The 72,089-nt window shown below is 44.2% G+C and overlaps 1 pseudogene; it reads left to right on the forward strand.

Annotated features, from left to right (window-relative positions):
* Positions 1-6,703: 6,703 nt before the first annotated feature.
* Positions 6,704-55,226, forward strand: LOC123153520 (uncharacterized; annotated as a pseudogene).
* Positions 55,227-72,089: the final 16,863 nt, after the last annotated feature.

The raw sequence follows: 72,089 nt of genomic DNA on the forward strand, positions 1-72,089 counted from the left end.
GTTTGTCTAAAATGGTGTGAGGACGAGAATGCAATATGGAAAGTACGTCGGACGAGCTACGTTTTGGGCAAAGAATTATGGAAGATCCACATGCAGCGACGTGGGAAAATGGGCAGTGGAGCAAGGCCGGAGGGGATACCTGGAGGTCGTCGGGATGTAACTAGGTGAGTGGCGGTGGGCGGAATCTGCAAGCAGGTGGCGTAGGCCCTGCCGCGCCGGAGCTTGGTCAAAGAGAACGGTGTGTACCGCAGATCGGGACGTGCTGCCTCGGCACCGTCGAACGGAGAAACGATGCACTTCCTCCCTTTCCCCCGGCGGACGGGATGCGGCCGGATTAGTGACCAACGGTGAGAGAGAGAGAGGCCACCACACTCCCTTTCCCCCGGCAAACGGGATGCGACCGGATCAGTGACCAATGGTGAGAGAGAGAGAGGCCACCGCACTCCCTTTCCCCCAGCGGACGGGATGCGGCCGGATCAGTGACCAACGGTGAGAGAGAGAGGCCACCGGAGCCTTGTGTGAGATACTCTAAAGAGCGGACTACCTTTTCCTCCATCAAAATCGTTTTATATTCTGTGTACGCGCCATTGAGCGCTATAACTTTATTTAAAAATAACGCGGCAACGTGTCAAGTCGAACTTTGTTTTGTGCACGCGTGGTACACGACCTCCCTAGGTAAACAACCGCTATAGGCATTCAAATTAGCATGTGGGCTGCCATTTCGTAAAGAAATGAGCTCCACCGTGTACCCGCGCGGGTGTGGCTGGGCACGAAGCGTGAGTACGTGCACGGTGCACCTATTATCTTCTTGTATACGTACACCACCTACGTGGGATTGTGTGAGAGAGATACAAACCTAGAGAGATATAGTGTGTGGGTTCTTGAGAGTTTTTTTTGTTGGGGGGGGGGTCAATCAAAATATTTAACGGATGCAATGTGTGTGAAATAGAGTCCTGGATATAACATATATATAGAGGGGGCGATCCACGAGAAGAGAGTGGAGGTATCATCGGCTTGAGGTGTCCATAGAATCGAAGAGAGGGATGATGTGTGTGTGTGTGTGTGCACGCGCGATCAATAAAGAGTGCCATCGAATTTGTGTGTGCCCACGTCAAAGATATAGAGTGGCTGGCCTACTGGAACGTGAGATGGGACATGTGTAGTTTGTCTCTGTGGCATGGATACCTACCTGTAGCGCTCGACTATCGGTGTGTGGTGGGGGAAGAGGGAGGCCCAATTAACTATAGAGGTACAATGGCTGGTATATGGGTGGAGGAGGAGAGAGGCCTACTCATGTGTTAAGGAGATCGATCTGCCTCATGTATTAAGGGAGATCGATCGGCATCCATGCATATGTGCAGGAGATGAATAAGGTTGGGAGAGAGACAGAGCTAGAGTGTTGGAGGGGGTGGTAGTGGAGTTGCTTCTAACAAATGGTGGGATAGGCTTGCTAGACAAACAGAGGGCACGCCCGCAATATCAATAAGAGAGGAGATGGCTGCTTGTTGTCTGTGCACGTGCGTGTGAGAGACGGGTCAGGAGGCATGCACGAATGATGAGGGGGACGATGTGGCTGTGGTAAGCAGACGTAACTACATAGGAAGATCAATCGCCCTTTGTAAGAGAAAGGAGAGACATAACTTGTGAGGTACGTCGATCGATGGGGGGGGGTAGTTAAAGTCGATCTAGGTATATGTTGGGAGATCGATCGGTATACATGCATGTGTGTGTTAGAAGCAAATGAGGCACGAGGAGAAGGATAGAGAGAGAGGGATGCATGTAGGATGTGGTACAAGAGGCATACTATATCGAGGGGGAGGAGTGTGCGAGTACGATAATGATGAAAAGAGTGGTGGGAGTGAGGCATGAACGGTGACAAGAGAAGAGGGGAAGCTTGTGTTTGTGCTAGGCACACCTGGCTAGAGAGGCATATCGATCGATGTGTGCCGTAAAGAAGGAGCTGGGGGGCCTACACACACCGTGGGTGAATGACCTAAAGTGAAAAGACGAATTTGCGCGATGGAGCTAGAGAATGCTGAGGGAGGGTGAGAGGGATGCGGGCGTGTGCATGCACAAGAGAAAGTTAGCGCTAGCTACAAAGATAAGAGGGTTGCGTGGGTGTAAAAGACGAATAGAGATCATATATACTTCATTATAAAAAGTGAATTCGGACATTTGAAGAATTTATCATAGTGTTTCAAACCGACGGATGTGTGAATATATATAACGGTGATACACATGGTGTGGTTATGAACATGGTATACTACATTTAATATATTTTATCTCTACTCTTATAAAAATCGGAGTTGTTGATGATGGTGTGCCTGCCATCCTGCATTATAGTCCGTCTGATTTATATCTGGCGGATAGCAAGGAAACTATGATGGTTGAAGTTGGCAACAATCATGATTGTAGATTCTTATTGAAATAGAGAAACGAATTCAAATTTAGTTCGAATTGCAGCGGTAGTATAAACATTTGGAATGCACCAAAATGTTGGTATGAGTAGGTTACATGCATTATACAGCAAGCGAAAAAATTTAATCGGACATAACATGGATTCATACTCCCTCCTTTCATCTATATACGGCGTAATGAGATTTTTAAGACCGCTTTTGACTATTGACAAGATTAATAGTACATGACATGCACAATGTGAAAATTATATCATTGAAAGAACCTTTCACAGACGAATTTAATGGTGTGCTTTGTGTAAGTTGCTTGTCATATATCATTGCTCTAATATTTGGTCAAAGTTAGCATCAAAAAACGCATTAGGCCCTATATAGATGGAAGGAGGGAGTATGAATCCTCCCATTATAGGCTTGTCCCTAAAATTCAACCCGCGTCTTGTTATATCCCGAAAATTCAGATATCGTGCTCCCAAAACTGGCACCTTCACAACCCGCACCTTGCTATCCTGAAATTACAACGCGCGCGAAAACTCCCTCCAGCTGCCAAATCCCGACACATGAAATCCCCCTTCTAACCCTGAGCCGAAAGGGCCGCTAGTTCAAATCGGTGGGGGGGGGGGTACTTTTGTAACACACCCTACATTTTGGACAAGCGCGTTCCTAAGTCATGCTTCACCCCTCCCATCACCCCCTTTTCGCCATTTGAAATCCCAAGCCGCCATAACCTCTCCGCTCCAGCCGCGAAACCCCACCCTCCTTCGTTCGCCACGTCACCGCTGCCCAGCCAGAGCCTCTTCCCCGACGATGTCGTCCACCGCAACAGCTCGACGTCCCTCATCCACCTCCCAGGATGAGGATCCGTCGTCCATCTCGCCGTCCCGCTGGTTCAGCCGCCCCGTCGTCCACCTCCAAGGAGATGCTCCGACGATCGCCTCATCTATCGCGGCTGCTCCATCCCCACAGCGGCGCCCTAACCTGCTCCACCGGAACCGCAGCATCCTCACCGACTCCTCGGACGAAGCCGAGGCCTACTCGGCGCCACCAAAGAGGTTGTACACTCATCGCATCGCACCTTCTCCTTAACTCGACCTCCCAGCGCCGACGGTGCTCCATCCCGCACCCCCATGGAGCGGCTACTTGAAGCCGGCGCCACGGGCGACATCTCCATGGCGGCTCTCCCCCAGTGCGAGGCCCCTTCGGTGGCGGCGGCCATACCAGCCGGATATGCTGCTGCTGCTCTGGCTCTCGCTCGATCGCTCGCTCACCCAGCTGCTGCTGCTCTCCCCCTCGCTCGTGCTGCTGCTCTGCTCCGATTAAGCCACACTTCAGTCGACTGAATCATCTTTTGGGTCAGTCGATTTTCAGGGGTTGGGGGGCTCGCCGGAGTTAAGGAAGAACCACCCGCACCGGGGACGGGGGCTCGCCGGAGAGGTACCTCACTATCTATCTTAGGGTTCAGGGTGGGGGCGGGGGCCTAGAGGGCTGGCTGGGGCGGCAGTGGCGAGTTGTTTCGGGGCAGTGAGGCGGCGCTGGGGCCGGCGGTTCGGCCAGTGGTGGCTGGCGGCTCAGGGGGGTGCAGGTTGAAGATGAACTGCAGGCCCTCCCTAAACTACATGTCAAGTTCCTCTCTGCTACCATTGCGTTCAGTTTCGACAGTAGCATTCAGATTCCACAGTAAATTTCAGTTTCGACATTTAAGTTCAGAGTCAATAGTTTTTACCTCATCTGCTATAGTTAGGTGGTTTTTGGTGATGTTAATTTTACATCCATTTTACATCATCTATTGGAGATGCTATTAGAATCCCACTTGAGATTGATGATGTCTGTCTTGTGTTGCTTCAGCCTCGACATCTTACGGCTCACCGGAGCTGCTCCAATGACAGAACGATCCATCACAATACAGCAGTGCCCTGGACGCCGTCTACAGATTCCTTAGATCTTCCTCCACACCTCTGACAGCCACCTCTGCCTCAACTGCTTCAGCGACCAACCCAATGATGCTGAGGTCGACACGGCTACGGCAAAGAGGTTATACACTTGTTGAATCATTTATTACTATACCTTCACGTCGATCCATTAGGGCTATTTTGGTTCAATGGAAAAACATCGATCCACTGGTTGTTACCATCACTCTAAATTTTTGCATGCTCAGATATTGTACACAGTCATGCGGAACATGTAGAGAAAAAGAGAAGAGTTTTGCGCGGTAATACAATGTCATGCAGACATTGCTCCATGGTGGGTTCAATGGCAAACCCTCCCCACCCCTATCCAGATTGTAATCCAGAGGAAGATATCTGTTCTGAGGTGGATTCAGACGCCGCTGACCACTCCTATTTACCCCCCAAGGTGTTTGCTCTACCTTGGCATGATGATGTTAGTCATATCATGCATATGTTGCCTTGCAGTGCCTACTTTTGACATCATATATGTCATCTGCTTAGTTTAGACATGTTCTGTAATGCCACCTATTTAGTTTCTATATCATATATGGGAATTATGCAGTCTCATGTCTTTTAGCTAGCCATAATATATGTGAAATGTGCAATGCCATCCTGTTTAACTAGGCATCATATATTTGAATGATATCTTGCCCATCCTTTTCTTCATTAAATTTCCATTTGTCGACAATGTTTGTACATTAAACTACTCTTCCTGTGAATCAGCCATTTGGGCGGGAGATGGAAAAATCTGGAGTGAAAACAAGGCCTTCAGAGCAGACAGTGCTACCTGTCGAAGCAGATCTCTTGTTGGGTCCCGATAGCTCCTCAAAGATGGATTCAGAGACAGATGACCAGTCCTATTCCCCCACTGAGGTGTATGCTCTAACTTGGCACGGTTATACTACTGATATCATGCATACGGTGTCTTGCATTGCATAGTTTAGACATCATATACACAATATTCAACACCATGTTCTTAGTTCAGACATCATATCGAATGCCCTCTGTTTAGAATATAAATCACATATGTGAATTAAATGATGCGATCCTGATTACTTAGATAACATGTAGGTGAATTATGTCATGCGATCCTGTTTAGTTATTCATCATATCTTTGAATTATGTTATGCTATGCTATCCAGTTTAGATAGACATCATATATGTGAAATTATGCCATGCTATCCTGTAACGCCCCGAGACCGATGTGCCAGGTGTCCTCCAGTTATTCGCTGTTGTTGCCTTGTCTGTTGCTTGCGTGTTGCATCTTGCCATGTCATCATATGCATTGCATCATCATGTTTTAAAAACTTGCATCCGTCAGGGTTCTCCGAGTTCTCTCCATTGTCCGTTCTAAGCCCAACCTCACTTGCACGTGCCCGCGGCACGACTGAAATATTATTTTATAAGTGGACAGAAAATGCTCTCGGAATGGTATGAAAGTTGGCGTGTGGTCTTGTTATAGTGTAGATAGACCGCCTGTCAAGTTTCATCGCATTCGGAGTTCGTTTGATAGCCCAACCGTTAAACTATAGCGGTAGTATAGCCGGTCTTTTCGTCGGACGTTTTCGGTCTCCGGAAACAGTTGCCGGGCTGCACTCCTCTCCTCTCATCTCAGCCCAACCTCTCTTCACAGCCCACTAGCCCACCTATCTAACCCCCTCCGCTCCGGGTCATCCGATCGCGATCGTACGGCTCGAAAACCCCCCCTAACCCCCAAACCCTAGCATTTTCTATATAAGGACACCCCTAGTCCATTTTGGGCAGCTACCTACTCCTCCTCCTAAATTTCTGTGCCCCAATCATCTTCCAGCCGCCTCCCACCTCCTCTCCTCGAATTACGGCGTTGGCCAACCCCTCAAGCGCCACTTGGCGCCGCTCAACTGGCCAGCCGCCGCGGTTCAGGCGCTCTCCACCTCTCCCGTGGTGCCACGTCGCCCCTGGCCTCCTTCCACCTCCCGCGGCCCTGTCAGACCCATGCGGGGCCCACCGAGCCCATCGAAGCCCGGATCCCGCTGCCGCTTCCGAGAGCCCCGCGCCCTGGTTCCCAAGTCTCGCGCAGGAGATCCTCTCCCCGTCCAGCCCCGCCACTGGTCGGCGAGACGCCGGAGTTACCGCCGGCGACCACCTTCAACCAGGTCGCGATGCCGCATGGCCCTCTCTCTCCCTTCCCTTTCCCTCTCCTTCTCATCTCTCTCCTAGACCTCACATCTCTCTCCCTCGCCCTGCAGGATCCGCCATGGCCGCCCGACCCCGAAGCCCATACGTCGACGCCAGTCACCTCTTGGGCGCGCCTCCACCGGATCCGGGACCCCCTCGCCTGGATCTGCCCATTCCCGTCGTCTTCCCATGTCGCTGGAGTCCCAGGTCTCGCCGGAGTTCACCCATCCACCGCCGCCCTCTTCTTCACAAAGCCAGGGACGAGCTCGCCCGCTCGCAGCGCCTCCCCATGTGGGCCCCATCTTCAGCTCCGCGGCCCAGCTCCGCCCGAGCGAGCCGGCCTGCCTCCGCTCGCTAGCGGGCCACGTTCCCCGATCGGCCTGTGAAGGCCCGAGGTGAGGACGCCCAGTCCAGTTCCCCTCGGTGTTGTGGGCTAGACCCAGTAGTTTCGGTCCGTTCATTGTTTTTTTCCTGCCTGCGAATTTAGCTATTTATCCAGAGTGTGCTGTTTTACAGAAAAGACCCTCATGACCATTCATTTAATATCTCACAAACTAAGCATCACTTGTAAAAAGTTTATATATGAAAAATGCTTAAAATTGTGTCTAGTTTCATAATATGTCACTTTCATCCATGTTCAAAATGTTTAAAATGATGTTTGTTTAAATTTGCCCCTACGCCATGCTAAAATGATTTATTTCATAACTAAATAACCGTAACTCCGAATTTAATAAACTTTATATGTAAATGGGGTAGAATTTTGCCTAGTTTATCTTGGTGACATTGCTTTGCATGTTAAACAACTCTAAAATTATGTTTAGGGCAGAACAGGACCGAACCTAATATATGCCCATGAGGAGTTTCCGAAATTGTTGTTCGTTGCTTCCGGCCTCATTTAACCTTGACTAGATAGGTAGTTTTCATTTGCTTCCCCTCTTGCCATGCTAACAACATTTAATCTTGTTGGGTACATAAACGAGAGAGAACTAAATAAGTCATGTGGTGTTTTCTTCAATATGCAACTCCATTGCATATTGAGCTCCACTTAATTTGTAGGATTGTTTGTGCATCTTGCCATGCCATGCATATTTAACCCGGACATGCATCATACTTGGTTGTGCATCATGCCATGTTTATGTGATGGTTGTTTACTATGTTGTTTTCTTCTTTCCGGTGTTTGCTTCTTCGGGTTGGTTCCGGTAACGTCGCGTTTGTGAGGATCCGTTCGTCTACGTCCGCTTGTCTTCTTCATGGACTCGTTCTTCTTCCTTGCGGGATTTCAGGCAAGATGATCATACCCTAGAAATCACTACTATCTTTGCTTGCTAGATGCTTGCTCTTTTGCTATGCCTATGCTGCGATACCTACCACTTGATTATCATGCCTCCTATATTGTTGAACCAAGCCTCTAACCCACCTTGTCCTAGCAAACCGTTGTTTGGCTATGTTACCGCTTTGCTCAGCCCCTCTTATAGCATTGTTAGTTGCAGGTAAAGATTGAAGTTTGTTCCTTGTTGGAACATGGAGATGTTGTTCCTTGTTGGAACATGTTTACTTGTTGGGATATCACTATATATCTTATTTAACTAATGCATCTATATACTTGGTAAAGGGTGGAAGGCTCGGCCTTATGCCTGGTGTTTTGTTCCACTCTTGCCGCCCTAGTTTCCGTCATATCGGTGTTATGTTCCCGGATTTTGCATTCCTTACGCGGTTGGGTTATAATGGGAACCCCTTGACAGTTCGCTTTGAATAAAACTCCTCCAGCAAGGCCCAGCCTTGGTTTTACCATTCGCCACCTAGCCTTTTTCCCTTGGGAGTCGTGCATCCCAAGGGTGGTCTTATTTTAAACCCCCCCGGACCAGTGCTTGTCTAAGTATTGGTCCAAACTAGAGCCCCTTGCAGCGCCACCTCGGGGAAACTCGAGGGATGGTTTTAGTTGTACGGATTGCTTATCCGATGTTGCCCTGAGAACGAGATATGTGCAGCTCCTATCGGGATGTCGGCGCATCGGGTGGTCTTGCTGGACTTGTTTTACCATTGTCGAGGATGTCTTGTTGTACCGAGATACCGAGTCTGATCGGAATGTCTCGGGAGGAGGTCTATTCCTTCGTTGACCGTGAGAGCTTGTGATGGGCTAAGTTGGGACACCCCTGCAGGGATTGGAACTTTCGAAAGCCGTGCCCGCGGTTAGGGGCAGATGGGAATTTGTTAACATCCGGTTGTAGAAAACCTAAAGTCGACCTTAATTAAAATGAATCAACCGTGTGTGTAACCGTGATGGTCTCTTTCCGGTGGGGGCCGGGAAGTGAACACGGTTGTTGGAGTTATGCTTGACGTAGGTTGTTCTAGGATCACTTCTTGATCATAGATTCTCGACCGTGCTTTGCTTTCTCTTCTTGCTCTCTTTTGCGTATGTTAGCCACCATATATGCTAGTTGCTTGCTGTAGCTCCACCTCATACTTTACCTTACCCATAAGCTTAAATAGTCTTGATCGCGAGGGTGCGAGATTGCTGAGTCCCCGTGGCTCACAGATACTTCCAAAACCAGCTTGCAGGTGCCGATGAGTCCGTGCAGATGACGCAACCAAGTTCAAGGAGGAGCTCGATGAAGATCTTGTCCTTTGTGTTGTTTCGTTCTAGTTGATCAGTAGTGGAGCCTAGTTGGGGTCGACCGGGGACCTTTTGTCGCATTTGGGGTTCTTCTTTTATTTTGGCTCCGTAGTCGGGCCTTGAGTGTATCTGATTGATGTAATGCTTTATTCATGTAATTGGGTGAAGTGGCGACTGTAAGCCAACTATGTATCTCTTTCCCTTATTATATTACATGGGTTGTGTGAAGATTACCTCACTTGCGACATATGCCTTCAATGCGATTATGCCTCTAAGTCGTGCCTCGACACGTGGGAGATATAGTCGCATCGAGGGTGTTACATATCCGTTTTAGTTAAACAATATACATGTCAACTATTTCATGCCCTCTTTTTTCCACACTATCTATTGCATCTATCTCTCATACAATGTCTGTACATTCAACTATGTTTCCTGTTTATCAGCCATTTGAATTGGAGCGGGTGATGCCAGTATCTAGCAGACTAAAAACACGGTCTTCAAATAAAACAGTGCTACCTCTTGGTGGAGATAGCACCCTGGTTGTACATGCACAAGAACCAGCCCTACCACACATAACCCAAACTCTCGCAGATTGTACCCCTACTACGATGGACAGAGAACCAACTTCACCCAATCTAACCCCAACCCCAGCCGATAGTAACCCAGTTCATGTTGACACAGCACCATCTCCACCACAGAGCTCCCAAACAAGAGCAGTTAGTAAGGAAGCTCCAGTGCCCAAAGGGCCAATACTATCACGGCGAACCCCAACTCCACCAGTTAGTACGCCTACTCCCGTGGAGGAAGGACAACCAGCTAGTCGTAGTTTAGCATCTATTGCATTTGATGTTAAATTGTATGTGCGTATCTTCCCATCTTGGAAATATTATACTGAAGATGAAGGAAAATGCCAGTTGCAGGTGTTTGTCCAGGAGTTATGTGTAAGTAATGTTATTCATGGCAATTACTTTGCTTCGTCCCATACATCCTACCTCCATGATGGTTATAATACAACAAATTTTCCCATTTTTCTCTATAGAGAAGGACCGATTTGGAAACTCAGGATGAGGTAACCTGTGCTAATACCTCTGCTATCTTCAAGAATGCTTGGTTGCAGTATCGAAATTACCTGAAGAAAACGTACTTCACCGACAAAGAAACTCATCAAATTCCCTTACGTTCTCCTAAGACACATTTACTGGACGATGACTGGGAACGCCTTGTTCTCTACTGGTCCCGAACCAAGAATGTGGTAAGGTCTATGAGCTCATTTTCTATTTTTAAGTATTATATTCTTGCATCTTACTGTACTCTGTTCATGTAGAACAAGTGCCTAAACCCGAAGAACAACTGTTCTAATTTAAGATTCCATTGCTACCATAGGACATAGATATATGTTTGTTTGATGCTTTTATTATGTACTAGTACTTGGCAATAGAAGACTTGGTAGTTTAATCCTGTCCACCTTACTAATGAACTGGTTCACCGAAATGAGTTTCATATACTAGTACATGCTAAACTTGTTATGTGTCTGCTTGTTTCTTCTTTTAGAATGCTGACAGAATATTGGGGAAGAGTGCCTTATTAAGCAACGGTAAAGGAAGTAATGCAGATAAGGTTCAGGATAGTGACACATCCTGTCTTGGTTTAGTGTTGGAGTTACTGGCCACTACCGCTTGCACAAGCTATTCAAACTCACTGTCTGAATCAGTTCGGTTTCTTGAGTCTCAACTACAAGCTGAAAGACATCGATCAACTGTGCTGCGACAAGAAGCGGAAGGACTGCGGAAGTCCCTAGAGCATTCAGATGCATACTTTCTGGTGCAACAGCAAGCGTTGGAGGATTTTAGCGCCAAACAGGACAAAGCTAATCAGCTTGCTAAGCTTATTGCGAGCATGGTGGATACCCAGGATAACGTTTCTTGAGCTCTTCTGAAGTTGTTTCGGTTATGCTCTTGTTTTGCTACCGCATTTATTTGCACTGGTGGCCAATTTTGACGGCCAGTGTATATGATATGTTGCTTTGTTCCCTATATTTGCACTGGTAGCAAACTTTGATGCCTAGTGGATGTAATATGTGTAATAGCCGTGATAGCCTAGCGTTAGTTGCTTGCTTATTTATTTCCTTGTTGTCTTGTTTATTTGTTTGCTTGTAGTCATTGCAGTTCTTTTTCCGCGGTTAACTAGTGGCTGCAATAACCTATTTTTTAAAACTAGGCCACAATAACCATGGGCTAATATTTACTGTAGTGACACTAGGCCTCCTACGGGCCATAGAAACAGTGGGCCTTCTATGGGCCGTAGAAACAGTAGGCGTTCTACGGGCCGTAGAAACAATGGGCCGTCTACGGGCTTTATCATCAATGGGCCTTATATGGGCCGTATGATCGATTGGCCAAACATGGGCCAATAACAGGCCGCATTATGGCCGTAAACGGGCTAGAGCTGGAATCATCGGTTCATGGGCCGACCGTAACGGGCCATCATTAATAGGTCGTATTTGATGACGCTATGAAAACGGCCCAACATATTAACGGACCACAAATGGGCCAACTGTAACCACGGGCTGAATTTGGCCCACAAGCAGAAAATGACAGTAACAGGCTGTAAGTAAACGAATGCTGGAAATGAGCCCAAGAATAAATGGGCTCTGAGAAGGCCGAAAGATAACATGGGCTGGAAACGGCCCAATGGAATAACGGGTCGTTAATGGGTATAAAGTGATACACTGTTCATTATGGGCCAGTTTCACCACGAGTCGTTAATGGGTGTAAAGTGATACACTGTTCATTATGGGCCAGTTTCACCATGGGCCGTTAATAGGCCAAGAGATAGGGCATCAAATGGGTCGAAAGACGTCATGGGCCATACATGGGCCAGAAGTGAAAACAGGCTGGAATCATATTGGATGGCCCAGATGACGCTATTGGGCCTAATTCGGATAGGGCGTAACGGGCCCTGGGTTAGCGGGCTGTAAATGGGCTATATGCGAACAAGCCGTTAACGGGCTTTCCATGGGCCGGCCCGCCACCTTTTGACCAAGTCAAACGGGCCAGCCTTTTCACAGGAATGGGCCTCTGTTGGGCCGTGCCACGTGTCGACGTACCATAGGCGCCTATCTGACCCACTGACGAGCTGACACGTGTTTCATCCGGCCAATAAGAATTTTACACGTGGAAATTTCCCATTGGTCGGGGCTGTTAGCGGGTTATCGGATCCAAAATCCGACCCGATAGCTTAACGGCGTTCCGTTACGGTGGATGCCACGTGTCGGTCACCCTTGACGAAAGCACTTCTGTGATGCATGATTTATCGTCATGGAAGTGGATACTTCCGTGATGATAATTTTGGTAATGTCATGGAACACTTCTACGACAGCACATGTATGACTATCTTCATTCTGTCATAAATTTGTCATGGATGTACATGCATGACAAAAAAAGCAGCCTACTGTGACAAACACGTATCATCACGGAAGTGTATTTTTTTGTAGTGAGATCAGCCCTCCCGAGAGGTTTTAGGGCTTGGCGGCGGCTCCATATCGTAAAATGCGATGAAATATTCTCTTTTATTTTTTTGTCCGCAAAAGCAGATATATAGAGTTGGAGTTGGAGTCGAGAGGTCTCCAGGGGGCCCACGAGGTAGGGGGCGTGCCCTGGGGGGGGGGGGGGGGGCGCCCCCACCCTCGTGGAAATGGTGTGGGCCCCTGGTCTTCATCTTTGGCGAGGATTTTTTATTATTTATTGTAAGATATTCCGTGGAGTTTCAGGTCATTCCGAGAACTTTTGTTTTCTGCACATAAAACAACATCGTGGCAATTCTACTGAAAACAGTGTCAGTCCGGGTTAGTTTCATTCAAATCATATAAGTTAGAGTCCAAAACAAGGGCAAAAGTATTTGGAAAAGTAGATACGACGGAGACGTATCAACTCCCCCAAGCTCAAACCCTTGCTTGTCCTCAAGCAATTCAGTTGACAAACTAAAAGAAATAAAGAAAGACTTTTACAAACTCTGTTTGCTCTTGTTGTTGTAAATATGTCAAGCTAGCTAGCATTCAAGTTTTCAGCAAAGATTATAACTAAACATATTTGCAATAATTCTCAGGTCTCATGATTACCCATATCAATAGCATAATCAACTAGCAAGCCATAATAATAAATCTCGGATGACAACACTTCCTCAAAACAATCATAATATGATATAACAAGATGGTATCTCGCTAGCACTTTCTGAGACCGCAAAACATAAATGCAAAGCACCTTTAAGGATCAAGGACTGACTAGACATTGTAATTCATGGTAAAAGAGATCCAATCATAGTCACACCCAATATAAATTAACAGTGATGAATGGAAATGATAGTTGCGCTCTCCAGCTAGTGCTTTTAATAAGAGGGTGATGACTCAACATAAAAGTAAATAGATAGGCCCTTCGCAGAGGGAAGCAGGGATTTGTAGAGGTGCCAGAGCTCGGTTTTGAAATAGAGATAATTAACATTTTGAGCGGTATACTTTCATTGTCAACATAACAACCAAGAGATGGCGATATCTTCCATGCTACACACATTATAGGCGGTTCCCAAACAGAATGGTAAAGTTTATACTCCCCCTCCACCAACAAATGTCAATCCATGGCTTTCTCGGAACAACGAGTGCCTCCAACATACATCAGGTCCCAGGGGGAGTTTTGTTTTGCAATTATTCTTTATTTAGTTTGCATAAAGCATGGGACTAGGCATCCCGGTGACCAGCCATTTTCTCGTGAGTGAGGAGCGGAGTCCACTCCTCTTGAGAATAACCCGCCTAGCATGGAAAATACAGGCATCCCTAGTTGATACATGAGCTATTCGAGCATACAAAATAGGATGATTATTTGAAGGCTTAGAGTTTGGCACATACAAATTTACTTGGAACGGCAGGTAGATACCGCATATAGGAAGGTATAGTGGACTCATCCGGAATAACTTTGGGGTTTAAGGGATTGGATGCACAAGCAGTATTCCCGCTTAGTACAGGTGAAGGCTAGCAAAAGACTGGGAAGCGACCAGCTAGAGAGCGACAACAGCCATGTACATGCATTAAAATTAATAAACATTGGATGCAAGCATGAGTAGGATATAATCCACCATGAACATAAGTATTGTGAAGGCTATGTTGATTTGTTTCAACTACATGCGTGAACATGTGCCAAGTCAAGTCACTTAGATCATTCGAAGGAGGATACCACCCCATCATACCACATCATAACCATCTCAATAGCATGTTGGCACGCAAGGTAAACCATTATAACTCATAGCTAATCAAGCATGGCACAGGCAACTATGATCTCTAATTGTCATTGCAAACACGTTTATTCATAACAAGCTGAATCAAGAACGATGAACTCATCATATTTACAAAAACAAAAGAGGTCGAGTTCGTACCAGCTTTTCTCATCTCAGTCAGTCCATCATATATCATCATAATTGCCTTTCACTTGCACGACCGAACGATGTGAATAATAATAAGAGTGTGCATGCATTGGACTAAGCTGGAATCTGCGAGCATTCAATAAACAGGAGAAGACAAGACAATATGGGCTCTTTTGTCAGATAAACAATAATGCATATAAGAGCCACTTCAACAATTTAATTATGGTCTTCTCCTACTGACCCCAAAGAAAGAAAAGAAATAAAACTATTTACACGGGAAAGCTCCCAACAAGCAAAAGAAGAACGGGAAATATTTTTGGGTTTTCTTTTTAATTACTACTACAAGCATGGAAAGTAAATTAATTAAAAGCTACAACTAATTTTTTGGTTTTTTCTTAAGGTTTATTAAACACACAAGAAGAAAGCATAAAAGGAAATAAACTAGCATGGATGATACAATGAAAAAGTATGAGTACCGACATCTAGCAATAAGTGTGTGAACATAAATGTAATGTCGGTGAGAAATACATACTCCCCCAAGCTTAGGCTTTTGGCCTAAGTTGGTTTATGGCCACGGTTGGCCTAGCTGATATCCATAATAATAGTTGTTGGGGTCGTACTGTGATGCAGCGGCTATCGCCTCCTGAGCTGCAGTGTGGCGATGAGCGGCCTCCGCTCTCCTCTCGTACTCATCTGCCTCCTCTCTGGTAATAGTATATCCTCCTCTTGCCTGATAATCAAAGAAAGCAGGAGCAGGGAGAGTAATACGGACAGCACAGCGTCTGTCAAAGATTAGTCGGTACTGGAGAGGTGATTCATTCCTCTCGACAAAATGGTGAGAAACCATAGAATCAAAATCTAAATAAGCAGGAGGCAACTCCATGTCTCCTTCACGAACGTCTATCTCAAGAAATTTAGCTAAGTGGGTTGCATAAATTCCTCCAAAGAAATCTCCATTATATCTATTATGATGCAACCTACGAGCTACAATGGCACCCATATGATAAGATTGGTCTCCTGACACAGCACTCCTCAGAATGCTAAGGTCAGGGACACACATGTGACATGCTTCATCCTTAGCATTTATGCACCTACCTATGAAGAGAGCAAAATAATGTATAGCAGGAAAGTGAATGCTCCCTATGGTAGCTTGCGTTATATCTCTAGATTCCCCTACAGTTATACTAGCAAGAAAGTTTCTAAAATCATATTTAGGGGGATCCCTAACACTACCCCATTGTGGAAGTTTGCAAGCAAAAGTGAAATCCTCTAAGTCCATGGTATAAGATTTGTCATAAAGATCAAACATGACTGAAGGAGAATTACGCGAAGATGAATACTCAAACCTCCTCACAAAAGAGCTTGTGAGATCATGATACTGGGGGCATTTGTCTGCCTCAAAGTCCTCAAGACTGGCATTACGCAAATATGCGTTAAATTCTTCTTTAATTCCCGCTCGATCCATAAAATTTTCAGAAGGCTACTCACAAGGACTCAATGGAGCGTCTCTTGGTGGCTCTTCGTCAGCATCACGCATTGCAAGCCTGGGTCCTTGCTTCTTTGAAGAACCACCTTGGAACATTTCCCTAAGCATATTTCTTCCTCTGAAAAATTCTGAATTGTTTTAGTAATTTCAAAATAAAAGTAAACCAAACTCAATAATATTGATAGCAACTACTCCTACAAGTGCCTAGGGCCTATATCATGCATCAAAACTACTTTTGGCCATATAAATTTGACATGCAAGCTCAAGAACAGGGTCACCTAAACAGCAAAAATTTGCAATGAATAAAGCACTAGAACAAAACCTAATTGGACCAATGGAGGAGTCACATACCAAGGAACAATCTCCCCAAGCAGTTTCGTGAGAGGTACTTTGAGCAAGGAGATCGAAAATGGCAGCAAAGAGGGCTGGAACTCGTGCTTGAGTTGGTTTTTCATGTTTGTGGGAGGAAGAAGAAGAGGATGTGTGCAGGAATAAGTGGAGGAGGGCCACCATGGGCCCACGAGGCAGGGGGCGCGCCCTCCACCCTCGTGACAAGGTGGTTGGCCCTCCTGGTGTGATTTTTGCACCATAAATCCTCAAATATTCCCGAAAAAATCATATTAAATTGGCATGTCATTCTGAGGACTTTTATTTTTGGGACATTTTTATATTGCACGGATAAATTAGGAAACAGACAGAAAAATACTAATTTTTACTTCATTTCAACTAAATAACAGAAAGTATAGAGAGGGTACAGAAGGTTGTGCTTCTAGTTTCATCCATCTCATGCTCGTCAAAAGGAATCCACTAACAAGGTTGATCAAGTCTTGTTAACAAACACATTCCGATTAACATGAAACCGGAGAAATTTTGAATAACACTAGGTTACCTCAACGGGGATATGCACATCCCCAATAATAAGTATATCATATTTCTTCTTGACAATAGGAAGAGGAAATTGAAAACCTCCAAATATAATCGATGGAATTTTTCTGATAGAATTGATACTATGAACTTGAGGTTGTTTCCTCGGAAAGTGTATCGTATGCTCATTACCATTAACATGAAAAGTGACATTGCCTTTGTTGCAATCAATAAAAGCGCATGCAGTATTAAGAAAAGGTCTTCCAAGAATAATAGACATACTATCGTCCTCAGGAATATCAAGAATAACAAAGTCCGTTAAAATAGTAACGTTTGCAACCACAACAGGCACATCCTCACAAATACCGACAGGTATAGCCGTTGATTTATCAGCCATTTGCAAAGATATTTCAGTAAGTGTCAACTTATTCAAGTCAAGTCTACGATATAAAGAGAAAGGCATAACACTAACACCGGCTCCAAGATCACATAAAGCAGTTTTAACATAGTTTCTTTTAATGGAGCATGGTACAGTAGGTACTCCTGGATCTCCAAGTTTCTTTGGTATTCCACCCTTAAAAGTATAATTAGCAAGCATGGTGGAAATTTCAGCCTCTGGTATCTTTCTTTTATTTGTAACAATATCTTTCGTGTACTTAGCATAAGGATTCATTTTGAGCATATCAGTCAATCGCATACGCAAAAACAAAGGTCTAATCATTTTAGCAAAGTGCTCAAAATCCTCATCATCCTTTTTCTTGGATGGTTTGGGAGGAAAAGGCATGGGTTTCTGAACCCAAGGTTCTCTTTCTTTACCATGTTTCCTAGCAACAAAGTCTTTCTTATCATAATGTTGATTCTTTGATTGTGGGTTATCAAGATCAACAGTGGGTTCAATTTCTACATCATTATCATTACTAGGTTGAGCATCGTTATGAACATCATCATTAGGTTCATGTTCATTGCCAGATTGTGTTTCGGCATTAGACATAGACATACCATTTGGATTATCAGGTGGTTCAGCAATAGGTTCACTAGAAGTTTGCATAGTTCTATCATTTTTCTTTTTATTCCTTTTAGAAGAACTAGGTGCATCAATATTATTTCTCTGAGAATCTTGCTCAATTCTCTTATGGTGGCCTTCAGGATACAAAGGTTCCTGAGTCATTCTACCAGTTCTAGTAGCCACTTTAACAGCATAATCATTTTTCTTACTATTCATCTCATTGAGCAATTCCTTTTGAGCTTTAAGTACTTGTTCTACTTGAGTGGTAACCATAGAAGCATGTTTGCTAACAAGTTTAAGTTCACCTCTAATATTAGCCATATAATCACCCAATATTTAATCATATCAGCATCTTGTTTTAATTGTCTACCAAAATAAGCATTGAAGTATTCCTGCTTAAACATCAAATTATCAAACTCATCCAAGCATTGACTAGCAATTTTAGCATGAGGGATTTCAGCTTTATCATATCTGTAGAGAGAATTTACCTTTACTACCTGTTTCGGGTTATCGGGGTCAGGAGGTTCTTCAATAAATAAAGGATTAAGATCATATGTTTCTTCGGCAGGCAGTAAATTAAGACCATGTATTTCTTCAATAGGAGGTAAATTCTTAACATCTTCAGCTTTAATACATTTTTCTTTCATAGATTTCTTTGCCTCTTGCATATCTTCAGGACTGAAAAATAGAACACCTCTCTTCTTCGGAGTTGGTTTAGGAATAGGATCATTAATTGGAGCAGGAGCTGGCTCAGGAGCTGGCTCATGAGGTGCCCAATTATTTTCATTTGTCAACATATTATTCAATAAGATTTCAGCTTCATCCGGTGTTCTTTCCCTGAAAAGAGAACCAGCACAACTATCCAGGTAATCTCTAGAAGCATCGGTTAGTCCATTATAAAAGATATCAAGTATTTCATTTTTCTTAAGAGGATGATCAGGAAAAGCATTAAGTAACTTGAGAAGCCTCCCCCAAGCTTGTGGGAGACTCTCTTCTTTAATTTGCACAAAGTTGTATATTTCCTTTAAAGTAGCATGTTTCTTATGAGCAGGGAAATATTTAGCAGAGAAGTAGTAAATCATATCCTGGGGACTACGCACACAACCAGGATCAAGAGAAGTAAACCATATCTTAGCATCACCCTTTAATGAGAATGAAAATATTTTAAGGATATAAAAGTAGCGAGATCTCTCATCATTAGTGAATAGGGCAGCTATATCATTTAATTTAGTAAGATGTGCTACAACAGTTTCAGATTCATAGCCATGAAAAGGATCAGATTCAACTAAAGTAATTATATCAAGATCAACAGAGAATTCATAATCCTTATCAGTAACACAGATAGGTGAAGTAGCAAAAGCAGGGTTAGGTTTCATCCTAGCATTTCGAGATGGCTTATTCCATTTAGCTAATAACCTTTTGTGTTCATATCTATCTTTGCAAGCTAAAATAGCTAAATAAGCTTCTTGATCAAATAAATAACCCTGAGGAATAACAAGTGATTCTTCATCATCACTTTCATCATCATAATCAGATTCAATATTTTCAATCTCTCTAGCCCTAGCAAGTCGTTCCTCGAGAAAATCACCAAGTGGCACAGTAGTATCAAGAATAGAAGTAGTTTCATCATAAGTATCATGTATAGCAGAAGTAGCATCATCAATAACATGCGACATATCAGAACGAATAGCAGAAGCAGGTTTAGGTGTCGCAAGCTTACTCATAACAGAAGATGAATCAAGTGCAGAGCTAGATGGCAGTTCCTTACCTCCCCTCGTAGTTGAGGGATAAATTGTTGTCTAAGCATCTTTCAAATTCTTCATAGTGTCCAACAGATATAAATCGCAAGTGATTCAAAGAATAGACCTATGCTCCCTGGCAACGGTGCCAGAAATTAGTCTTGATAACCCACAAGTATAGGGGATCGCAACAGCTTTCGAGGGTAGAGTATTCAACCCAAATTTATTGATTCGACACAAGGGGAGCCAAAGAATATTATCAAGTATTAGCAGCTGAGTTGTCAATTCAACCACACTTGGAAACTTAGTATATGCGGCAAAGTGTTTAGTAGCAAAGTAATATGATAGTGATGGTAACGATAACAAAAGAGTAACGAAAGCAAAGTAATGTTTTTGGTATTTTGTAGTGGCTGTAACAATAGCAACGGGAAAGTAAATAAGCGTAAACCAATAATGGAAAGCTCGTAGGCATCGGATCAATGACTTATGCCGGATGCGGTTCATCATGTAACAGTTATAACATAGGGTGACACAGAACTAGCTCCAATTCGTCAATGTAATGTAGGCATGTATTCCGAATATAGTCATACGTGCTTATGGAAAAGAACTTGCATGACATCTTTTGTCCTACCCTCCAGTGGCAGCAGGGTCCTAATGGAAACTAAGGGATATTAAGGCCTCCTTTTAATAGAGAACCAGAACAAAGCATTAGCACATAGTGAATACATGAACTCCTCAAACTACGGTCATCACCGATAAGTATCCCGATTATTGTCACTTCAGGTTTAACGAATCATAACACATAATAGGTGACTATAGACTTGCAAGATAGGATCAAGAACTCTCATATATTCATGAAAACATAATAGGTTCAGATCTGAAATCATGGCACTCGGGCCCTAGTGACAAGCATTAAGCATAGCAAAGTCATAGCAACATCAATCTCAGAACATAGTGGATACTAGGGATCAAACCCTAACAAAACTAACTCGATTACATGATAAAGCTCATCCAACCCATCACCATCCAGCAAGCCTACGATGGAATTACTCACACACGGCGGTGAGCATCATGAAATTGGTGATGGAGGATGCTTGATGATGACGACAGTGACGAATCCCCCTCTCCGGAGCCCCGAACGGACTCCAGATCAGCCCTCCTGAGAGGTTTTCGGGCTTGGTGGCGTCTCCGTATCGTAAAACGCGATGAAATCTTCTCTTTTATTTTTTTCTCCCCAAAAGCAGATATATAGAGTTGGAGTTGGAGTCGGGAGGTCTCCAGGGGGCCCATGAGGTAGGGGCGCGCCCCCACCCTCGTGGAAAGGGTGTGGGCCTCCTGGTCTTCATCTTTGGCGAGGATTTTTTATTATTTATTGTAAGATATTCCGTGGAGTTTCAGGTCATTCCGAGAACTTTTGTTTCTGCACATAAAACAATATCATGGCAATTCTTCTGAAAACAGCATTAGTCCGGGTTAGTTTCATTCAAATCATATAAGTTAGAGTCCAAAACAAGGACAAAAGTGTTTGGAAAAGTAGATACGACAGAGACGTATCAGTGCGCCCCAAGGGGTCTAACGCGCCCTGGGCCCTCGTGGCCACCCCATAAGGTGGTTGGTGCCCTTCTTTCGTCGCAAGAAAGCCAATATCCGTAGATAAATCATGTTAAAATTTCAGCTCAATCGGAGTTACGGATCTCCGGGAATATAAGAAATAGTGAAAGGCCAGAATCTGGAACGCAGAAATAGAGAGAGAGAGAGAGAGAGAGAGAGAGAGAGAGAGAGGGAGAGAGAGAGAGAGAGATCCAATCTAGGAGGGGCTCTCGCCCCTCCGCCGCCATGGAGGCCATGGACCAGAGGGTAAACCCTTCTCCCATCTAGGGAGAAGGTCAAGGAAGAAGAAGAAGAAGAAGAACGGGGCTTTGTCCCCCTCTCTCCTGGTGGCGCCGGAACGTAGACGGAGCCATTATCATGTGACGGCGATCTACACCAACACCTCCGTCATCTTCACCAACGTCTTCATCACCTTCCCCCATCTATTTACAGCAGTCCACTCTCCCGCAACCCGCTGTACCCTCTACTTGAACATGGTGCTTTATTCTTCATATTATTATCCAATGATGTGTTGCCATCCTATGATGTCTGAGTAGATTTTCATTGTCCTATCGATAATTGGTGAATTGCTATGATTGGTTTAATTTGCTTGTGGTTATGTTGCTGTCCTTTGGTGCCCATCATACGAGCGCACGCATGGATCACACCATAGGGTTAGTTGTATGTTGATAGGACTATGTATTGGAGGGCAAGAGTGACATTTACCTTAATGAACGTTAGTAGTTGCAGATGCTTTCTAATAGTTCCAATAATAAGTGCATAGAATTCCAAGTCAGGGATGACAAGCTAGCAGTGGCCTCTCCCACATAAAACTTGCTATCGGTCTAGTAACGTAGTCAATTGCTTAGGGACAATTTCACAACTCCTACCACCACTTTTCCACACTCACTATACTAACTTTATTGCTTCTTTACCTAAAACAGCCCCTAGTTTTTAATTACGCGCTCTTTATATTCTTGCAAGCCTATCCTATTACACCTACAAAGTACTTCTAGTTTTATACATGTTCTAGGTAAAGCAAACGTCAAGTGTGCGTAGAGTTGTATCAGTGGTCGATTAAACTTGAGGGAATATTTGTTCTACCTTTAGCTCCTCGTTGGGTTCGACACTCTTACTTATCAAAAGAGGCTACCATTGATCCCCTATACTTGTGGGTTATCAAGACCTTTATCTGGCGCCGTTGCCGGGGAGTTATAGCGTGGGTTGAATATTCTCCTGTGTGCTTGTTTGCTTTATCACTATGTAGTTTTTATTTTGTGTTCTTGTTTTCAATCTTTAGTTATGGGTAGGAAACACAAAATACCAAAACAATTAGTTGTACCTACTACACCAATGGTTGAAGAACCACTCAAAATCTATCACACTCCTGAAACTTTTTACTTGGATCATCTTCGATCCTTATGTGCTCGTGCTGAAACCCAAACTAGCTTAGTTGAGGGCAAATCTTTAGATGAGCATGCTTGTTATGTGTGACACCGCTTATCTCAAAAAGGGAAACTTTTACTGGATCAAATTCATCGTTTGCAATGCTATGCTTGGAATTTATGTGAAATATATGATTTTACTTGTTGTTCTGAAGACCCTAAGAAACACCTTCCCTACCAATGTGAGTTTAGTGATAATGAAATCGTATCTTCGTATGCTAAGGGTGTTTATAATTACTATGATGTTCAATAAATTGAAGAATTTGTTGCTTTTAAGGGTTCTTATGAAATTGCTTCTTTGATTGGAAAGTATGATGCTACTCTTTAAAAAATTGAAAATTTTGCCAAACTTAAATATTTTTATGGTAATTATGCTTCTCATGCCTATGTTAAACCATATATTGAGGACTCCTCCGCTGTCCAAGAAGAGACTAATATTTTGTAGGAGTCTATGGAAGAAGGAATTGATGAAACTGTGGGCTCATTGGATGAAAAAGATGACGAGGAGAGCGAAGAACAAAAGGAGGAAGAGCGGATTAGCTACCCGTGCCCACCTTCTAATGAGAGTAACTCTTCAACTCATACATTGTTTATTTTCCCTTCGAATTTACGGAAGGATGAATGCTATGATGATTGTTATGATCCCGTTGATTCTTTTGAAATATCCCTTTTTGATGATGCTTGCTATGCTTGTGGCCAAGAAGCCAATATGAATTATGCTTATGGAGATGAACTTGCTATAGTTCCTTATGTTAAACATGAAATTGTTGCTATTGCACCCACACATGATAGTCCTATTATCTTGTTGAATTCTCCCGACTACACTATATCGGAGAAATTTGCCCTTATTAAGGATTATATTGATGGGTTGCGTTTCACTTCTACACATGATGATTTTGATAGATATAATATGCATGTTCTTGCTGCTCCTACTTGCAATTATTATGAGAGAGGAACTACATCTCCGCCTCTCCATGTTTCCAATATGATAAAATTGCAAGAAATTGTTTATACTATGCATTGGCCTTTACTATGTGTGCATGAATTGTTATTTTATGACATGCCGATGCATAGGAAGAGAGTTAGAATTCGTTGTTGCATGATATATGTTACTTTGTGCTCACTTCTAAATCACAAATCATTGTTAATTAAAATTGGCTTTGATATACCTTCGGATCCGGGTGGATCCATTACTTGAGCACTATATGCCTAGCTTAATGGCTTTAAAGAAAGCGCTGCCAGGGAGACAACCCGGAAGTTTTAGAGATTCATTTATTTCTGTTGCGTGCTTTTATAAAGTTTAATAACAAGAATAATGTGCCAAGATTTGCCTTTAAGATGTTTACATTGCTGGTTGGTTTGTGCGTTGCAAGACAGAAACTTTGGCTGTAGTGCACGATTTTACATTTTTTACTGGAACGTCAAACGGTTCTGAAACTTTTTGAACTTTCTTTATATACAGATTTTTTATTTTTTCTAATTGTTTAAGAATTTTTGGAGTAACAGAAGTATGGTGAATATTCAGATTACTACAGACTGTCCTGTTTTAGACAGATTCTGTTTTTGATGCATAGTTTGCTTGTTTTGATGAAACTATCGATTTCTATCAGTGGATTAAGCCATGGAAAAGTTGTATTATAGTAGCTATAGTGCGAAAACAAAATATGAATTGGTTTGCAACAGTACTTAGAGTAGTGATTTTCTTTATTATACTAATGGATCTTACCGAGCTTTCTGTTGAGTTTTGTGTGGATGAAGTGATCAAAGATCGAGGAGGTCTCAATATGAGGAGAAGGAGGGGGCAAGAGCTCAAGCTTGGGGATTCCCAAGGCATCCCAAGTAAATATTTAAGGATACTCAAGCGTCTAAGCTTCAGGATTCCAAGGAAGGCATCCCATCTGTCTTCAACAAGTATCAGTATGTTTTCGGATTCATTTCGTTCATGTGATATGTGCAAATCTTGGAGCGTCTTTTGCATTTACTTTTCACTTTTCTTTGATGCACCATGCCGGTATGAGATAGTCCATGGTTGATTTATAGAATGCTCTTTGCACTTCACTTATATATTTTGAGTATGGCTTTATAGAATGCTTCATGTGCTTCACTTATATCATTTGAAGTTTGGATTGCCTGTTTCTCTTCACATAGAAAATCGCCAATTGTAGAATTCTATTTTGCTTCACTTATATTTGTTAGAGCGTGGGCATATATTTTGTAGAAAGACTTAAACTCTCTTGCTTCACTTATATCTATTTAGAGAGATGACAGGAATTGGTCATTCACATGGTTACTGATAAAATCCTACATAAAACTCGTAGATCACTGAATATGATATGTTTGATTCATTGCAATAGTTTTGCGATATAAAGGTGGTGATATTAGAGTCGTGGTAGTTGAGTAATTGTGAAATTGAGAAATACTTATGTTGAGGTTTGCAAGTCCCGTAGCATGCACGTATGGTAACCGTTGTGTGACAAATTTGAAGCATGAGGTGTTTCTTTAATTTCCTTCCTTATGAATGGCGGTCGCGGACGAGCGATGGTCTTTTTCCTACCAATCTATCCCCCTAGGAGCATGCGCGTAGTTCTTGGTTTTGATGACTTGTAGATTTTTGCAATAAGTATGTGAGTTCTTTATGACTAATGTTGAGTCCATGGATTATACGCACTCTCACCCTTCCATCATTGCTAGCCTCTTCGGCACCATGCATTGCCCTTTCTCACCTCGAGAGTTGGTGCAAACTTCACCGATGCATCCAAACCCCGTGATATGATACGCTCTATCACACATAAGCCTCCTTATATCTTCCTCAAAACAGCCACCATACATACCTATTATGGCATTTCCATAGCCATTTCGAGATATATTGCCATGCAACTTCCATCATCATCATATACATGACTTGAGCATACATTGTCATATTGCTTTGCATGATCGTAAGATAGCTAGCATGATGTTTTCATGGATTGTCAGTTTTTTGATGTCATTGCTACGCTAGATCATTGCACATCCTGGTACACCGCCGGAGGCATTCATATAGAGTCATACTTTGTTCTAGACATTGAGTTGTAAATAAATAAAAGTGTGATGATCATCATTATTAGAGCATTGCCCCAGTGAGGAAAGGACGATGGAGACTATGATTCCCCCACAAGTCGGGATGAGACTCCGGACTTAAAAAAAGAGGCTAAAGAAGCCCAAATAAAAAAGAGGGCAAAGAAGCCCACCAAAAAACAAAACAAATTGAGAGAAAAAGAGAGAAGGGGTGTCGGTGTCAAAACCGGCGGATCTCGGGTAGGGGGTCCCGAACTGTGCGTCTAAGGCGGATGGTAATAGGAGGCGGGGGACACGATGTTTACCCAGGTTCGGGCCCTCTTGATGGAGGTAATACCCTACGTCCCGCTCGATTGATCTTTATGATATGAGTATTACAAGAGTTGATCTACCACGAGATCATAGAGTCTAAACCCTAGAGGCTAGCCTATGGTATGATTGTTGTTGTCCTACGGACTAAACCCTCCGGTTTATATAGACATCGGAGGGGGCTAGGGCTACACAGAGTCGGTTACAAGGGAGGAGATCTACATATCCGTATTGCCAAGCTTGCCTTCCACGCCAAGGAGAGTCCCATCTGGACACGGGACGAAGTCTTCAATCTTGTATCTTCATAGTCCAACAGTCCGGCCAAAGGATATAGTCCGGCTGTCCGAAGACCCCCTAATCCAGGACTCCCTCAGTAGCCCCTGAACCAGGCTTCAATGACGATGAGTCCGGCGCGCAGATTTGTCTTCGGCATTGCAAGGCGGGTTCTTCCTCTGAATACTCCATAGAAGATTTTGAACACAAGGATAGTGTCCGGCTCTGCAAAACAAGTTCCAGATACCACCACAGAGAGAATAATATTTCCACAAATCTAATCTGCTGACATGTTTAGCAACATGACATCACGTCATGGCCCGATCATTATTCGAACCGTTTTTCTCAACCAGCACTGCACATATTGCGAGGCGGTTCTCTTGACACGTCTTGTCGAAGCAGAGATTGTGTCCCCTTATTACGGGATTCTCATCAATACGGACGTGGGTAACCCAATCGTGCCCGTTGGTATGACTCCTCGATTTTAGGCAAGTCCCAAATGGCCACGAGGAGGACGCTTGATATTCACCCTCTTTATAAAGAGGACAAGGCCTATCCTTTTTTCCTTCTTGTACTCAATCGAATCCTTCCCCCACCTCGAGTTCCAACACCCAACGCTCAGGTCAGGCGCTTCGGACCTTCAACCATGTTCGCATCCAACCTTCAAGGTCGGTGGATGCCTTCCTCTGTCAAAGAGGAAGACATCAATAAGCTAAGAGAGGCCTGGTATTTGACCGGCGAAATCTGGCACAGGCTGCCTGCTCGAGGGCAGGTCATTCCCACTCCCGAACCCGGCGAGAGCGTTGTATTCATCTCTCACTTCCTCCGAGGGCTAGGCCTCATTCTGGATCCCTTTGTTAGGGGGCTCATGTTTTATTATGGGCTGGATTTCCATGACCTGGCCCCGGATTCCCTCCTTCACATCTCGTCGTTCATCGTCGTATGTGAGGCCTTCCTCCGCATTACCCCACACTTCGGCCTGTGGCTCAAGACTTTCAATGTGAAGCCGAAGATGATCGAGGGGCGACACGCAGAATGCGGAGGTGCCGTAATAAGCAAAAGCTCTGATGTTCCATTGCTAGAGGGATCCTTCCCGAGGTGTCCAGTTTATGGCAACGGGAGTGGTTTTATATCACAGCTCCCTGGAGTACCAAGTGGGTAGCCGCCCTGCCTTTCGCTCGGGCGCCCCACCACAACTGGCATCATGGATCAACAAGGGGCTGGACTAGGGGCCAGTAAATGATGTGCCGATATTGCAGAGTCGCATCTAAGATCTCCTCGAGAGAGATGTTAGCTTGGTCACGGTAATGCAAGTTATGCTAGTTCGTCGGGTCCCGCCTTGCAAACATCGACCCCTCTGTATGTGGGAATTCAACCCGGAGGGACCGCGAACTATTCAGCACTTCCTTGGCATGACGCTCGAAGAGATGTACAAATTGTTCTTCGGACAACAAATAAAGTGTCCGGACACCACCGCAGATGTGGGTCTGAGCTGTAATCACCCAGATACCCAAGTAAGTAATCCCGTGGCTGAACACGCTGCCTTTTTATTTATCACGACATCATTCTGAAAAGTCGCTCTTTGACCAGGACTGGGTAACAAAGGCGAAGATGATAAGGTGTTCGGCCCACCTTCCCGAAGGCTCAGCAAATCCAGTACTAGCCAGAATGCTCGAGCCGGCGCCTTATCAGGCGCCCTCAGGGGAAGATAAAGGGGGGAATAAAGAGGCTGAAAGCAGGCCTCACTCATTATTCGTCCAAACCGGGGGAATTAGCGCCTCCGCGAAGGAGGATAACTAGGGAGAAGAATCTGAAATTCCCTCTCCCAAGGAAGGAAGAGGACCACCTCTGAAGACCCAGAAACAAAGGTTTCCAAACGGGGGAAGAAATCTTCGCCAGAGGGTCCTGCCTCGAAGGGTACTCTTGCCGCACATCGCCCGCAACAGGATCAGCCCTCTACCGAGCTGTAAGTAAACAAAAAGTACTTACTAGTAAAAATATCCTACATTACTTCTGAAGACAATAACCGAAGCATATATCTTGTAGTTCGGATCGTATCCCTTCTCGACAGAGTTCGTCTTCGGGGGATCTTCTTCCGGAGATGATGGAGAGCGAAACACCTCCCCCTGCCACCCCGCCTTATGAGGCGGGCGACCCTGAAGTGTCATCGCGGAGGGTTTCTCCAGATCCGCCAAGGCCAGAGGGTAATCCTTTGGCCACCCAAAGTCCTCAGTATTCGGCTCCTAAAGAGAGCAACAAAAAGAGTCTGAAACCGTCCGGTGTGTGATCGGGCGCACTGAAGGATCTTCTGGAGCAAGCACCATCTCAGAAGCGCATCGTACACTAATGGTTACGGTGATTGAGAGGATTTCATCCGCCGAAAGCGGGTTGCATGAAGCTTTTATGAGTCTGCTGCAAGGCTTGAGGTACGTGAAATAGTGTATGTTTTTGACAGTACCACACACGTTAGGTGTGCCCTATGCAGATAGTAGTCCATGAGACTCTGGTTGCCGTCGAGAACGGCGGCAATCAGAGGATCATAGTCCCAGGTAATAATCAGGTCGCCTTCATGTGTAGGTGGATGAAGGTCTGGTGGCTAACCGGACTGATGAGTTTGCCGAGCTGAAGCGGCAATTTGATGCGGCAGATGCCGACATCGTGCTTGTCAACAAGCGGCTCGACGAGGCACAGGGTATGTGATTTCTTCGGTGATCAACACATAGTAAGAGGAGCATGATGCCAGTATCTTTAATATGTTGTGATTGCAGATGGAGCAGCCATCGTGGAGACCCTTCGGGCGGAACTTGCCCGAGCCAAGGAACAAGCCAGGAATAGTGATGTGTCCGATCTAAAGGCGGTCGAAGAGCTGAGGGCCGAACAGGTTGTGCATTGCCAAAGGAAGGAAAAAATAGCCAAGATGGCCGTTGAGTTCAAAGATGCCGCCGACCGTTACCAGCTTCTTCAAAAAGGAAGCCGAGCGAAGGCGACGGACCTGGAGAAGGCCATGGTAGCAGCCAAGGAAGCCCGCTCCAAAATCAGAGCGGCGAAGGAGGAGATGTGTCAAGCTGGAGATATCGCGGCTGGGAAGCCCTTTTTGTTGCGGATGAAGTTCGGGGATCCGAAGTATGCCCCTCTTGATCAACTATGGAGTTCTGCAGACGCATACGTGGATTTGGCAGCAAGTGTTGCTGATGCGGCCGAGTACTTCAAGGATAAAAAAGATCGTGAAGTGGAAAAGCTGTTCTGGTCATAGTTCAATGTTCCAGTGCGTCCGCTGCTGTTGAATGAGCGAATGGCCGAGTGGGCCAAGCTCCATAGGTTGTCCGGGCTTGCTATGAGGTCTGTTGTGGATCATCTGTGGCTGGAAGGGCCAAGGCCGAATAGTTATTTTAGTTTAGTGCAATAGTTCCTTGGTGCTATGCCGCACATCGACGCTATGAAGAGGTCGGCGTGCATAAAGGGTGCGCGTATGGCACTTGCCCGTGTCAAGACATACTGGGAAGAGATGGAGGCCACCGCTATTGCAACCCAAAGTTTGGCCGTAGGCCGAGTATCTGCCGAGCACTACTTTGAAGAAGTCTTTGAAGGCGCTTGTTCAATAGAGGCTCAGTGCTCGAAGAATATTATGTTCTAGTGACATGTATTCCCATTGTAAAAACAATGTTTTATTGAATTATAAAGGCTGTGTTTATACTTTTGCCTGAAAGTACTATGATGCCTCCTGTGCGGCCGTTTATGTATATATGTATATAACCTGAAAGTTTGCAGTCGTCGGCTTCATCCCCCACGCATATAATGCAGGGCTGTTCACAAAAAACGTGTATTCACACTTGATCCAACATCTTGGTCCATTAAGGAGGTGGTAGCGTAGCGAACGAGGCAATCAGACTATATTGCTTTAACACTTTCACTTAGCCATAGGAGTTTGACGGTGGAACTACTATATAGCCCCTGGTACCTCCGCGCTCACCCGAGTACGGTGCGCGTACGTACATGACCGGGAAACGGCCCTTCGTTAATGCGGAGGAATCCCGAAGATTCCGCTAAGTCATCGAGCGGTTGACCTATCTCACGCTTTATCATGAAAGTCATTTTTCGGCTTTCTCTACTGAGGTGCTCATCCGGATGAACCAGGGCACAATCGCGGTAGTTCTCTCGGTGCCGCCTTAGCCGATAGAGCGGAACATAAGGTAGCAAAACATGGGAGCCGGGAAAACCCAACATTTGACCAAAGACATGATTCGGAGCTGATGCATATAAGGCCAAACTCATGATGCCGAACACTCCCTAAGGTATTCAGTCCTTATAACATATGCCGGGCTGAACAATGCCCTTAATAATAAACCCCGAGTGTCCAGGTACGTGCAATATTCCAACGTGGCAAAATGCCAATAACGTCAGCATCCTTCTCGGTTGTATTGAGTATCCGGAGGATGTGAACAACAAGAGACAGCAAAAAAGGTTTACGCAGGGTCTTAATCTAAAAATAAACCTTTGAGCGGGTCCCTCCTGCACGTTTGCGCCCGTGTCTCTGTTGTGCTGTGTCCTGGATGGGTGCCGCACGATTGTCATCTGTAAAAGAGACGGCCTTAGGTGAAAGTTGTCGTGCCAAAAAATTGGCTATTCTCGATAAACCATTAAAATTCAAGATAAGTAGAGTTGAGCCGAACTAGCCCTGATTACACGCGGGAAGCCCCTTGTACCGTTTATGAAGGTTCAACCATCAAACCAATCTCAGGTATATCTAGTGATGCATCGGACTCGTCGAACCGTGTCTGTGGTCTTGACGACCTGTCATTTATTCTGGTTGGTGAGGCCGTCTAGTGCTCGGTTGTTAAAGCCGCCGCACGTTCTTTCGCGTGTAGAGAACGCTCAATATCTCCACTAAATGTGATGGTGCCACATGGACCAGGCATCTTAAGCTTAAGAGAAGCGTAATGTGGTACCGCATTAAAACGAGTGAAAGCTGTTCTTCCGAGTAGTGCTTGATAGCCGCTTCGGAATGGAGCAATGTCAAAGTCTAACTTCTCACTTTGGTAGTTTCTGGGTGAACCGAATACAACCTCTAGTATTAGAGAGCCCGTGGAGCGGGCCTCTGGGCCTGGTATTACTCCCTTGAAGGTAGTATTACTGTGGCTGATTTTTGTCGGGTCTATCCCCATTTTATGGACTGTGTCCTGATATATCAGATTTAGGCCACTGCCGCCGTCCATTAGGATTCGTGTGAGATGGTATCCGTTTATTATTGGGTCTAACACCAAGGTAGCTAATCCTTCACGCCGAATGCTTGTCGGGTGATCCCTGCAATAAAAAGTGATCGGGCAGGCCAACCAAGGTTTGAACTTAGGGATGACGAGCTCTACGGCGCGTATGTCTCGAAGTGCATGTTTGCTTCTCCTCTTCATCACGTGGATCATGTTTACTGTTTTAACCTCTGGTGGGAATTTTTTCTGTTCTCCAGTGCTTTGCTGGCGAGGTTCGTCCTCGTCTTCGCTTGGTGTCTCCCTCCCCTTGTGTTCGGCGTTTAGCTTACCGGTCTGCTTAAATACCTAGCATTCTCTGTGGGTGTGATTTGCAGGTTTATCGGGGTGCCATGAATCTGACATAGTTTGTCTAGAATCTTGTTTAGGCTGGACGGTCCATCTCTGCTGCCTTTGAAAGGCTTTTTCCGCTGACCTGGTCGAGAGCCCCTGAATCCGGTGTTTACCGCCGTATTATCTGGGCTGTCTTCTTTATTTCGACGATTGATTTTACTACGTCGTGGTTTTCCATTGCCATCCCTGACTTCGGATGTGCTTGGGTCACTGGTGCTACTGTGGGCTAACCAGCTATCTTCGCCCGTGCAAAAGCGGGTCATGAGGCTTGTGAGGGCTGCCATTGTTCTCGGTTTTTCATGACCGAGGTGTCTGGCGAGCCATTCGTCTCGGATGCTGTGCTTGAAAGCTACTAAGGCTTCGGCGTCCGGACAGTCGACGATTTGGTACTTCTTAGTGAGAAACCTGTTCCAAAGCTTTCGGGCTGACTCTCCGGGCTATTGAATTATATGACTTAAATCGTCTACATCCGGAGGTCGGACATAGGTCCCTTGACAATTAGCCCGAAAAGCATCCTCGAGCTCCTCCCAACTTCCAATTGAGTTTTTGGGGAGGCTTTTCAGCTAGTGCCGAGCTGGTCCTTTAAGCTTGAGGGGCAAGTACTTGATGGTGTGGAGATCGTCTCCGCGAGCCATATGGATATGGAGGATAAAGTCCTCAATCCAGACCCCAGGGTCTGTGGTCCCGTTGTACACCTCTATGTTCACTGGTTTGAATCCTTCTGGAAATTCGTGGTCCAGCACCTGTATTTGGAAGTATCATGGCGTTCGGATGGTTGTAGTATTCGGTTTTGATTTTGTGCCGGAGCGCGCTTCCTAGATCCATAGATGGATCTGGTCATTCTAGATTTTGGGCGCAAGTCCTCATGTATATTGTGTGTTGACTTACGTGCGGCCTTGTTAGCCGCTCTATCGTGGCCACAAGGTGGTCGATCCGGCCGGTTGGCCGTTTTATTTTTCGGCTGTGTGGGCTCTAAGGCCTCATCATCGAATTCAGGTAATAGCTTGCGCTTTGGATAGCTCTTTGTGTGGTAACTGTCACCATACTTTTCTTCGTTGTCGAGCACTTTGTTCCACCTGCTGTTGAGCGTATTTTGTGCGGCCTTAAGCCTTTGCTTCTGCTTCTTCAGACTCCTCGCTGTGGCAATAAGCCTGCTGCGGAGGTTCTCTTGTTCCAAGTGCCTTTCCGGGATGATGTGTGCATCTTCATCCGGACTGTTTTCCTCCCCAGAGGGAGGTTGATGAGGTTTATCCGTGGCGTCGCCGTGTTCGGACATCGGATCCGTACTATGTTCGTCGTTTGCAGTTTCATCGTGCTCTGCCGCCGGGTCAATGTGGTCGTTGTTTCCTCTGGAGTCGACTGGGGTGTTATTTTCTCTTGCGCTATTATCGCTGTTTTTGCTGAGGCGGGATTTGGGGCGGCGCCTATGCCGACGCTTTGTTTGCTTCTTGGAGGGGTCATCCTCCGCTGTCTTGTCACCATTGCCTTCTTAGGTGTATCCACCATGTATATGTCATGTGATGAAGTGGCTGTCCAGCGCTCTGTGGGCACTGGTTCCCGCTCCTCTCCTGCATCGTCGTCCATGCCGTCGATGTCTTCGGAGTCGAAATCGAGCATGTCGGTTAAATCGTCGATAGTGGCTACTAAGTGGGTGGTGGGTGGGCAACGAATTTCTTCGTCGTCCGCATCCCCTTCTAGCCGGACATAGTTCGGCTAGGGTTCTCCTGACAAGGAGAGAGACCTTAATGAATTTAGCACATCGTCGAAAGGCGAGTGCTGAAAGATATCCGCGGAGGTAAACTCCATGATCGGTGCCCAATTAGATTCGATAGGCACAGACCTAGGCGGCTCAGAGCCTATGGCCGGGGACGAATCCAATAGTTCGGCAACACGGCTCTCACAAGGGGTGAAGTCAGTATTCGGCTCTATCCCACTGAGAGTGCAGCCTCCATGGCGGGGTCTATACACCCGTCCTCGGATGGCACACTTTGCTCCGGATTGAGGGCCGGAGTAGTTGCAGATGCGATCTCCCGAACACTGTCTGACGATAGAGTTATGTTATGCTCGTCGTGATTGTGTGGCGCACCTGACATGGGCTCGAATCTGTCAAAGATCAAGTCTCCACGGATGTCGGTGGTGTAGTTTAAGTTTCCGAACCTGACCTGATGGCCAGGGGCGTAGCTCTCGATCTACTCCAGATGGCCAAGCGAGTTGCCCGCAGCGCGAAGCCGCCGAATACAAAGATCTATCCGGGGAGGAAAACCGAAGGAAATATGCCCTAGAGGCAATAATAAAGTTATTATCTATTTCCTTATATCATGGTAAATGTTTATTATTCATGCTAGAATTGTATTAACCGGAAACATAATACATGTGTGAATACATAGACAAACAATATGTCACTAGTATGCCTCTACTTGACTAGCTCGTTGAATCAAATATGGTTAAGTTTCCTAGCCATAGACATGAGTTGTCATTTGATTAACGGGGTCACATCATTAGAGAATGATGTGATTGACTTGACCCATTCCGTTAGCATAGCACTTGATCGTTTAGTTTGTTGCTATTGCTTTCTTCATGACTTATACATGTTCCTATGACTATGAGATTATGCAACTCCCGTTTATTGGAGGAACAATTTGTGTGCTACCAAACGTCACAACGTAACTGGGTGATTATAAAGGTGCTCTACAGGTGTCTCCGAAGGTACTTGTTGGGTTGGCATATTTTGAGATTAGGATTTGTCACTCTGATTGTCGGAGAGGTATCTCTGGGCCCACTCGGTAATGCACATCACTATAAGCCTTGCACGCATTGCAACTAATGAGTTAGTTGCGGGATGATGTGTTACAGAACGAGTAAAGAGACTTGCCGGTAACAAGATTGAACTAGGTATTGAGATACCGACGATCGAATCTCGGGCAAGTAACATACCGATGACAAAGGGAACAACGTATGTTGTTATGCGGTTTGACCGATAAAGACCTTCGTAGAATATGTAGGAGCCAATATGAGCATCCAGGTTCCGCTATTGGTTATTGACCGGAGACATGTCTCGGTCATGTCTACATAGTTCTCAAACCCGTAGGGTCCGCACGCTTAAAGTTCGATGACAGTTATATTATGAGTTTATGAGTTTTGATGTACCAAAGGAGTTCGGAGTCCCGGATGAGACCGGGGACATGACGAGGAGTCTCGAAATGGTCTAGACGTAAAGATCGATATATTGGACGACTATATTCGAACATCAAAAAGGTTCCGAGTGATTTGGGTATTTTTGGGAGTACCGGGGAGTTACGGGAATTCGTATTGGGCCTTAATGGGCCATACGGGAAAGGAGAGAAAGGCCTCAAAGGGTGGCCGCACCCCTCCCCATGGGCTGGTCCGAATTGGACTAGGGAGGGGGGCGCCCCCTTCCTTCCTTCTCCTTTTCCCTTCCCTTTCCTTCCGTCCTACTCCTACTACTTGGAAGGGCTCCTAGTTCTACTAGGAAAGGGGGAATCCTACTCCCGGTGGGAGTAGGACTCCCCTAGGGTGCACCATAAAGAGGGCCGGCCCTCCCCCTCCTCCACTCCTTTATATACGGGGGCAGGGGCACCCCAAAGACACAACAATTGATCTCGTGATCTCTTAGCCATGTGCGGTGCCCCTCTCCACCATAATCCACCTTGGTCATATCGTAGCGGTGCTTAGGCGAAGCCCTGCGTCGGTAGAACATCATCATCGTCACCATGCCGTCGTGCTAAGGGAACTCTCCCTCAAAGCTCGGCTGGATCGGAGTTTGAGGGATGTCATCGAGTTGAACGTGTGCAGAACTCGGAGGTGCCATGCGTTCGGTACTTGATCGGTCGGATCGTGAAGACGTACCACTACATCAACCGCGTTGTGCTAACGCTTCCGCTTTCGGTCTACGAGGGTACATGGACAACACTCTCCCCTCTTGTTGCTATGCATCACCATGATCTTGCGTGTGTGTAGGAAATTTTTGAAATTACTACGTTCCCCAACAGTGGCATCCGAGCCAGGTTTTATGTGTAGATGTCATATGCACGAGTAGAACACAAGTGAGTTGTGGGCGATATAAGTCATACTGCTTACCAGCATGTCAGATGAAGCGGCCCGGACCGACATTACGCCTACGCTTACGCGAGACTGGTTTTACCGCCGTGCTATGCACACAGGTGACTAGCGGGTGTCAGTTTCTCCAACTTTAGTTGAACCAAATGTGGCTACGCCCGGTCCTTGCGAAGGTTAAAATAGCATCAACTTGACAAACTATCATTGTGGTTTTGATGTGTAGGTAAGAACGGTTCTTACTAAGCCCATAGCAGCCACGTAAAACTTGCAACGACAAAGTAGAGGACGTCTAACTTGTTTTTGCAGGGCATGTTGTGATGTGATATGGTCAAGACATGATGAGATATAAGTTGTTGTATAAGATGATCATGTTTTGTTGAAGTTATCGGCAACTGGCAGAAGCCTTATGGTTGTCTCTTTATTGCATAAGATGCAAGTGCCAAATAATTGCTTTACTTTATCGCTATTCGATAGCAATAGTTGGCGAGACGACCGTGTGACGACACATTGATATAGATCAAGGTGATGGAGATCATGGTGTCATGCCGGTGACGATGGAAATCATGACGATGTTTTGGAGATGGAGATCAAAGGCACAAGATAATGATGGCCATATCATGTCACATATTTTTGCATGTGATGTTTATCTTTTATGCATCTTATCTTGCTTTAATTGACGGTAGCATTGTAAGATGATCTCTCACTAAATTTCAAGATAAAAGTGTTCTCCCTGAGTATGCACCATTGCTAAAGTTCGTCGTGCCCAGACACCACGTGATGATCGGGTGTGTGCACACGCTGAATACTCGGGTTAAACTTGACGAGCCTAGCATATGCAGATATGGCCTCGGAACACTGAGACCGAAAGGTCGAGCGTGAATCATATAGTAGATATGATCAACATAATGATGTTCACCATTGAAAGCTACTCCATTTCACGTGATGATTGGTTATGGTTTAGTTGATTTGGATCACGTGATCACTTAGATGATTAGAGGGATGTCTATCTAAGTGGAAGTTCTTAAGTAATATGATTAATTGAACTTTAATTTATCATGAACTTAGTCCTGGTAGTATTAGCATATCTATGTTGTAGATCAATAGCTCGCGATGTTGCTCCCCATTTAATTTTTATATGTTCCTAGAGAAAACTAAGTTGAAAAATGTTAGTAGCAATGATGCGGATTTGATCCGCGATCTGAGGTTTATCCTCATTGCTGCACAGAAGAATTATGTCCTTAATGCACCGCTAGGTGACAGACCTATTGCAGGAGTAGATGCAGACGTTATGAACTTTTGGCTAGCTCAATATGATAACTACTTGATAGTTTAGTGCACCATGCTTAACGGCTTAGAATCGGGACTTCAAAGACGTTTTGAATGTCATGGACCATATGAGATGTTCCAGGAGTTGAAGTTAATACTTCAAGCAAATACCCGAGTTGAGAGATATGAAGTCTCCAACAAGTTCTATAGCTCAAAAGATGGAGGAGAATAGCTCAAGCAGTGAGCATGTGCTAAGATTGTCTGGGTACTACAATCTCTTCAATCAAGTGGGAGTTAATCTTCCAGATAAGATAGTGATTGACATAATTCTCTAGTCACCATCACCAAGTTAGTAGAACTTTGTGATGAACTATGATATGCAAGGGATAACGGAAACGATTCCCAAGCTCTTCGTGATGCTAAAATCGACGAAGGTAGAAATCAAGAAAAGCATCAAGTGTTGATGGTAAACAAAACCACTAGTTTCAAGAAAAAGGACAAAGGGAAGAAAGGGGAACTTCAAGAAGAATGGAAAGCAAGTTATTGCTCAAGTGAAAAACCCAAGTCTGGACCTAAGCCTGAAACTGAGTGCTTCTACTGCAAAGGGACTGGTCACTGGAAGTGGAACTACCCCAAGTAATTGGCGGATAAGAAGGATGGCAAAGTGAACATAGGTATATTTGATATACATGTTATTGATGTGTACTTTACTAGTGTTTATAGCAACCCCTCAGTATTTGATACTAGTTCAGTTGCTAAGAATAGTAACTCAAAACAGGAGTTGCAGAATGAACAGAGACTAGTTAAGGGTGAACTGACGATGTGTATTGGAAATGGTTCGAAGATTGATATGATCATCATCGCACACTCCCTATATTTTCGGGATTAGTGTTAAATCTAAAATAAATGTTATTTAGTGTTTGCGTTGAGCATGAATATGATTGGATCATGTTTATTGCAATACGGTTATTCATGTAAGTTAGAGAATACTTGTTGTTCTATTTACATGAATAAAACCTTCTATGGTCATACACCCAATGAAAATGGTTTATTGGATCTCGATCGTGGTGATACACATTTTCATAATATTGAAGCCAAAAGATGCAAAGTTAATAATGATAGTGCAACTTATTTGTGGCAATGCCGTTTAGGTCATATTGGTGTAAAGCGCATGAAGAAAATCCATGCTGATGGGCTTTTGGAATCACTTGATTATGAATCAGTTGATACTTGCGAACCATGCCTCATGGGCAAGATGACTAAGACTCTGTTCTCCGGAACAATGGAGCGGGCAACTAACATATTGGAAATAATATATACTGATGTATGCAGTCCGATGAGTGTTGAGGCTCGCGGCGGGTATCGTTATTTTCTGACCTTCACAGATGATTTGAGTAGATATGGGTTATCTACTTGATGAAACAAAAGTCTGAAACATTTGAAAAGTTCAAAGAAATTCAGAGTGAAGTGGAAAATCATCGTGACAAGAAAATAAAGTTTCTACGATCTGATCGCAGAGACAAATATTTGAGTTACGAGTTTGGTCTTCAATTAAAACAATGTGGAATAGTTTCACAAAATCATGCCACCTGGAACACCACAGCATAATGGTGTGTCCGAATGTCATAACCGTACTATTATTGGATATAGTGCAATCTATGATGTTTCTTACCGATTAATCACTATAGTTTTGGGGTTATGCATTAGAGACAGTTGCATTCACATTAAAAAAGGGCACCATCTAAATCCGTTGAGGCGACACCGTATGAACTATGGTTTGGTGAGAACCCTAAGCTGTCGTTGCTTAAAGTTTGGGACTGCGATGCTTATGTGAAAAAGTTTCAACATGATAAGCTCGAACCCAAATCGGAGAAGTAAATCTTCATAGGATACCCAAAAGAAACTGTTGGGTACACCTTCTATCACAGATCCGAAGGCAAGATATTCATTGCTGAGAATGGATCCTTTCTAGAAAAGGAGTTTCTCTCCAAAGAAGTGAGTGGGAGGAAAGTAGTACTTGATGAGGTAACTGTACCTGCTCCCTTATTGGAAAGTAGTTCATCACAGAAATCTATTTCTGTGACTACTACACCAATTAGTGAGGAAGCTAATGATGATGATCATGTAACTTCAGATCAAGTTACTGCCGAACCTCATAGGTAAACCAGAGTGAGATCTGCACCAGAGTGGTACGGTAATCCTGTTCTGGATGTCATGTTACTTAACCATGATGAACCTATGAACTATGAGGAAGCAATGATGAGCCTAGATTCCGCGAAATGGCTTGAGGCCATGAAATCTGAGATGAGATCCATGTATGAGAACAAAGTATGGACTTTGATTGACTTGCCCAATGATCGGAGAGCCATTGAGATTAAATGGATCTTCAAGAGGAAGACGGACGATGATAGTAGTGTTACTATCTACAAAGCTAGAATTGTCGCAAAAGGTTTTTGACAAGTTCAAGGTATTGACTACGATGAGAGTTTCTCACTCGTATCCATGCTTAAGTCTGTCCGAATCATGTTAGAAATTGCCGCATTTTATGAAATCTGGCAAATGGATAAGCAAAACTGCTTTCCTTAATGGATTTATTAAAGAAGAGTTGTATATGATGCAACCAGAAGGTTTTGTCAATCCTAAAGGTGCTAAGAAAATATGCAAGCTCCAACGATCCATCTATGGACTGGTGCAAGCATCTCGGAGTTGGAATATACACTTTGATAAGTTGATCAAAGCATATAGTTTTATACAGACTTGCGGTGAAGCCTGTATTTACAAGAAAGTGAGTGGGAGCACTACAACATTTCTGATAAGTATATGTGAATGACATATTGTTGATCGAAGATAATGTAGAATTATTCTGCAAAGCATAAAGGAGTGTTTGAAAGGAGTTTTTCAAAGAAAGACCTCCACGAAGTTGCTTACATATTGAGCATCAAGATCTATAGAGATAGATCAAGACGCTTGATAAGTTTTTCAATGAGTACATACCTTGACAAGATTTTGAAGTAGTTCAAAATGGAACAGTCAAAGAAGGAGTTCTTGCCTGTGTTACAAAGTGTGAAGTTGAGTAAGACTCAAAACCCGACCACAGCAGAAAATAGAGAGAGAATGAAAGTCATTCCCTATGCCTCAGCCATAAGTTCTATAAAGTATGTCATGCTGTGTACCAGACCTATTGCTTACCCTGCCCTGAGTTTGGCAAGGGAGTACAATAGTGATCTAGGAGTAGATCACTGGACATTGGTCAAAATTATCCTTAGTGGAATAAGGATATGTTTCTCGATTATGGAGGTGACAAAAGGTTCGTCGTAAAGGGTTACGTCGATGCAAGTTTTGACACTAATCCAGATGACTCAAAGTCTCAATCTGGATACATATTGAAAGTGGGAGCAATTAGCTAGAGTAGCTCTGTGCAGAACATTGTTGACATAGAAATTTGCAAAATACATACAGATCTGAATGTGGCAGACCCGTTGACTAAACTTCCCTTACAAGAAAAACATGATCACACCTTAGTACTCTTTGGGTATTAATCACATAGCGATGTGAACTAGATTATTGACTCTAGTAAACCCTTTGGGTGTTGGTCACATGACGATGTGAACTATGGGTGTTAATCACACGGTGATCTGAACTATTGATGTTAAATCACATGGCGATGTGAACTAGATTATTGACTCTAGTGCAAGTGGGAGACTGAAGGAAATATGCCCTAGAGGCCATAATAAAGTTATTATTTATTTCCTTATATCATGGTAAATGTTTATTATTCATGCTACAATTGTATTAACCAGAGACATAATACATGTGTGAATACATAGACAAACAGTATGTCACTAGTATGCCTCTTCAAAGAAGCAGCGTGAGGGCCTACTGAAGAAGGCGAAGGAGTTGGCCATCATGTGCAACGCCAAGGCATGTGTGCTAGTATATGGCGAGGGCGAGGCGGTACCACAGGTGTTCCCGTCCCCCACTAAGGCGGTGCCTATCCTGAAACGCTATAAGAATATGACGGAGGGGAACTTCAAGAATATGGTGAATCATGCAAGCTTTCTCAACCAACATTTTGACAAGCTCCAGGCCGGGCTACAAGCTCCAAGGCGTCTGTGAAGACAACGAGACCAAAATCCTCTTGCACAAGGCCATGCTTAGAAAGCAACCTCTCGAACCTTGATGGCCTCAACATCGAGGATCTCACCAATGTTGGCCAAAAGCTAGAGGTGATCCTCCAGAGCATAGGGGAAAGCATCACAAAAATTAGTGGCCAACCACCTGTCTTCCAGCCCCAGGAGCCATACGTCACCAACACCAAGGACACGGGGTCTCCAGCAATGTATCATGCACCACCGCCAGCTCCATACGTCACCAACTACATGCACATGGAGTCTCCGTTGACTTATCAGGCACCACCACTAGCTCCATACATCACTCACAACATGGACTTGGGGTCTTCGATGATGTATTCAACAGCATCACCAGCTCCCTATGTCACTAGTGGCATGGACATGGGGCCTCCCACGATGTTTAAGGCTCCGACACAGCAACAAGAGGATTCACTTGACATGATGAGGTATGGAGGAGACCTCAAGGCCCTGGTCTATAGTGGCTACAATTCTAGTGGCCGTAATGACACCAGCACAAGCACCGTCTTCCCTAGCGGTGATATTCACCCAAAGAGGTCGTTTGAGGTGGGGTTCAGTTGGCAGTTCGGTGGCGCTGATCCTGAAGCGTCTTCTTCAAGTCCTTTCCTCCCAATGTAAGCAAGGAGAGGATACATGTAATCCCATTAATAATAAGAGACATGTAATCTTGGTTCTACTCTTTGAGCGCAAGCATATTTCATTTAGTCATTGCAATTGTTATTATGGATCTCTTCAATGGTCTGTTTGTTTGATCTTCGTGATTTAGCCGGTTCCAACTTATATGTTGCACCTACTCTTTGTGTAAACATGCATAATTTTTCTGACATACCTTTTTTATGATAGTTTGTGTTGACCCTTGACGTCGCATCAAGTGATACAACCATGAAGAGTTCACTCCTGGTTTCTGCATAGCTAGATGCGCACAACCTATAGAAATCTACCATAGTTCTAGGAAAGTGAAAGCACATCACATTGTTTGACTCAAAAATAAGAAAAACTTCAAGAAATGGAGGACCGAAACAATGACTACACCTTCATCCATGTTAGGTAAAGAACTCCTTAAAAATCACCTCTTCTATTATGACATGACTAAGAGGTTCTATATCAAAAACACGTAGGTATTGGATGCCAAGTGGGGGCATTTCCCAACCACGAGTCCTCCCAAAACCTAACATGTGAGTAATCCTTGACAGTGATAGTTTCGGACTAGAGAATAAGTCATCTTCGCTTCACAAAAACAACCAAAAAGTGGGAGTCCTCAGGTTTCCTCTAGACCTAGGATAGAATCTTAGAGCCCATCTATATAGTACTAAATATATCATGACATACCTCATCCTTGCACTACAAGAAATATGTCAACTTGTGACCTTGACTATTGGTCACTGAATGGTCATTATTTTCCATTCGTGACCTTTTTGTGACCAAAAACAGATGGTCAAAAGCTGGCGGTCGTAAACTGAAATTAACGACCTTCTCTGTGCGAAGGTCGTAGATGTTTATGACCAAAATATTCCTACTGTTTTGTTTTGGTCACTAGCAGCCTCCCCAGGCCACATAGGCATCTGACGTGGCAATCTGATGTGGCACAAGAATCAGCCCGGTCCAATTCGGTGTTTATATGGGCCAAGCCCATTAATTCAGCCCATTTATATTTTTTCCCTATGAATTTTTTGTCAGCTTCATGGACCAAGCCCAACATTGCAGCCTTTTTATTTTTGGGCCATGGCCTTTTAGTCTAATGATTTTCTATTTTCAACTATTATATATTCAAGCCGGTCCCACTAGTCATATGGGTCCAACCTGTCATGTTCATCTCTCAAATTGGTCCCACATGTTAGAAATGCACAAATTTGACAAATTGTTTTCATAAGTGGCCTCACTGGACAAGTTTCCATTCCACAAGTTCTCAAATCACATACATAATCAATATTTCAAATAGAACAAAGAACGCATAAAATTCATCAAATATACCACTAAATAAATCTATTACAATCTTTACAACACATATATGCTACAATGAGTTGGACTTCACGGCTTCACACTTCATGGCTTCACACTTGCTTCACACTTCACAACTTCACACTTGAGCTTCTGTAAAAGAGGAACCACCACAATTTAAGTCTACAATACAACAATTGATACTAATCAAGGATAAAAACAAAAACAACTAATAGAGTCAAATGTGAAGGCAGCATGGAACTAGTGATACGACAACATGCAGAAAACACTACAGTGTAATACTGTTGTAAGTTCGTATCAGCACTGCACAATGAAGCACATAACAATTGGTACCAAGCAAGCCCTCGCAGAATAAACAAAGTTGAGTTATCCATACAGCCATCTAGCAATAAAGCATCGGACTAACACCACATAGAATAAACGAAAAGAGAAAACTCAAATCTCCACGGAGAAATGGACACCAACTCTCCATTATCACAATAGTATCATGTGGTCTACAGGATTCAACTCTACTCTGAACAAGTTGACCATTAAAGTAAGGATAATGTGGCCTCCAAGAAAATTGGAGCTGCAGACTTTAGATATAATTCAAATTTTGACACACACCATAGAAATAATTCACCATAGAGAACATATAAATGGGCATGGGGATCTTAGACTCGAGGATGACAGCAAACTAAAATCTCGGCCTAGTAATTAATGTGAGAGCCAAATGGACAAGCATAAATTGTGGCAAGTAGGCTGAGAGTGCCCCTAGAAAATTCAATTTTTTGCAGCTTTCTAGAATCCAGGAAGAACCCATCAATTCTGCGCCAGAGTGGGAGATGTGCAGGCAGATCAAATAGTAGATTCGAGTAAGAAGGATGTACTACCTGAAATAGGAAACGAGGAGGCCGATCCGACGAGTCCCGCCCAAACTGTGGAAGGAGCAGCGGCAACAGCTGCAGAAGGACTCGACGGCCCAGACGTCATCGTGGAACTGGTAGGTGACGATGATGTGGTAGTGGTGGAAGCCGCCGCCGAGGCCGACGGCGCCTACCGTGTCCTCATCGTCCTCGAAGGCGATGACGATGGACGGTCGACGTCGAAGCAAGTGCGCTGCAAGCCACATCATCATATTTGAGCATTAATATTTCTGTTTTACTACACAGAAACTACAGCACTACTAGTACACAACAACTAGTAGTAGAACAAGAAGAAATAACTAGATTGAGTGTACACCAATATCATCAGGAACATGAGTCTAACAAGCAAGTTTGTAGATGAGTGCTTCACACATGTCACCAGAGGTAAATAGCAATACACATAAATGAATGAATAGGGGCATATTCTACAACAAGATGAACCAACAGAGATATATCTTGTAGCCTACAACAATCAAGTTAGAAATCACATCCATTTTCTAATTACAGCACCTAAATATATACATGCACTACTTCAGGAAATTTATGACTAGGAGATGTATTAATAGCAGATTACGAACTAATGTACTTGTACTTGATCTAGTTGAATAAATGCAGATTAAGTTCCAGGTATAGCCAGCTCCAACGTATGCTACTAGCTATTGACAGAAAAACATAGAGAGAGGGGGGAGGAGATCCAGCGACAGTATGACTACAGCAGGCGACCCCGAGAGAAGATCTGGCGCCCCGTGGATTGGTCAACCCCAAGATCTCACGCGTGCCTCTGTTGCCGAGGCCGTCCATCTCGCCCGTGAGCTTGATGGTCCAGGCCCCCACGACGACCAAGTCATGATCCATGCGGAGCTCCACCTCCTACACGGCTGATCCATGCTCTAGTGGAGGCTCGGGCTCCACCCTCGAATCCGGCGGCGCCTATAGAAAGATAGTGTAAGCTCTGCTGACAAGAAAAGAAACTTAGGAAAGTCAAACTGGTACAAATCAAATTCAGAAGAGAGTTTACACTATACCTAGCATAGCAAACGAGGATGTCCAAAGATGAATAAGTTTTTTAGGAACTGTGGACAGTGGGGGAAAGCCCCCCACTGACTTTAAATTAGCAAGATTGTAGAGTGAAAGCTGAATAAGTTACGTGGCTCGAATGGCCGGCATCCCTCAGATCTCATAGCTACCGGACATCACGGATGAACTATAGCAAACTAGTTATAGCCACAGGCCACAAGTACAAAGAATATACTAAAATGGCTTGAAGCTAAAACTAATCAACCATTCATCTTCGGTACTGCAATTTTTTATTATGCAGTACAAAGATTATTATGCAGAATCTAAAATTGACCATAGCCTTAAAGGTTATTATGCAGTATCTAAAATTAGCCAACTCTACAAAACAGTGGAGGAAGCATAGGTCTGAACCCAAACAAATTTACATCATCTAATACACTATATTCCTCCCATTAAAAAAACTAATATTCCAGTATATATGTGTACTGATTCCTGCAGCCAACTTCTCTCAGTAACATGCATGTATATATTGAAGTAAACGTAATAGAGAGTATCTTTGGAAACATTCAAAATATATTCAATGTTGGAGCTACATCTTACAACTCAAGGAGCCACATGAAATCCATGGAAGGACCTTACTGTGACAATTCACTTGTATAGTCCTGCCTCATGTGCATAATGTCGTTGCAAACAAAATTGTTGGTAAAGTTGCATAAATACAAGTGTCTAAGTTAGAAATCACTGGAGTGTCAGACTCATGCATCTAACAACAGGCCCATGCATTTGCAACAGGCAAGTACTCCCAAAACCCTTTGTAAATTGAGAACACCTAGGCAGTAAGCACTAAGCACAAAGACAACATGATTGATCTATTCACATGCTCATGGCATACTTAGGGGATTAGTGTTGAATACAATGTCTTGCATTTACTGAGAAAAACATATACAATGCCATTTACTGAAGCTGTGTGTAAACATGACTAAGCTTGACAGATACAGGGAAGAAAAAAACTGAATAAGATAGCAGTTAATGACCTTATAGCTTTGAATGGAAACCCATAGCAATCATATATAAAAATGGAAATCCATAGCAAGCATATACAAAAATTATCGAGGTTGGTGGGATGGATGAGCTGTTGGCAGCTCACACAGGACGATGACAAGAACCTGCAGACCGCGAAGGCAAGAAGGTTAGAGAAGGAGCCCAACAGAGCAACAATCGAATGAAGCAGGACATCTAGTAGGTCTATCCAACCTTGATGTCCAGAAATGGCAAGGACGCAACACACATCATCCCTTTCTTGCGTTCTGTAGGTTGCAGCTTCTCTGCAAAAAATTATGAATTCAGAGAAAAATATCAGTACTAGAAGCATATGAAGTGGATGCTAAGGATTAAAATAGACTGTGTGCAGTGGCCGTAAGCATCGATTGTGGAAACAGTAGCACTGGCTACTAGGGCTACAACAATGCCAAGCAATTAAACGAAGCAACGACCACCATACAGAGCTAAGCACTGACTACTACGTCTAGTAAGTGTTCGTAAATCAAAACAGATCATTCCAAACTATTATAAGGTCATACTGGATAATAGAGATTGCCATTCTACTTTTGACACACAGTAGGAGAATTAGACAGTCCGATCCTGATGAAACAACCAATTATTGCTGCTTGATCCAGTTCGGAATTCGACAGATCATTTCACCCAAACCTCCTAGCCTCAAACTAAAGTGGATCAACACAATTACCTTCCCACGTGGATGGCACGCAGCTATGCAGCATATACCAATCAAAAGTAAACTCAAACAGAACTCACCAACTCGATCTGGTTGAGAATTTTGGGGTCATTTCATCCCAAACCTCTCAGCTTCACACAACTAAACCAATGTCCCAGGAAGGAATCACCAGAAATTTTACCACATACAGTACAAGCACAACGAAGTAGCATACCGAACAGCAGAGCAGGTAGCGGGGGAGGAGAGGGGGGCGGAGGAGAGGCCGCTTGCCTTGGATACGTAGTCCATCTCTGCAAACTTGAAGGCGATGCCGAGGCAGCAGAAGAGGACGGAGACGTTGGAGCAGGCGCGTGAGAAGTCCCCCGCTGCCATCGCGGGCTGCTGCTGCTTGGCGACGGCCGCCAGCTGCTCGAACGACCCCATCGGCATTGGTGGTGCTTAGCGCCGCTGCGGTGGTGCCCACAGCGGCGAGGATCTCGCGGTTTCTCGTTGGCCAACGCCGCCAGGGCAGATGCTACCATCGCATCGCCAGGGCCGCAGCCACGCGGTCGACGGGCGCCACGCGGAAGCGGTTGCGGATCTGGGCCCCAACGGCACGGACCCCCTCCGCCAACGGCACCCCATCGTCGGCCGCCATGGAGGGGTTGGCCATCGAGGAGGAAGGGGTCTCAGGCTAGGGTTTGGTCTGGAAGTGGGGAGTGTTGCTCGAATTGGCGTGGAGGAGGCCGGGATTGGGGGAGGTCTGCGGCGGTGACGACTGGGTTGGAAGCGGTTGCGGATCGATCCAGAGAGGAGGAGGAGGAGTCGTGGATCTCGCCGGACAGAGGGCGCCGGAGTTGGCGGCGGCCAGGGAGGAGTGGAGCGCTAGGTTCGAGAGAGAGAGAGAGAGAGGAGGGCACGAGGGGTTGGGTGGGGTTTGCGCGCGAGAGAGAGGGGCGGTGGTTGGGTGTGTGTGAGGAGTGCGCGTTGTGGGTTGTGCGACATGGGTGAGACAGGCGGGCCATTGGATCCAAGAGCATCCGATGGTGATTAGGCACGATCCGCGTGAGATGCTTCTGAATCAATAAGAATACCACATTTTGACCATCTAAATTGGTCATAATAATATGGTGCTAAATCATATTGGCTATTTTATGACATGAAAAATAAAAAAATAAATAGAATACCTTCTCATGTATCATCAAATTTGACCTTAGTTTTCAGGAATAATGACAAATCGAAATAAGACAAATATCTTTTAAAAGAGTTAGGACAAATGAGTTTTTTAAATCATTTTCCATTTTTCAAGAATCTAAAATGAGTTTTTTGTAAAATACCTACCATATATTTGTTGCAAAATTGGACCAAATCAGTTTTCTAAAATACTAGGCCATATTTAATGCACAATTAACCAAATGGTTGGGTGTCAAAAATTTTGATCCACCTCTGGTGAAAAAGACAAATTTCTGCCAATTCAGCAGGAAGCGGGTCAAATTTGAACTGGAGCTGCCTCATAGTTTGCTCTTTATTTTTTCCAAAAATCATTTCTAGCTACATAAGTATCTATTTAATCAGAGAAATATCAAAAGTTTTGCAAGATTCAACCACTAGCTAGGAACGGTCATTCCCGCCGTTTTGACCGCATTTTGAAATGGGCATAAAAAATTCAAAAAAAATCAAAAAATTGGGAAACCTTCGCGTTGTGTCATTATATGTGACCAAGTTTCCAGGAAAAATAATAAACTTGTAATACAACAATTATTTTAAAAAAGTGGTCTCAGAAATGAGCTATCGCGCGTGAAGATTTAGCGTTTTCAAGCCAAATGATCAATCTTATGGCCACATTCATGGCATAGTTTGTTCAAATGATCTCATATTGTGCACAAGGGTGCATCTTGGAATTCCAAACAATGTTGCCTAAGGGAGTTTTCATTTTCTTTGCACGGAAAATTCATTTTCCATTTTCCGAGTGCCCGAAATGAGTTTTTTTTGTGAAGGACCTACCATATATTTGTTGCAAAATTGGACCAAATCAATTTTCCGAAATACTAGGCCATATTTAATGCACAATTGACCAAATGGTTGGGTGTCAAAATTTTTGATCCACCTCTGGTGAAAAAGACAAATTTCCGCCGATTCAGTAGGAAGCGGGTCAAATTTGAACTGTAGCTCCCTCATAGTTTGCTCTTTATTTTTTCCAAAAATCATTTCTAGGTACATAAGTATCTATTTAATTATAGAAACATCAAAAGTTTTGCTAGATTCAACCACTAGCTAGAACGGTCATTCCCGTCGTTTTGACCGCATTTTGAAACAGGCATAAAAAATTCACAAAAAATCAAAAAATTGTGAAACCTTCGCATTGTGTCATTATATGTGACCAAGTTTCCAGGAAAAGTAATAAACTTGTAATAAAGAAATTATTTTAAAAAAGTGTTCTCAGAAATGAGCTATCACGCATGAAGATTCAGGGTTTTCAAGCCAAATGATCAATCTTATGGCCACATTCATGGCATAATTTGTTCAAATGATCTCATATTGTGCACACGGGTGCATCTTGGAATTCCAAACGATGTTTCCTAAGGGAGTTTTCATTTTCTTTGCACGGAAAATTCATTTTCCATTTTCCGAGTGCCCGAAATGAGTATTTTCGTGAAGGACCTACTATATATTTGTTGCAAAATTGGACCAAATCAATTTTCCAAAATACTAGGCCATATTTAATGCACAATTGACCAAATGGTTGGGTGTCAAAATTTTTGATCCACCTCTGGTGAAAAAGACAAATTTTCGCCGATTTAGTAGGAAGCGGGTCAAATTTGAACTGTAGCTCCCTCATAGTTTGCTCTTTATTTTTTCGAAAAATCATTTCTAGGTACATAAGTATCTATTTAATTAGAGAAACATCAAAAGTTTTGCAAGATTCAACCACTAGCTAGGAACGGTCATTCCCGTCGTTTTGACCGCATTTTGAAATGGGCATAAAAAATTCAAAAAAAATCAAAAAATTGTGAAACCTTTGCATTGTGTCATTATATGTGACCAAGTTTCCAGGAAAAGTAATAAACTTGTAATAAAGAAATTATTTTAAAAAAGTGTTCTCAGAAATGAGCTATCACACGTGAAGATTCAGGGTTTTCAAGCCAAATGATCAATCTTATGGCCACATTCATGGCATAGTTTATTAAAATGATCTCATATTGTGCACACGGGTGCATCTTGGAATTCCAAACGATGTTGCCTAAGCGAGTTTTCATTTTCTTTGCACGGAAAATTCATTTTCCATTTTCCGAGTGCCCGAAATGAGTATTTTTGTGAAGGACCTACCATATATTTGTTGCAAAATTGGACCAAATCAATTTTCCAAAATACTAGGCCATATTTAATGCACAATTGACCAAAATGGTTGGGTGCCAAAAATTTTGATCCACCTCTGGTGAAAAAGACAATTTTCTGCCGATTCAGTAGGAAGCGGGTCAAATTTGAACTGGAGCTGCCTCATAGTTTGCTCTTTATTTTTTTCCAAAAATCATTTCTAGGTACATAAGTATCTATTTAATCAGAGAAACATCAAAAGTTTTGCAAGATTCAACCACTAGCTAGGAATGGTCATTCCCACCGTTTTGACCGCATTTTGAAACGGGCATAAAAAATTCAAAAAAATCAAAAAATTGGGAAACCTTCGCATTGTGTCATTATATGTGACCAAGTTTCCAGGAAAAATAATAAACTTGTAATACGGCAATTAATTTAAAAAAGTGTTCTCAGAAATGAGCTATCATGCGTTAAGATTCAGGGTTTTCAAGCCAAATGATCAATCTTATGGCCACATTCATGACATAGTTTGTTCAAATGATCTCATATTGTGCACAAGGATGCATCTTGGAATTCGAAACAATGTTGCCTAAGGGAGTTTTCATTTTCTTTGAACGGAAAATTCATTTTCCATTTTCCGAGTGCACGAAATGAGTTTTTTGTGAAGGACCTACCATATAGTTGTTGCAAAATTGGACCAAATCAATTTTCTAAAATACTAGGCCATATTTAATGCACAATTGACCAAATGGTTGGGTGTCAAATTTTTTGATCCACCTCTGGTGAAAAAGACAAATTTTCGCCGATTTAGTAGGAAGCGGGTCAAATTTGAACTGTAGCTGCCTCATAGTTTGCTCTTTATTTTTTCCAAAAATCATTTCTAGTTACATAAGTATCTATTTAATCAAAGAAACATCAAAAGTTTTGCAAGATTCAACCACTAGCTAGGAACGGTCATTCCCGCCATTTTGACCGCATTTTGAAACGGGCATAAAAAATTCAAAACAATCAAAAAATTGGGAAACCTTCGCGTTGTGTCATTATATGTGACCAAGTTTCCAGGAAAAATAATAAACTTGTAAAACTGCAATTATTTTAAAAAAGTGTTCTCAGAATTGAGCTATCACGCGTGAAGATTCAGGGTTTTCAAGCCAAATGATCAATCTTATGGCCACATTCATGGCATAGTTTGTTCAAATGATCTCATATTGTGCACAAGGGTGCATCTTGGAATTCTAAACAATGTTGCCTAAGGGAGTTTTCTTTTTCTTTGCACGGAAAATTCATTTTCCATTTTTAGAGTGCCCGAAATGAGTTTTTTTGTGAAGGACCTACCATATATTTGATGCAAAATTGGACAAAATCAATTTTATAAAATACTAAGCCATATTTAATGCACAATTGACCAAATGATTTGGTGTCAAAAATTTTGATCCACCTCTGGTGAAAAGGATAAATTTCCGCCGATTTAGTAGGAAGGGGGTCAAATTTGAACTGTAGCTGCCTCATAGTTTGCTCTTTATTTTTTCCAAAAATCATTTCTAGGTACATAAGTATCTATTTAATCTGAGAAACATCAAAAGTTTTGCAAGATTCAACCACTAGCTAGGAATGGTCATTCCCGCCGTTTTGACCGCATTTTGAAACGGGCATAAAAAATTCAAAACAATCAAAAAATTGGGGAACCTTCGCATTGTGTCATAGTATGTGACCAAGTTTTCAGGGAAATTAATAAACTTGTAATACGACGATTATTTTAAAAAAATGTTTTCAGAAACGAGCTATCACGTTGGAGATCAATGCCTTTCAAGCCAAATGATCAATCTTATGGCCACATTCATGGCATAGTTTGTTCAAATGATCTCATATTATGCACAAGGGTGCATATTAGAATGGAAAACAATGTTGCCTAAGGAAGTTTTCATTTTCTTTGGACGAAAATACCATTTTCCATTTTTCGAGTGCCCAAAAGGAGGTTTTTTTGTGAAGGACCTCCCAAATAATTGTTGCCAAATTGGACCAAAACAATTTTCTAAAATACTAGGACATATTTAATGCACAATTGACAAAATTGTTGGGTGTAAAAAGTTTTGATCCACCTCTAGTCAAAAAGACAAAATTCCACCTATTCAGTTGGAAGCGGGTCAAATTTGAACTACAGCTACCTCATAGTTTGCTATTTATTTTTTCCAAAAATCATTTCTAGTTACATAAGTACCTATTTAATCATAAATACATGTTTTGGTGGCGATACGTCGAGGTTTGGGCAGTGGCCGAGGGCCCCAACTCTAGAGCGCGTAAACTCGCATGCCCGCCACATGGTCACCGCGTGACCGTGGCGTTGCCATGTGTTCTGGGCGGCCTAGGCATGTCTAGTTGGTTGGGCACTCCCCAGGTAGGTGCTAGGAAGAAAATTACAACATAAGATTCTCACGAGGAGACCGATCGATGCTCAAACATGAATTAGCAGCCAAGTGTTTGGTTAGCGGTACGGGAAATGTACATGGCTAATGGGTGTGAGTTTTGGCTGAGGATGATCAGTTACTAAGAAGATCGTCTTCAAAAAAATTCAGCTTAAAAGGAGGAGCCTAGGTGGTACTTGCTTTGCAAAGTACCACACTGGACATAGATACGAATGTTAAAGCTGGGCTCAAACTAATGAATGGATTGAGCTGGCATTTGGTGGAGGATGGTTATTTGGGCATAGGAAAGCACTGTAGAAAATGGATAGTATTTGGACATGCCAAAGTGCTACTTCCTTCACAAAGTGCTGCTCTGAACAGAATAGGAAAATGAATATTGTTGAAATATTTTTGAACTAAGCAAGGAAGGTTTTTGACATATTTGATGAAGATATGATCCAAAAAAATTATGAGAATTTTTTGGGAATTTTTGGAATAAAATAAATATAGGTTGCTTCACAACCTAGGGCAAAAATTGCCACATGGACATGACACATAGGCAAAACTGATGAGGTGGCGCCTAGTCATAGCAACCCACCACAATTTACAAGGTTATGACCATATATATTGGTCGTTAACAACTAGAAATAAGGCAGCGGACTAGCGCTGTCTACTTTATGACCATTTCGTGTAAGGAAATTACGACCTTTTTGACCAAAATGGTCGCGATGATTTAGGGTTTGGAGCCCCCCGAACAGCTTTTGACAAATTGGTCTCAAATGGTCATAGATCTATGACCAATTCTTCGAGGGTCACTGACAGAAGGTCACTAGTTGACATATTTCTTGTAGTGTTAGTAAGAAGTTTGAATAACTATTTATGGATAATACATATTTGGGGATTTCTCTCCATGCCAATCTCGAAGGCCTAATACCTTTGAAAATGAAATTAATGAGCTCCTTCGAAATGTTCCAATATATTATAACAAATATTATGATTTACTAAACGACACTTTAGCACATTGCCGAAGCAATCCATGAGGCATTCAGAGACCACTGGAAAGGCGTATCCGAGAAGAAATGCTAAAGGGGCAATGGAAAATGAGGTTCTCAGTGGTATCTTCAACAACATTACATGGGATGTAAGCATAGTTGTTAGTGACATTAAATTTTCTCCGCTTTTGTGTATTTAGCGTATTAAGCCTATCATAAAGAAGCAACCATAGAAATACTTTTAACTCCATTTTGGCACTTCAAAGAAATACATCACGTAAATAATCATATTAGAAAGCACATAGTTGGTAATGAGATGTCCTCCTCCATAGGGAAAATGCACCCCTTTCGAATTATTGAGACACTTTATATCCGTTCCTTTATGTGTTTCCACTCCTACTGGTCTCTCACAGGTAGACACATTTCTATTATATGCAACAAATTCCTATTTGTACTTGACCTTTAAAATTTTACATTTGACACTTTCTCTTCTTATGGTATATAAGTAAATGGATGTGCAAAAGAGGCTAGAAGAGAGGTAGAATTGCTTCAATGTTCAAGGACTAGCACGATGATAATAGGATGGCAAATGGAGTGAGACGATACCCACGATAATGGGATAATGTGAATGAGTACAAAAGCCGTACAAGATATGAGTCATGGCTAGAGCTATAGATAACAAGGAGACAAGGTGTATATACTTTGAGTTTACCAAGTGGTTCTATGTTTTCAGTTTGCCTAAATGATAAGAAGATATGTGTTTTTAGGTTGCATCCAATTCTAAACATGTAATCCTTCCATGTTTTACAAACTTCAAATGGGCATGCCTAAAGCATGGAGAAGGTAAGTTTGGTGGTTCACATGTTTTTTTTGGGGGGGGGGGTCATGACAATAATGAGAGTGGATAAATGAAGTTATAGTGTCATTCGGAATTATTTCAAAATTCAAGTCAAGTGAAAATTTAAGGACATACATAAGGGCTAGATTTATGTGACAGAAACAGAAGAAAAGTATGATTGTTTTAATGTTGATTCACTGCTAGAGGCAAGGGAATAGAAAAAAATCAAGCATAGGAATTGCACTCCATAAGTGTCGTTCAGTTTCTAGAATGATGTATTGGTAATGTGGTACATGTTACTTATAGCTGGCCTTTATTTAATGTTTAACATGCTACATTCCACGTCTGAATATTGAAACGGCAAGAACATGATGAGGGGAGCGGGGCACGTTTCATATGTTAACGAGCATTACAATATTGAGAGGAACTACTGTGCAAAGATCTAGGTTACTAAGAAATAAATGATATGCAATAACATGTTAGCGGTAAGGGGACACGTCAATACATCCAGGTAATCTGACCTACAGCCGGATGGACGAAAAATCGGATGTCAGATGAAAGTATGTACTTCTTTTGTAAAATATGATGATGGATCAAACCAAGAATATCACCTCCCCTTAGTAGTATGTATAGATAGTATTGATCTTGTAAATTGATAGTTATGATTGGATGATAGGTATTTATCTTGTGAAATGCTAGTTGTGCTTCAACGACAGTGGTACTCATCTTGTAAATTTCTACTGGTATTATTGGTTGTGTGCATCCTAGCTATGCAAATACTGGGTGTGTGCTCATTGTACTTGTATCCCCTTGATGCTTCATTTCGAACCAATAAAATCCACCTTTGTCAAAAAATGCTAGTGGTATTGATCTTGGAAATTCATAATTGATAGGTGCTACTTCTTGAGCTTCAGTTGGTTTTTCCCTTAAAGAGGAAAGGGTGATGCAGCAAAGTAGAGATAAGTATTTCCCTCAGTTAGAGAACCAAGGTATCAATCCAGTAGGCGACAACGCACAAATCACCTAATACCTGCACAAATAATTGAACACTTGCACTCAACGCGATAATGGGGTTGTTAATCCCTTCACGGTCACTTGCAAAAGTGAGATCTGACAGAGATAGATAAAACTAAACAATAGATGGAGTAAATATTTTTGGGTTTTTTGGTTTATAGATCGGAAAGTAAAAGATTGCAAAATAGTAGATCAGAAACTTATATGATGGAAAATAGACCCGAGGGGCATAGGTTTCACTAGAGGGTTCTCTCAAGATAGCAAATAATACGGTGGGTTGACAAATTACTGTTGAGCAATTGATAGAAAAGCGCAAAGTTATGACGATATCTAAGGCAATGATTATGAAATATAAGCATCACGTCTGTCTCAAGTAGACCGACTCCTGCCTGCATGTACTACTATTACTCCACACATCGACCGACTCCTGTGTGCATCTAGAGTATTGCTACCTCTTGAGCATGCATTGGTTTTCACTTGAAAACTTCACAACACAAAACTCAACATAAAATCTCGTGAGCTTCGGTAGTATAAGAAAATAAACCACCGCTTTAAGGTACTTTAATTAACTCATTCTTTATTTATATTGGTTTTAAACCTACTGTATTCCAACTTCTCTATGTTTCATACCCCCCCCCGATACTAGCCATAGATGCATTAAAATAAGCAACCAACACGCGAAAAACAGAATCTGTCAAAAATAAAACAGTTTGTAGCAATCTGGATGTCTCGAATACTTCTGCAACTCCAAAAATTCTAAAAAATTAGGATGACCAGGACAATTTGTATACTAATCTACTGCAGTTGGAGTTGGTAATTTATCGCTCTCTGGTAAAAAATGAAAATTATTTTCGTAAGCACATACTTTCTGTTTTTGTCAGCAAGATCAAACAACAATCACCCAAGAAAATCTTAAAGGCTTTACTTGGCACAAACACTAATTAAAACATAAAAACACAAACATGAAAGAGGCTAGATAAATTATTTATTACTAAACAGGAACAAAAAGTAAAGAACAAAAATAAAATTGGGTTGCCTCCCAACAAGCGCTATCGTTTAACGCCCCTAGCTAGGCATAAAAGCAAGAATAGATTAGGTATTGTCATCTTTGGTATGCAATCCATAAGTGGCTGTCATAATAGATTAATAAGGTAGTTTAATTTTCTTCCTAGGAAAGTGTTCCATGCCTTTCCTTAACGGAAATTGGAATCTAATATTTCCTTCTTTCATGTCAATAATTGCACCAATCGTTTTAAGGAAAGATCTACCAAGAATAATAGGACATGTAGGATTGCAATCTATATCAAGAACAATGAAATATATGGGCACATAATTCCTATATGTAATAATAAGAACATCATTAACTCTTCCCATAGGTTTCTTAATGGTGGAATCCGCAAGATGCAAATTTAAAGAACAATCATCAAATTCACGAAAACCTAGCACATCACACAAAGTTTTTGGGATCGTGGAAACACTAGCACCCAAATCACATAAAGCATAGCATTCATAATCTTTAATCTTAATTTTTATAGTAGGTTTCAACTCATCATAAAGTTTTCTAGTGATAGAAACTTCTAATTCAAGCTTTTCTTCATAGGATTGCATTAAAGCATCAACGATATGTTTACTAAAAGCTTTATTTTGATCATAAGCATGAGGAGAATTTAACACGGATTGCAACAAGGAAATACTGTCTATCAAAGAGCAATTATCATAATTAAATTTCTTAAAATCCAAAATAGTGGGTTCATTGCTATGTAAAGTTTTGACATGTTTAATCCCACTTTAATTACTTTTTGCATCAAGATCTAAAAACTCCGAATCATTGGGACGCCTTTTAACTAAAGTCGACTCATCTCCAGTCCCATATTTATCAAGATTCATATTGGAAAACAAAGATTTAATAGGAGACACATCAATCACTTTTAGATCTTAATCATTATTATCATGAAAACTAGAAGAACACGCTTTCACAAAGCAATCTTTTTTAGCATGCATCATAGCAGTTCTTTCTTTGCACTCATCAATGAAAATTCTCATGGTCTTGAGAGACTCATTGATGTCATGCTTAGGTAGAATAGATATAAGTTTCAAAGAATCAACGTCAAGAGAAATTCTATCCACGTTCCTAGTCAACTCATCAATCTTAAGCAATTTTTCTTCGACCAAAGCATTGAAATTCTTTTGCGAGCTCATAAATTCTTTAACACTAATCTCAAAATGAGAGGGCATCTTATTAAAAATAAGAATTGTTGTAGGAATTACCATAATTATTAGAGGAATTACTAGGAAACGGCCTAGAATTAAAGTTTCCTCTATACGCGTTGTTACCAAAATTGTTCCTACCAACAAAATTCACATCCATAGATTCATTATTATTCCCAATCAAAGTGGACAAAGGCATATCATTAGGATCAGAAGAAACAATTTTATTAGCAAACAATTTCATAAGTTCATCCATCTTTCCACTTAAAACATTAATCTCTTCAATTGCATGAACTTTTTTACTAGTGGATCTTTCGGTGTGCCATTGAGAATAATTAACCATAATATTGTATATGAGTTTAGTAGCTTCTCCTAAAGTGATTTCCATAAAAGTACCTCCCGCGGCCGAATCTAAAAGATTTCTAGAAGCAAAATTCAATCCGGCATAATTTTTTTGTATAATCATCCACAAATTCAAACCATGAGTAGGGCAATTACGTATCATTAATTTCATACTCTCCCAAGCTTGTGCAACATGCTCATGATCAAGTTGCTTAAAATTCATAATATCGTTCCTAAGGGAGATAATCTTAGCGGGAGGAAAATACTTAGAGATAAAATCATCTTTGTACTTATTCCATGAATCAATACTATTTTTAGGCAAAGAAGAGAACCAAGTTTTAGCACGATCTCTAAGCGAAAACGGAAATAGCTTCAGTTTAACAATACCATTATCCACATCGATCTTCTTTTGCATACCACACAAATCAACAAAGTTGTTCAGATGGGTAGCGGCATCTTCACTAGGAATGCCAGAAAATTGATCTTTCATAACAAGATTCAACAAAGCGGTATTAATTTCACCAGATTCAGCATCGGCAGTAGGTGCAATCGGAGTGCTAATAAAATCATTGTTGTTGGTATTGAAAAAGTCACACAATTTAGTATTATCTTGAGCCATCGCGACAAAAAATCAATCCAACACACAAGCACACAAGAAGCAAGAGAAAAGAGACGAACGGAAGAGGGAGAATAAAACAGCAAAGGTGAAGTGGGGGAGAGGAAAACGAGTGGCAAATGGCAAATAATATAATGCGAGGGAGAAGAGTTTATCATGGGTACTTGGTATGTCTTGACTTGGCGTAGATCTCCCCAGCAATGGCGCCGGAAATCCTTCTTTCTACCTCTTGAGCATGTGTTGGTTTTCCCTTGAAGAGGAAAGGGTGATGCAGCAAAGTAGTGTAAGAATTTCCCTCTGTTTTTGAGAACCAAGGTATCAATCCAGTAGGAGACAACGCACAAGTCACATAGTACCTGCACAAACAATCAAGAACCTCACAATCAACGTGATAAAGGGGTTGCCAATCCCTTCACGGTCACTTGCGAAAGTGAGATCAGATAGAGATTATAAGATAAATATTTTTGGTATTTTGTTGTATAGATTGGAAAATAAAGATTGCAAAATAGTAAACGAGATGCGATAATAAAAGAGATGCAATATAATAAGAAAGAGACCCGGGGGGCATAGGTTTCACTAGTGGCTTCTCTCATGATAGCATGGATTACGGTGGGTGAACAAATTACTGTCGAGCAATTGATAGAAAAGTGCATAATTATGAAGATATGTAAGGCAATGATCATGAACATAGGCATGACGTCCGTGTCAAGTAGACCAAAACGATTCTGCATCTACTACTATTACTCCACACATCGACCGCTATCCAGCATGCATCTAGAGTATTAAGTTCATAAGAACAGAGTAACGCTTTAAGCAAGATGACATGGTGTAGAGGGATAAACTCAAGCAATATGATATAAACCCCATCTTTTTATACTCGATTGCAACAATACAATACGTGCCTTGCTGCCCCTACTGTCACTGGGAAAGAACACTACAAGATTGAACCCAAAGCTAAGCACTTCTCCCATTGCAAGAAAGATCAATCTAGTAGGCCAAACTAAACCGATAACTCAGAGAGACTTGCAAAGATATCAAATCATGCATATAAGAATTCAGAGAAGAACCAAATAATATTCATAGATAATCAAGTTCATAAACCCACAATTCATTGGATCTCGGCAAACACACCGCAAAAGAGTATTATATCGAATAGATCTCCAAGAACATCAAGGAGAACTTTGTATTGAAGATCAAAGAGAGAGAATAAGTCATTTAGCTAATAACTATGGACCTGTCGGGGATATACCCCGTGGTGTAACCCGCCGGATGTATAACCCGGCTGGAGCGTGGCGACTCACTGGTGACCCGCCCGGAGCTTGGCGATTCACAGATAACCCGCCCGATCTTGGCAGCTCATTAGTAACCCGGCGGGCGAGTCAGATGGCCAACAAGGCCCAAGGCCCAGAAGGACGGCTTATGTTATGGTGGGCTAGCTCAAGATAAAAGGCATAAGGAATATTCAAAGGAAGCAAGACTAGGACTCCACTTGTAATAGAGTAATCCTAATCCTAATATGACTAGTCATGTAAGCCGCCCTTTCAACATATATAAGGAGGGGCAGGGCACCCCAAGAGGGACAAGTTTCACAAGTTAGGTTTAAACATACAAATCAATAGCTCTCGAGATAAAGCACCCTTGTAATTGTGATCATCATCATCAATATCAATGAAGCAAGATGTAGGCTTTTACCTCCATCGTGAGGGGCTGAACCTGGGTAAAACCTCGCGTCTCTTGATTCCGACCAACCCCTTCAAGCTATCACATAGATGCGTTGGCCTCACGACTAAGTACTTTCAACGAGGACATCTGCCGTGACAATTCGACGACTCACCGTATGACAAGCGCACGGTGGTGTTGAGTTCTTGGAGGGATCTTTTTCTAGGGTTTCGAGAAGTTCGCAATTGGCCAGATGAAGAAAACTCGGCATGAGATAGTCTTCGGCAGAGCCGGAAAATCCCACTTTAGTGATCAGAATTGCTGTTAACTTTGGAGCTGGCAGTATGAGTTTTTTACTTCAAGACAAATTAGGGTTTTGGAGTTCTACTGTGCGCCGCTGAAGCAACGTAATCCGTTGATATTAAGATCAACTTTTCTGCAACCGCTGGTCGACGAGGCCAACAGGAATTGTTCTACAGCCGCTGGGCGCTGCGTCAGATCAATCAACGAGTGCGTGGACAGGCATGGCTCAAACCCCGAGGTGGTTTCGTAAGTACAACTTCGTGGGGGCTGTTCGTATAAAGTGGTCCACCGAGTACTTGGAGCACGGTTGATGAAAGCTGATATTTTGAGGAGTAATCTATCTAGCAAGGGAAGAAGGCCACGACCCGTGGCTAGTCTAGACTCTGCCTTTCCGTCCGAATTGTGCTTTGTCTCCCGTCCGAATGACTGTCACGCCTCGTCTCCTGTCTGAGTCGCCATCACCAACCTGTTTTCATCGCCGACGAGCCGCCACTACAGCGCTTGCCTCTGAGCCGCTCTCGCTGTAGCCTGCCGCGGCGCCGCTGTACCGGCCGGGTCACCGCCGTGGTTCGCCGATCTCTGACTTCAAGCCAAACCGCCGTCACCGCCCTCCTTGGCCGTGCCTCACTATCCACCTCCGACACAGGGCCTTATAGCAGCTGCTCACCTCCGCAGATGTGGTCTCAAGACGCCGTTGCCGAGTCACCATCATGGTCGAATTGAATCGCCGCCTCTCCAATTCACCTCCGCCGGCTCCGGCCTCTATTGCGGGCCGTCCGCCTCCTGTGTTGTTTCCAATTGGCTGCATCGCAGCCGACGCCTGCACTGCGCTTCAACCCGCCACCACGCGTTGACCCGGCCTTCCATCGCCACCACAGCGCTGAGTCGCTGCTGTACTGAAGATGCGCTCGCCTCGCGTTGTTCCATCATGGCAGGCCGCTTCTGTCTCTACGGCAAACCGCCTCAAGCTGGCTTACCTCCATTGCCGGTGTGACGCCCCCGATTCAATCGTACACTAATCATGCACGCAAATGTGTACGATCAATATCAGGGACTCACGGGAAGATATCACAACACAACTCTACAAATAAAATAAGTTATACAAGCATCATAATACAAGCCAGGGGCCTCGAGGGCTCGAATACAAGTGCTCAATCATAGACGAGTCAGCGGAAGCAACAATATCTGAGTACAGACATAAGTTAAACAAGTTTGCCTTAAGAAGGCTAGCACAAACTGGGATACAGATCGAAAGAGGCGCAGGCCTCCTTCCTGGGATCCTCCTAAACTACTCCAGGTCGTCATCAGCGGGCAGCACGTAGTAGTAGGCACCTCCAGTGTAGTAGGGGTCGTCGTCGACGGTGGCGTCTGGCTCCTGGACTCCAGCATCTGGTTGCGACAACCAGAAAGAAGGAAAGGGGAAAAAAGGGGGAGAAAGCAACCGTGAGTACTCATCCAAAGTACTCGCAAGCAAGGAACTACACTACATATGCATGGGTATATGTGTAAGGAGGCCATATCAGTGGACTGAACTGCAGAATGCCAGAATAAGAGGGGGATAGCTAATCCTGTCGAAGACTACGCTTCTGGTCACCTCGTCTTGCAACAGTAGAAGAGGGTAGATTGAAGTCCTCCAAGTAGCATCTCCAAGTAGCATCTCATAGCATAATCCTACCCGGCGATCCCCTCCTCATATCCCTGAGGTAGAGCGACCACCGGTTGTATCTGGCACTTGGAAGGGTGTGTTTTATTAAGTATCCGGTTCTAGTTGTCATAAGGTCAAGGTACAACTCCAAGTCGTCCTGTTACCGAAGATCACGGCTATTCGAATAGATTAACTTCCCTGCAGGGGTGCACCACATAGCCCAACACGCTTGATCCCATTTGGCCGGACACACTTTCCTGGGTCATGCCCGGCCGCGGAAGATCAACACGTCGCAGCCCCACCTAGGCAAAACAGAGAGGCCAGCACGCCGGTCTAAACCTAAGCGCACAGGGGTCTGGGCCCATCGCCCATAGCACACCTGCACGTTGCGTACGCGGCCGAAAGCAGACCTAGCCTAGTGGCGTTCCAGTCCAATTCGGCGCGCGCCGCTCCGTCGCTGACGTCTGAAGTGCTTCGGCTGATACCACGACGTCGGGATACCCATAACTACTCCCACGTAGATGGTTAGTGCGTATAGGCTCGTAGCCAGACTCAGATCAAATACCAAGATCTCGTTAAGCGTGTTATTATGAAGCAACCGCGGACGCCGACCAGGGCCAGGCCCACCTCTCTCCTAGGCGGTCTCAACCTGCCCTGTCGCTCCGCCACAAAGATCCACACAGAGGGCCGTCGGGACAAAGGTCCTTTCAGCCCCCAATCCGTGAATCACTCGCGGGTACTCTTCGAGCTGACCCGACTTTAGTCACCATCTGTATAGTATGTATGTATGTATAGTATATACCCGTGATCACCTCCCGAGTGATCACGGCCCAATAGTATAGCAAGGCAGACTGACAAGAATGTAGGGCCAATGATGAAGAACTAGCATCCTATACTAAGCATTTAGGATTGCAGGTAAGGTATCAACAGGTGTAGCAACAATGTCAGGCTATGCATCAGAATAGGATCAACGGAAAGCAGTAACATGCTACACTACTCTAATGCAAGCAGTATAGAGTAGAATAGGCGATATCTGGTGATCAAGGGGGGGGGGCTTGCCTGGTTGCTCTGGCAAGAGAGAGGGGTCGTCAACTCCGTAGTCGAACTGGGCAGCAGCAGCGTCGGTCTCGTAGTCTACCGGAGAGAAGAGGGGGAAGAAACAATGAATACAATGCAAACAAATGCATATCGATGCATGACATGACAAGTAACAATGCTAGGTGTGCCCAATCGCGGTAGTAGGTGATACCGACGAAGGGGGAAAACATCCGGGAAAGTATTCCCGGTGTTTCGCGTTTTCGGACCGGTGAACCGGAGGGGGAAAGTTGCGTGTTCGGTATGCTACGGGTGTGTGGCGGACGAACGGGCTGCGTATCCGGATTCGTCTCGTCGTTCTGAGCAACTTTCATGTTGAAAATATTTTAATCCGAGTTACGGATTAAAAGATATGATTTTTAAAAGATTTTAACAATTTTGGAATTTAATTATTTATTTAATTAATTCGAAAAAATGTATTTATGACGTCAGCATGATGTCATGCTGACGTCAGCAGTCAACAGGGGTTGACTGAGTCAACCCTGACATGTGGGTCCAGTGGGACCCACCTGTCATTCTCTATTTAAATTAATTAGGGTTTAGGTTAATCTAATTACAGTTTAATTAAACTTAACTAGTTAATTAATTTAATTAAACCGGATTAATTAACTTAATTAATTAATTAATTAATTAATAATTTTATTAAATCATTTTAATTTTATTAATTATATTTATTGTTTTTATTTATTTTATTATTTATTATTTATTTATTTATTTATTTTTATTATTATTATTTTTTTGCGTTCTGGGGGCGGGCCCCATGTGTCTGTGGCCCAGAGGGTATCGGGCCCCACCCGGCAGTGGCCAAGGGGGCCGACCGGGCGCGGGTGCGGGCGCCCGACTGGGCATCCGCCCAAACCGCCGGGGCGAGGAGGACCGAGGCAAGGCCGGGCGGCCACCGGAGGGGAAACGTCGACGGGGAAGCAGCAGGGCGCCACCGGCGACGCGGGCCGGCAGGAGCTGCCCATACGGCGGCGAGCAAGGGGGGATGGCCAGGACGGTGCGTCGGGGCGGACGAAGCGAGGCCGGGGCGAGGTGGTGGGGGTTCCGGGGAGGAGGAGGAGCGAGGGAAGCAGGGGGCGCGGGGGTGCTGCGGGTGGGTGGCTCGCCGGAGCACACCCACGGCGAGCTGGCCGTAGGCGGCGCCCGCGAAGGGAGGCAGGTCGGCGAGCACCGTGGTAGGCCGAGACGGTAGGGGGGGAAGCGAGCGGGGCACTGGCCCAGTCGCGGCGCGGTGGCCGCGGCCGTGAGCGCGTGCGCGGGCGGGGCGAAACAGCGCGAGGCCGGTGGCCATCGGGGACGGCACCAGGGCCTCGGCGCGGATGGCGGGCACGGTCGAATCCGGCGACGGGAGCAGAGGGGGAGAAGAGAGGGGCGATGCTCACGGCGCGGAGTAGGGGTTCGGGGCAGTGGGCTCGGGGGAGGTCGAGGACGACCGGCGAGGAGGAGGGCGGGGAAGCGTTCGGCGGCGACGGGGCGGTCCGGCGTGTGGCGGCGGCCTCCTCCCGATCCAGATCGGGGGGGGAGGGAGGATATTTCGGGGGGAGTGGGGGAGGCTGTCTGTGGGGAGTGGGGGGGAAGTGGATAAGGAAGAGGTGTGGGGGGGGGGCGACCTGGGCCGGCCTGGTTGGCCCGATGGCCAGCTGGGCCGCGGTCCAGCAGGGGGGGGGCTTCCCTCCTTTTGTTTTTTTTTCTATTTTGGTTTTCTGTTTTTCTTTCCTTTTGTATTTTCTTTTATTATTTCTTTTCTGTTTAAATCATTTAATCCATTTAGCCATTTTATAAAAACATGCCTGTTGCACTATAATTACCCTTGTAATATTCGTCAACCACCGAACAATTTTATTTTAAATTTTGAAATTTTTTTATTGTTTTCATCAATTTGAATTTTGAATTTGAACGGTTTCGAATTATTGCGAGGATAGCAACAGTAATCGGGATGACGTGCCATGATTAGCGTGGGATTACTGTAGCAAGATTATCCGGGCGTTACAAATCTCCTCCACTACAAGAAATCTCGTCCCGAGATTTTAGGAGGTAGAAGGAAACAGTGCGGGGTATTCATCACGCAGGCGATCCTCGCGTTCCCAGGTGGCTTCGTCTTCAGAGTGATTCGACCACTGGACCTTGAGGAACTTGATCGCCTTCTGGCGTGTGCGGCGTTCAGCTTGGTCGAGAATGCGGACCGGATGCTCTTTATAGGAGAGGTCCTGTTGCAATTCGAGCACTTCATGATCCACAGCTCGGATTGGGTCCTTGAAGCAACGGCGGAGTTGTGACACGTGGAACACATCGTGAACCTGAGAAAGGTTCGACGGAAGCTCCAGTTGATATGCCACTTTTCCACGCCTTTCCAGAATAGTGAATGGGCCAATATAGCGAGGAGCTAGCTTGCCCTTGATCCCGAAGCGGTGAGCACCCTTCATTGGTGTAACGCGAAGATAGGCCTTTTCGCCAGGTTGATAGACCATGTCTTTATGATGACGGTCATACTGACTCTTCTGACGTGACTGAGCAGTCTTGAGATTCTCGCGAATAATGCGGACTTGCTCTTCGGCATGTTGGATAATATCCGGACCAAAGAGTGGACGTTCCCCCGTTTCTGACCAGTTCAGAGGGGTTCGGCACTTTCGTCCATATAACACTTCGAAGGGGGCCATCTTCAGACTAGCTTGATAGCTATTATTATAAGAGAACTCAGCATACGGGAGAGATTCCTCCCATTTCTTGCCGAAGGAAATAACACAAGCTCGAAGCAGGTCTTCGAGAACTTGGTTGACACGTTCAACTTGCCCTTGTGACTGAGGATGAAAAGCAGTGCTGAAAGACAGATGAGTGCCCATAGCTTCTTGGAAACTTGCCCAGAATCTTGAAGTGAATAAGCTGCCACGGTCTGAACTGATAACCAGTGGAATACCGTGAAGTGAAACAATTCTGGACATGTAGAGAGTTGCAAGCTGACTAGCAGTGATCGTTTCTTTGACCGCCAGAAAATGTGCCACCTTAGAAAGTCGGTCAATGACGACAAGAATGGCATCATTACCCTTTTGCGATTTGGGAAATCCAGTAACGAAGTCCATTTCAACATGGTCCCATTTCCATTCAGGAATAGAGATAGGTTGCAGAGTTCCAGCAGGCCTTTGATGTTCTGCTTTGATACGACGGCAAACGTCACATTCAGCAACATAACGAGCGATGTCTTGTTTCATGTTAGACCACCAGAATCTCTGGCGGATGTCTTGGTACATCTTTGTACTACCAGGATGAATAGACAAAGGCGTATCATGAGCTTCTTTCATAACTTTTGGAGTCAGATTTAGGTTTTCCCTCTTACTCGGTACCACTAGGCGACCTTTGAAGAATAGGGTGCCTGCGTCATCCACAGTGAAGAATGAGGGCTTTCCTTCTGCGAGATAACGTTTAATCCTCTCGACTTCATCGTCACATTTCTGTATCCATTTGATGGTGTCCACAAGATCTGGTTTCGCAACCAGGGTATTGAGAGAACCCCTGGAAACAACATGGAGGTTCATCTTGCGTAACTCCGGAGGAGGGGGAGCGAGTGCACCCGGAGGAACAATATGGAGGTTCAGCTTTCTGAATTCTTCAACGAGTGAGGGCTGAACTTTGTGAACCTGGAGGTGGTTGCAGTAAGACTTGCGGCTCAAGGCATCAGCCATTACATTAGCCTTGCCTGGTGTATAGGAAATACCCAAATCAAAGTCTGCAACAGTCTCCATCCATCTCTGCTGACGGAGGTTCAGGTCTGGCTGAGTAAATAGATACTTCAGACTTTGGTGGTCAGTGAAGATCTCGCAACGATTACCGAGTAGGTAATGTCGCCACTGTTTTAGCGCATGAATGACAGCAGCAAGTTCGAGGTCGTGAACTGGGTAGTTCTCTTCGTGAGGGCGCAATTGCCGAGAGGCATAAGCAACCACTTTGCGCTCTTGCATTAGGACACAGCCTAGTCCTTGACGGGAAGCGTCGCAGTAAATGACGAAGTCCTTCTTAGTATCAGGAGGAGCTAGTACTGGGGCAGAAGTTAACTTGTCCTTGAGTGCCTGGAAACTTTCCTGACATTTATCTGTCCATTGGAACTTGACGCCCTTATGCAATAGGTTAGTCAGAGGCCTGGCAATCTTGGAGAAGTTCTCGACGAATCGACGGCAATAACTGGCGAGACCGAGAAAACTTCTGACTTGCTTAACGTTCTTCGGAGGAGTCCAATCGAGAATAGCCTGAACTCGTTCAGGGTTGACGGCAATACCATCCTTAGAGATGACATGCCCAAGATAGGTTACTTCGGGAAGCCAGAATTCACATTTGGAGAACTTGGCATAAAGTTGATGCTCTCGTAGCTTTTTCAGCACGAGGCGAAGATGTTCGGCATGTTCCTCTTCGTTCTTGGAAAATACCAGAATATCATCCAGATAAACCACGACGAACTTGTCGAGGTAATCCATGAATATATAGTTCATCAGGCGAGAGAAGGTGGCTGGAGCATTGGTTAAGCCGAAAGACATGACGGTGTACTCGTATGAACCATAACGAGTCACAAAGGCGGTCTTGGGGATATCTTCCTCACGAACACGGATCTGGTGGTAACCCAACCTCAAGTCGAGTTTAGAGAACACTGATGATCCAGCCAATTGATCATACAGATCATTGATCCGAGGAAGAGGATACTTATTCTGAATGGTAGCTTGGTTTATAGGACGGTAGTCTTGGACCAATCGGTTTGTCCCATCTTTCTTCTTGACAAAGAGAGAAGGTGCTCCCCAAGGAGAGCAACTTGGGCGAATGAAACCACTTCGAAGAGATTTATCGATTTCCTCCTTAAGCTCAAGGAGTTCATGCGGCGGCATCTTGTAGGGTCGCTTGGCTATAGGAGTGGTGCCTGGTTTCAAGTCGATGACGAATTCGACAGCTCTAGCAGGGGGAATCCCTGGGAGTTCTTCAGGAAAGACGTCTAGGAATTCACGCACGACGGGAATGTTTTCAATGCCCTCAAGTGGTGCAGCGTTCAATGCGTTTAAGGCATAAAGTCTGGCCTCGGCATTCCGAACCAGATGAGCATCGTAGCTAATTATTTCATCAGAAGGGTGTAGCAGATGGACGGTCTTAGTGGCGCAAACGATAGAAGCAGTATGCGCCTTTAACCAATCCATTCCCAGAATGAGGTCAATGTTAGACGACTTCAGTATAATGGGCGAGGCACGAAACTCCAACCCTTCGATTTCCACAGGGACGTCAATGCCAACCATGGAGGTCTGACATTGTCCCGCGGGGTTTTTACCACTACCGAAGTGTTCATCTGCTCAAATTTAACATCGTGCTTGTATGCAAAATCTTCGACATGAATGAATGCGATGCACCTGTATCAAATAAAACGGATGCTGGTACTGAATTTACGAGGAGTGTACCCATCACAGTAGCAGGCTGGTCTTGAGCTTCATTCAGATCAAGGTGGTTGGCATGAACACGGCCATAAGACTTGGCATTGTTGTTGCGGGCCTGGTTGTTCCCACGGCCAGTTGCTGGAAGGGCCAGTTGATTCTGTTTCTGGTTGCATTCCCTAGCACGGTGCCCTGGTTGTCCGCACCTGAAGCACAACCCATTCTCGGGGGTAGGAACAGGAGCCTGGGGTGGTGGAGCTGGAAGCCTCGGCTGCCTAGTTGGAGCAGCCGGCAGACGAGGTGCAGCATAAGACTGCCTTGGGGCAGGTGCAGTTGGACGGTACATGCTGTTCGGGATCCATATCTTACGCTTCTGCGAGGGCGGGCCCGAAGATGAGCCCGTGTCACGGTTGCGCCTTTGAGAGCTCTGGTGTTCTTGCAGACCAGTCTCGACATTGATGGCCTTGTTCACCAAGGTGGCGAAATCGGCAAAGTCATGCACTAGAAGTGTGAGCTTGATGTCAGCTTGAAGGCCTTCACGGAACTTCTCCTGTCTGCGAGCATCAGTTGCAATGTCTTCTTCAGCATAGCGGGATAAGTCCAGAAACTCCCGCTGATAAGCTTCAACAGTCTTGTTGCCTTGGGTGAGGTTGCGGAACTCACGCTTCTTCCTGTCCATGACTCCCTGAGGAATGAAGCGGGCACGGAAGGCAGCCTGAAAGTCTGGCCAGGAGATGATTGTCCCAACTGGCAGAGTACGCCTGTGGCTGTCCCACCATTGCGCTGCGGGTCCCTTTAGAAGAATGAAGCAAAAGTGACATAGCTGGCAGGGGCTACATCAGCAGACTCCATCTCATAGGTGATGTCACGGAGCCAGTCATCAGCATCAAGCGGCTGGGTTGAGCTGCGGTACACACTTGGGTTGAGGCGTATGAAATCCTGCAGAGTTGTTGTGTTTGGATGCTGGTTCATATTGGGGCGAGGAAACTGAGCCATCATGTTTTCCATGAACTGGCGATTCATCTCAAGCTGTTGGATCATACCAGCCATGTACTCAGGCGGTGGTGGGAAGTTGCCACCACGACCACGACCAGCTGGTCTAACCATCCTGCTAATATATAACAGGGGTAGTTCAGTATTGAGAAATTTGCATAGACAAGAGTCATTCATGATGAAACATGCATAATGAAAGGAGCACGACAGATACCACATAGATAGTCGGCATAACTTACAAAAGGGGTCGGACATAGAGTTCAGTACACAGAGTTCAGTACATAGATTAAGTCATCATAGGCGGCACGCAGGCTCGCGAGTGCATCTAAGACTAATGAGCAAGACTACATCAGTCCCAGGAGGTACTGTGAAGGTAGCTGTAACCTGACAGCTGGTAGTGAGGCAACGGATAGTCCTCCACGTCAGTGGCCTGGGGGCCGCGGATACTCTGGTGTAGAACCCGACGCTCAGGTGGCAGAAGAGGACCAAGTGCGGGAGAGTAGCCTCCCACCTCTGGCCATCCGACACCGTGGGGCATCACGGTCCTGGCTGGGTAGATCGCAGAACGCGGCAGCTGTCCAGACCGGACAAAGGGGTGCAACCGCGTCAGAGCCCTGTAAAGGTGCTGACGAGTGGTGTACAACTCGTGGCGAAGAGCTCTGTTAGCTCGGTCCAGCCCATCAGCATGCAGAACCAGGCGCTGATGGTGGAAAGGCTCTCGGGTGACGGTGGAGTAGGCGGCAGTGTAGTATCCCTCCGCACCAACGTCAGATGCGATAGGAATGTGCCTGAAAGGGGAAGTGTCCAATGCCTGATACTCTCCACGAAGACGTGTCAGAGCAGCATGAGCCGCATCGTGGACTGCCATCTCGATGGTCACTCCAACACCATGAGCGGTGTGCAGCACGGTAGTGGACTCATACTCCCGAGAGTAGAGGTGGACGATGGCACGGTACTGCTCCTGGTTAAAGTCCTGGTACTCCTCGTAGACGGTGTACTCAGGGTGCCAGCGATAACCCAGATAGGTCATCATATCAGCTAGCACAGCAGGTGATCCTGAGGCACCAATGGCCGCAGTGTGGCGCACGACCTGCCTCGTGGGTTCCATCTGAAAACAAAGATGTTTCAATGGAGTCAAATGACAACATGGGCACTATTCAAAATGCTATCCTACAGAATAACTATGGCTTATCCAACTTCGGGGTGAACGTGGTAACGGGATCCTAATGTTAGAGTTAGTAAATTCGTTTAACCCGAGTAGAAAGGAGTTCAGAGTCCCAGAGTAAAGGTCGAGGAGTAAAAGATCCTAGTACCACCCGATGGCGACGTGGGCCCGTAAGGCACACAGCCAAGTTAGTAAAAGTTTTTGTAATGTCTAGACTCGACTTCGGCCAAGGAGTGTGGAAGGGGGATTCCTACAGGCAGTCGGCTCTGATACCAACTTGTGACGCCCCCGATTCAATCGTACACTAATCATGCACGCAAATGTGTACGATCAAGATCAGGGACTCACGGGAAGATATCACAACACAACTCTAAAACATAAATAAGTCATACAAGCATCATAATACAAGCCAGGGGCCTCGAGGGCTCGAATACAAGTGCTCGATCATAGACGAGTCAGCGGAAGCAACAATATCTGAGTACAGACATAAGTTAAACAAGTTTGCCTTAAGAAGGCTAGCACAAACTGGGATACAGATCGAAAGAGGCGCAGGCCTCCTGCCTGGGATCCTCCTAAACTACTCCAGGTCGTCATCAGCGGGCAGCACGTAGTAGTAGGCACCTCCGGTGTAGTAGGGGTCGTCGTCGACGGTGGCGTCTGGCTCCTGGACTCCAGCATCTGGTTGCGACAACCAGAAAGAAGGAAAGGGGAAAAAAGGGGGAGAAAGCAACCGTGAGTACTCATCCAAAGTACTCGCAAGCAAGGAACTACACTACATATGCATGGGTATATGTGTAAGGAGGCCATATCAGTGGACTGAACTGCAGAATGCCAGAATAAGAGGGGGATAGCTAATCCTGTCGAAGACTACGCTTCTGGCACCTTCGTCTTGCAACAGTAGAAGAGGGTAGGTTGAAGTCCTCCAAGTAGCATCTCCAAGTAACATCTCATAGCATAATCCTACCCGGCGATCCCCTCCTCATATCCCTGAGGTAGAGCGACCACCGGTTGTATCTGGCACTTGGAAGGGTGTGTTTTATTAAGTATCCGGTTCTAGTTGTCATAAGGTCAAGGTACAACTCCAAGTCGTCCTGTTACCGAAGATCACGGCTATTCGAATAGA

Source organism: Triticum aestivum, chromosome 7A, assembly GCF_018294505.1.
Source record: "Triticum aestivum cultivar Chinese Spring chromosome 7A, IWGSC CS RefSeq v2.1, whole genome shotgun sequence".
NCBI lineage: Eukaryota > Viridiplantae > Streptophyta > Magnoliopsida > Poales > Poaceae > Triticum > Triticum aestivum.